This window comes from Cetorhinus maximus, chromosome 8, assembly GCF_964194155.1.
Source record: "Cetorhinus maximus chromosome 8, sCetMax3.hap1.1, whole genome shotgun sequence".
Classification (NCBI taxonomy): Eukaryota; Metazoa; Chordata; class Chondrichthyes; order Lamniformes; family Cetorhinidae; genus Cetorhinus; species Cetorhinus maximus.
The window spans coordinates 107,886,301-107,958,389 of record NC_135886.1 but is presented as its reverse complement, the minus strand read 5'-3'; the positions used below and the strand labels follow the sequence as shown (position 1 = coordinate 107,958,389).

At 43.1% G+C, this 72,089-nt stretch overlaps 1 protein-coding gene across 2 annotated transcripts; it reads left to right on the top strand.

The window, feature by feature from the left end:
* Nucleotides 1–18,084: 18,084 nt before the first annotated feature.
* On the top strand, nt 18,085–59,861 carry LOC144683867 (serine protease 23-like). Of its 2 annotated transcripts, none has more exons than XM_078547380.1 (2): nt 18,085–18,369; nt 58,384–59,861. In XM_078547380.1, exon 2 carries the CDS (start codon nt 58,400–58,402, stop codon nt 59,516–59,518), a length of 1,119 nt encoding a protein of 372 aa, XP_078403506.1. In that variant the 5' UTR covers nt 18,085–18,369; nt 58,384–58,399; the 3' UTR covers nt 59,519–59,861. The 2 variants fall into 2 exon arrangements, with proteins under 2 accessions (XP_078403506.1, XP_078403507.1); XM_078547381.1 differs by having other exon boundaries at nt 58,381–59,861.
* Nucleotides 59,862–72,089: the final 12,228 nt, after the last annotated feature.

Sequence of the window (72,089 nt, the reverse complement as noted above, 5' to 3'; positions counted from 1 at the left end):
CAGAGAGGTGCCAGACCAGGGGTGGAGTAGCCCATATTAGGGCCCTCACTCACTCTGAGGAGCGTACCAGCGGGCTGACTGGTAAGGATGTGGACTGTGCCTGTGGCAATGGTGAGGGCAGCGGTGAACACTCACATGAGGATCCTGCACCACATCATCCTCTCTCAACACAACTGTGAGTGCTTTCTCTCCAGATTTTGATTCTGCTGCCGTTCACTAATTATCTCTACTTTGATTCACAGGGAGCTCCGCCAAGTGACCAACACCCTCAGCCAGCCAGTCCCTCAGCTCCATCCAGATCCTCACCCCCAGGCAAGAGGACACCTCCTCCAATGAAGAGCTGGAAATAAACAGATACACACCTCGGTGGGCCCTAGATTTACAGCAGGCTCGGGTTCACAATCTGGTGGTCACCGCATGAACATGTGTCCACAGCAGAAGGAGGCAGGTTCAGCCGAGCTCCCCGGCACTCAGAACTGCTGAGAAAAAGGCACCTGTGAGGTCCGTGTTAGATGATGAGCCTCTGGATTTGGCCTTCCAACTCATCGTACAGAGTCAGCAGAAGGCAGGAGAAAATCAGGCAGAGCTGTTGGAAGCCCTCAACAGAATGGCATGCGAGTCGGAGGAGTACAGCCGCCTGCTGTCTGATGAAGTGGTGCCCACATGTGTGCGTTATGAGGGTCTCCATGGGGAGGATGCTGTGGAGACACTGGTCCAGCAGAACATGGAGGTGCGTGCAGACCTGCACTCCATCGCGGTAGCCATGGGTGAGTTCCTGCAGTGGTGACATGAGGGGGAAACGGGGCCCCTCAACTTTCCTCCAGGTAATCTTTCCTCTCAAGGAATCAGGCCGGGGCCCTTGGGCACCCAAAGGGAGGAAGAGCGGCAGCTGGGAACCCCTGGGTCATCCACTCAGGAATCTCAGAGGCTGTCCGCTCCCTCCCAGTCCCCTTTGCCTGTGACCCCTCAACCTCATCCTCTGTCACTGCAGAGAGGGCAACTGGCCCACAGGAGGACAGCCAAAGCAAGTCGGGACCCTTAAGGCCTTGGCTCTCCAGAGGACGCATGCCGAAGTCATTATAGGCAACACGGCCTGAAGGAGAGTCCCAACTTCTGCGCGTCTCACTTGTCCGGGTGTGTTCTGGGCCGACCTGTTTTTCTGCCTGTGTAATGGTAAATTGGCCATGGAAGTTGATTCCGGTCAGGCTGGTAACAGGATGTAAATCGGGTTCACGCCAGCCTCCAGCGTGATGCGCATTCCACCATGGCAGACACCATCGGATGAGCATGCTGTGATTTCGCACCAGTGTGAAACTGATGTCTGCCCTTCATGACGAATTGTACACCAGCACCCCCCACCTCGCATGCCATGACGCCTGTCACCAATAGGACTGGACAATTCGGCTCAAAGTTATACAGGCGTTAACTTTTTCTAAGCGTAAAAAACTCATCAATCATCATTCAGGCATTACACACTGTTTACTGGGAGGGTTGTGCGTCTGACTGTTTCCTATACTTTGTTACACCAATTAAGAACCTGCCAACTCCGGTGTGTTTTGGATTAATCAACCTACCCACAAATTTATAGCTTGCGCTATTGGATGACACATGGCTTTCAAACGCATTGCCTCTTCTACTCAAATCCTGGTTTCATTTATACTTCCTTCCTAAAAAGGGAGAAATTCCTTTACATTTCACCTGTGTCTGAAAGTGAACTTCTGATCATATTCAATGAATACTGAGTAAAAGGGAGCATTCATTTCAATATGCTGCAACACAGCTTGTCCATGGCTCATCTACATGTACAACCCACACCACATAAAATGCAGCAATTCACTTCTGTCTGATTCTGTGTAACTTGCATAAACTTCATTGCCATCACCTGTGCCAATTTAGACTGAGACATACCGTTCCAAATTCAGGCCACTGGGAGTACTTTCTTGGGTCCACCGGCTGGTCAAATTGACTTTTATGGAAGTTGACTTATATTGTACTCTTTCTACTTGTATGATAACTTAACCCATAGAGCAAATAATAAATGCATCCCTTTGTGATCTGAATTGGATTCTCATGTCTTTCATTCTTCAACCACTCCCAAAGACAGACTGAGTGAACTGATGCTTATTACAAACCATTAAGCTGTTTCTTTTCCATCAGGTGAAAAAAATAGTACAGTTCTAATGGGTTTCATTTATTTTTATCAATATCTTTTGCATAATATAAAAATAATGATCTTGCTAATGCTACCTTAGTTCAGCGGGTTGCCATCATTGAATTAAAACTATTTTTCTAACTCATTTGTCCCATATTCCATCCTTCACACCTCTTTATAACCTGACAGTATTTTCCACTCTCATTCTAAAAAAATTGGTTTCAGTGTCAGCTTTTAGTCAAATACCTTCCCTCAACAGTGTAATTCCCAGCCTAACTTGGCAAATGCCACTGCTGCATTCAAATGAAAAGAGTTGATGAAGCAACAATGACTGTGAATGATCACTGGAATGCTGAACTATCTTTCGTCTTCTCCAGCACACTGCTTCAGAAGCCCTGTCTGAAATTCAATTTATATCTGCAAGTCATGCCACTCTGAATTTCACTTGTGAGCTAAATGTAGGCTAATGGTAGCTTTTGAACAACATCTGTTTAGGTATAGTCTGAAATGCTGAAATATCACATACACACATAATCATACACAGAATAAGACTTGAATAAAAAGGAATAATTCAAATTCAGTCCGAGCGGATGGTGCATGTACACAGTTGGCATGAGACGCACATGCCATAAAATTCACTCTTCTCTGGCTCATGTAAATTTCACTCGCAAATCTAAGTAAATCTCATTTAGGTTGAGAATTTTGTCAGCAATTACAGAGTTCAGCCATTACAGCTGCATTATAACTTTGTTGGAAGAGCAGTGGACACCAAATATACAGAGGTTCCACTGCTTTTCCAGTGAAGTCACAGTGGAAGAGCAGCTCCAAGGAAGTTCCTGGCCTTAGTATGAAATACAGTAGAAATCTTAACCAATGTGAGACTCACTCTAGGTTTGCACAGGAGCTGACAATGAGGCATACAAAAGCTGTATGCCATCAGACTGAAATGAGCCATATCTTATTACCTTGTGTGCATTTTGCATGTAAAGGAACCATATATGATTTACAGTTTGCAGATGACTGCAGTGTCATTACCCACTTTGGTTTGCAGATCTGGTGCATTCTCTTCAATTCTGCATACAAGAAACTTGACCTGTCCTTGAATGAGGCTGAAACAAAACATATATACGAACCCACACCTGGTCAGCCAAATATTCCGCATTCCATATGTTGAAGGAGAGATTCTGGAATATGTTGAGCAGTTCCCATGTCTTGAAAGCCACCTCTTTCAAAAGGCCACCATTGATGAGGAGATCCAATGCAAGCTCAGCCTTCTACAAGCTATGTCAATGAGTGTTTGACAACAAAGACCTCCACAAGTCAACAAAAGTCATTGGGCAGGATATTTAGTTGGGCGGATGCCAGTGGTGGGCGGGCCCAGGAGCGGTCGGGAAATGGACCGCTGACTGCGATCGCCCCCTGACTACGATTTCACACTGGCTGGCCAATTAACGGTCAGCCAGTGTGAAACACACGCTGAAAGGCTCTGCACTGCCAGGAGGGGGACGAGTGCTGAAGTCAGCACGGGCACAGGGGAGCGCAGAATGAAAGCTCTCTGAAGGCAGAGAGCTGCCTCAGGAAGCTGAAGAATTTAAATGAAATAAATAAAGCTTTTAAAATCTGGAAAAAAATGCCCATGCATCAGAATCAGTGACCTGAACATTTAATGATGAAGATTCTGTCCATACATTTTTTTAAATTTAATAATGGAAACCTCATCCCACCTGTGGATGAGGATTCCTGAAAAATGCAAAGGTGGCCTGGCTGATTCGCCCGTCCACCAACATGAACATTGGACGGGAAACAAAAAATCTCCGTTAATTGTGCCATTATTGGGCTCAATTGCCCTCTTAATTGTCGGCGGGCACACTTCTAAGTTTAGCTTGCACCTGCCAGCCGAAATATCATGCGAGTGTGCGATGATGTCGGGATGCTCGCCTGACATCATCACGTGCTATTTCACGCTCAAGCGGGTCGGGCACACACCTGCACACCAAGCGAAAAATTCTGCCCCTTGTGTACAGAGCAGTTGTCATCACCATACTCCTGTACAGCAGTGAAACCTGAACTGTGTATCAGTGACACATTAGAGAAATTCCATCAGCAGTGCCTCTGCTACACCCTCCAGATACAATGGGAAGACCATCCAACAAACCAAAGTGGCCTCCTTGAAGTCAACTCGGCAAGCATTCAGGCAAATCTCCTGCAAAGTCAACTTCAATGGACTGGGCACTGTGTCCTTAAAAGCATCTCCCCGACAGGTCCTGGTTTCACAACTCTCAAATGGCCAACATTACAGGGAGAACAAAGAAAATGTTTCAAAGGCACACTGAAGCTTTCCTTGAAGTGGGGAGGCAGGGTGTAGTGGTATTGTCTTTGGACTAGTAATCCAGAGACCCAGGGTAATACTCTGGGGACCCGGGTTCGAATCCTGCCATGACAGATGGTGGAATTTGAATTCAATAAAAATCTAGAATTAAAAGCGTAATGATGACCATGAAACCATTGCTGATTGCTGTAAAAACCCACCTGGTTCACTAATGCCCTTTAGGAAAGGAAATCTGCAGTTCTTACCTGATCTGGCCTACATGTGAATCCACACCCACAGCAATGTAGTTGACTCTTAAATGCCCTCTGAAATGGTCTAGCAAGCTACTCAATTACATCAAACCACTACAAAGTCACTAAAAAGGAAATAAAGCCGAAGGATCACCCGGCATTGACCTAGGCACTGGAAAAGACAAAAGCAAACTCAGCCCTGTCGACCCTGCAAAGTCCTCCTTACTAACATCTGTGGGCTAGTGCCAAAATCGGAAGAACTGTCTCACAGACTAGTCAAGCAACAGCCTGATGTAGTCATATACACGGAATCATATCTTACAGATAATGTCCCAGAATCACCATCACCATTCCTGGGTATGTTCTGACCCAGCAGCAGGACGGACCCAGCAGAGGTGGTGACACAGTGGTATACAGGAGTTGCCCTGGGAGTCCTCAGCATTGACTCTGGATCCCATGAAGCCTCATGGCATCAGGTCAAACGTGGGCATGGAAACCTCCTGATTACCACATACTGTTCCCCCTTCAGCTGATGAATCAGTGCTCCTTCATGGAGGAAGCATTGAGGGTGGCAAGGGCGCAGAATGTACCCTGGGTGGGGAACTTCAATGTCCGCAACCAAGAATGGCTCGGTAGCACCACTACTGACCGAGCTGGCAGAGACTTAAATGACATAGCTGCTAGACTGTGTCTGTGGTGAGGGAACCAACAAGAGAGAAAAAAAATGCTTGACCTCATCCTGACCAACCTGCCTGCCGCAGATGTATCTGTCCATGACAGCATCGGTGGGAGTGACCACTGTACAGTTGTTGTGGAGAAAAAGTTCTGCCTTCACATTGAGGATACCCTCCATCATGTGTGGCACTACCACCATGCTAAATGGGGTAGATTTCGAATAGATCTAGCAACTCAAGATTGGGCATCCATGAGACGCTGTGAGCCATCAGCAGCAGAATTGTACTTGAACAAAATCTGTAACCTCATGGCTCAGCATATCCCCCACTCCACCATTATCATCAAGCCAAGGGATCAACCCTGGTTCAATGAAGAGTGCAGGGAGGGCTTGTCAGGAACAGCACTAGGCATACCTAAAAATAAGTTGTCAGCCTGGTGAAGCTATAACACAGGACTACTTGTGTGCCAAACATCATAAGCAGCAGGTGGCAGACAGTGCGAATCAATCACACAACCAACAGATCAGATCCAGGCTCTGTAGTCCTGCCACATCCAGTCTTGAATGGTGGTGGACAATGAAACAACTCACTGCAGGCAGGAGGCTCCACAAATATCCCCATCCTCAATGATGGGGGAGCCCAGCACATTAGTGCAAAAGTTAAGGCTGAAGCATTTGCTACAATGTTCAGCCAGAAGCGGTGAGTAGATGATCCATCTCAGCCTCCTCTGGAGGTCCCCAGCATCACAGATGCCATCCTTCAGCCAATTTGATTCACTCCACATCATACAGCTAAAGACATTGGATAGTGCAAAGGCTATGGGCCCTGACAATATTCCGGCAATAGTACTGAAGACTTGTGCTCGATAACTTACCGCGCCCTTAGCCAAGCTGTTCCAGTACAGCTACAACACTAGCATCTACCCGGCTATGTGTAAAATTGCCCAGGTATGTCCTGCACACAAAAAGCAGGACAAATCCAACCCGGACAATTACCGCCCCATCAGTCTACACCTAATCATCAGTAAAGTGATGGAAGGGGTTATCAACAGTGCTATCAAGCAGAATTTGCTTAGCAATAACCTGCTCACTGATGCCCAGTTTGGGTTCCGCCAGAGCCGCTCAGCTCCTGACCTCATTACAGCCATGGTTCAAACATGGAAAAAAGAGCTGAACTCCCAAGGTGAGGTGAGAGTGACTGCCCTTGACATCAAGGCTGCATTTGACCGAGTGTGGCATCAAGGAGCCCTGGCAAAATTGAAGTCGATGGGAATCGGGGGAAAACTCTCCACTGGTTGGATTCATACCTAGCACAAAGGAAGATGGTTGTGGATGTTGGAGGTCAATCAAATCAGCTCTAGGACATCACTGCAGGAGTTCCTCAGGGTAGTGTCCTTGGCCCAGCCACTTTCAGCTGCTTCATCAATGACTTTCCTTCCATCATAAGGTCAGAAGTGGGGATGTTCGCTGATGATTGCACAATGTTCAGCGCCATTCACGACTCCTCGGATACTGAAGCAGTCCATGTCCAAATGCAGCAAGACCTGGACAATATCCAGGCTTGGGCTGACAAGTGGCAAGTAATAATCCCACCACACAAGTGCCAGGCAATGACCATCTCCAACAAGACAGAATCTAATCATTGCCCTTGACATTCAATGGCATTACCATTGCTGAATCCCCCACTGTCAACATCCTGGAGGTTACCATTGACCAAGAACTGAACTGGACTAGTCATATAAATACTGTGGCTACAAGAGCAGGTTAGAGGCTAGGAATCCTGCAACGGGTATCTCACCTCCTGACTCCCCAAAGCCTGCCCACCATCCACAAGGCACAAGTCAGGAGTGTGATGGAATACTCCCTGCTTGCCTGGATGAGTGCAGCTCCCACAACACTCAAGAACCTTGACACTATCCAGAACAAAGCAGCCCGCTTGATTGGCACCACATCCACAAGCATTCACTCCCTCCACCACTGACGCATAGTAGCAGCAGTGTGTACCATCTACAAGATGCACTACAGGAATTCACCAAGGCTCCTTAGACAGCACCTTCCAAACCCATGACCATTACCATCTGGAAGGACAAGGGCAGCAGATAGATGGGAACACCACCGCCTGGAAGTTCCCCTCCAAGTCACTCACTATCCTGACTTGGAAATATACCACTGTTCCTTCACTGTCACTGGGTTAAAGCTCTGGAATTCTCTTCCTAACAGCACTGTGGGTGCACCTACAGCATATGGACTGCAGCGGATCAAGAAGGCAGCTCATCACCACCTTCTCAAGGGCAATTAGGGATGGGCAATAGATGCTAGCCCAGCCAGCGAAGCCCACATCCTGTGAATGAATTTTTTAAAAGTGCAGTGACATTGACCTTAATGACTGGAAGAAGCTTGTTACCAATCATTCAGAATCAGAATCACAGAATCACACAGTGCAGAAGAGGCCCTTTGGCCCATCGAGTCTGCACCGACATGCGAGAAACACCTGACAAACCTACCTAATCCCATTTACTAGCACTTGGCCCATAGCCTTGAACGTTATGACGTGCCAAGTGCTCATCCAGGTACTTTTTAAAGGATGTGAGGCAACCCTCCTCCACCACCCTCCCAGGCAGTGCATTCCAGACCGTCACCACCCTCTGGGTAAATCCCCCCTAAACCTCCTGCCCCTCACCTTGAACTTATGTTTCCTTGTGACTGACCCTTCAACTAAGGGGAACAGCTGCTCCCTATCCACCCTGTCCATGCCCTTCATAATCTTGTACACCTCGATCAGGTCGCCCCTCAGTCTTCTCTGCTCCAATGAAAACAACCCAAGTCTATCCACCCTCTCTTCATAACTTATGTGTTTCATCCCAGGCAACATCCTGGTGAATCTCCTCCGCACCCCCTCCAGTGCAATCACATCCTTCCTATAATGTGGCGACCATAACTGCACACAGTACTCCAGCTGTGGCCTCACCAAGGTCCTATACAACTCCAACATGACCTCCCCACTTTTGTAATCTATGCCTCGATTGATAAAGGCAAGTGTCCCATATGCCTTTTTCACCACCCCACTGACATTCCCCTCCACCTTCAGAGATCTATGGACATACACGCCAATGTCCCTTTGTTCCTCAGAACTTCCTATGTCATGCCGTTCATTGAATACTTCCTTGTCAAATTACTCCTTCCAAAGTGTATCACCTCACACTTTTCAGGGTTAAATTCCATCTGCCGCTTGTCTGCCCATTTGACCATCCCGTCTACATCTTCCTGTAGCCCAAGACATTCAACCTCACTGTTAACCACCCGGCCAACCTTTGTGTCATCCACAAACTTACTAATCCTATCCCTCACATAGTCATCTATGTCGTTTATATAAATGACAAATAATAGGGGACCGAGCACAGATCCCTGTGGTACGCCACGGAACACTGGCTTCCAGTCACTAAAGCATCCTTCTGTCATCACCCTCTGCCTCCTACAACTAAGCCAATTTTGAATCCACCTTATCAAATTACCCTGTATCCCATGTGCATTTGCCTTCTTTATAAGTCTCCCATGTGGGACCTTGTCAAAGGCTTTGCTGGAATCCATATAAGCTACATCAACTACACTACCCTCATCTACACACCTGGTCACCTCCTCAAAAAATTCAATCAAATTTGTTAGTCATGACCTCCCTCTGACAAAGCCATGCTGACTATCCCTGATCAAACCTTGCCTCTCCAAGTGGAGATAGATTCTGTCCTTCAGAATTTTCTCCAATAGTTTCCCTACCACTGACTTGAGACTCACTGGCCTGTAGTTGCCTGGCTTATCTCTACAAACCTTCTTAAATGGCAGAACCAGATTAGCTATTCTCCAGTCCTCTGGCACCTCCCCTGTGGCCAGAGAGGAATTAAAAATTTGGGTCAGAGCCCCTGCGATCTCCTCCATTGCCTCCCTTAGCAGTCTGGGACACAAATCATTCGGACCTGGAGATTTGTCCACTTTTAAACCTGCCAACACCTCCAATACCTTTCACTCCCTATATCAATTTGCTTAAGAACCTCGCAGTCTCTCTCCCAGAGTTCGATACCTTCATCCTCATTCTCTTGGGTGGAGATGGATGTGAAGTATTCATTCAACACTCTGGCGATGTCCTCTGGCTCCACCCATAGATTGCCAGCTTGGTCCCTTATGGGCCCTACTCTCTCCCTGGTTATCCTCTTCCCATTGATATGCTTATAAAATATCTTGGGATTTTCCCTACTTTTACCAGCCAGAGCTTTCTTATGTCCCCTCTTCGCTCTCCTAATTGCTTTCTTAAGCTCCACCCCGCACTTTCTGTACTCCACTAATGCCTCTGCTGATTTGCTTCCCTTGTACCTGCTAAAAGTCTCTCTTTTCCTTCTCATCGTAACCTGAATATCTCTGGTCATCCATGATTCTCTGGGCTTGTTACTCCTTCCTATCACCCTAGAGGGAACATGTTGAATATGTACCCTCCCCATTTCCTTTTTGAACACCCCCCACTGCTCCTCTGTAGATTTCCCCACAAGTAGCTGTTCCCAGTCTACCTTGGCCAGATCCTGCCTTATTTTACTGAAATCCACTCTCCCCCAGTCCAAAGCAATTTTTTGCAACTTGTCTATTTCTTTGTCCATAACAAACTTAAACTGTATCATGTTGTGGTCACTATCACTAAAATGCTCCCCCACCACCACCTCAGCCACCTATCTGGCTTCATTCCCCAGAATTAGGTCCAGCACTGCGCCATCCCTTGTTGGACCCTCTACATATTGACCTAAAAAGTTCTCCTGTACACATTTCAAAAAATCCACTCCATCCAAGCCCTTAACACTATGGCTACCCCAATTAATGTTGGGAAAGTCGAAATCACCTAATATAATTATCCTATTGTTATTGTTTTTACACACCCCCCTCAAATTGTGCACATATTTGCTCCTCAATTTCCTGCTGACTATCTGGCGGTCTATAATAAACACCTAACAATATGGCTGCCCCTTTTTTATTCCTAAGCTCTACCCACAAAGCTTCATTCAATGCCCCCTCCAAGATATCATCTCTCCTTACTGCAGTAACTGACTCCTTAACTAATAATGCAATGCCTCCTCCTCTTTTACCCCCTCCCCTGTCTCGCCTGAAGATTCTATATCCCGGAATGTTGAGCTGCCAATCCTGCCCCTCCCTCAACCACGTCTGTGATGGCTACTAGATCACAATTCCACGTGTCAATCCTCACCCTTAACTCATCCATTTTACCTGTAATACTCCTGGCATTAAAGTAGAGGCCATTCAGCCTTGCCTTACTCCCTTGAAACTTAATGCAGCTGTACTCCCTCTGACTTGATTGTTTTACTGTATTATGATGTGTCCCTATTCTGCTAACATTCTGTGTCCCCTCCCCCCCTGCAGTAACTGGCGACAACTTGTCCATCAAGCTGCAAAACACTTTGAGTTTTAATTTTTTAATGATGAGGCAGAGTGACGGCAAAGAAGGAAAGAAAATGAAGCAAATTCTGCACTCTGGATCCCACTACCTCATAGGATGTCCAAAGATCAATAACTTTTTTTCTTGAAAATAGAAGAAATCCGAAATCCCAGTGTTATGGATTTGATCTTCAGACAACTTTTCTTAGTGGAAACATTTAACTGTATTTACAAGACAGCAGCAGCAACTACACATGTGCATCACACTCCATACCTAAGGAAGAACTTTCCTGTAGAGGTTCCCCATGCTGCCAACAAATTGGTTTCCACAGGTCATGTGATCTTATAGCACAGGATTATTCTTAAAGCTACGGTCCAACATTTCCCAAAGCCATGGCCAGAAATTTTCGCTGAGTGCACAGGAAGGTGCCCAGCCTGCTCGAGCATAAATTAGCAAGTGATGACATTGGGCAAGCGTCCCAACATCATCATGCACTCGCGCGGTACTTAAGTCGGTGGGCGTACGCGCTAAACTCGGAAGCGCGCCCACTGACAATTAAGAGGGCTATTAACGGCGCAATTTACTAGGATTTTTCACTGCCGTTCAACGTTACAGTTGGCAGGTGGGCAAATCAGCCAGGCTGCCTTTGCATTTTTCAGGAAATCTCATCCAAGGGCGGGATGAGGTTTCTGTTATTAAATTTAAAAAAATAAAAACCTATGCACAAAATTTTTATAATGTCTATGCTCAGGTGACTGCTTGTGTTGCGTGGACATTTTTTTCTGTATTTAAAATTCTTTATTTGATACTTTTGAAGTCTTCAGCTCCCTAACGAGTTTTCTGTGAGCGCTCCCCTGCACCCACACTGACTTTGGTGCTCACTCTCCTCCCCCCCACCCCCCACCCAGGCAGTGCTGATTATATCAGTGCACGCTTCACACTGGCTAACTGTTAATTGGCCAGCCAGTGTGAAATCACGTTCAGGGGCCGATCGTGGGTGGTGGTCCGTTCCCCAACCGCTCCCGGGTCCGCTGATTGCGCTGATGCCTACCTAAAATCCTGCCGTATAACTACTACATTCCTCCCCCTTTAACTTTTCTGTACATTTTGTATTTACAAGGATATTTATCTCATGACATTACAATATTTACATAGGTCATGAAATTACAAGTTCAGTCTTTCAGGTGGTTTCCTGATCCGTGTGGAACATCGTAGCTCCATGACTTCAGATTCTTTTGTAGGAAACACATTCTCTGGAACCACATTAACATCAGGTACTCATTAGGCACATGTAGTTCAGTGTCTTCCATTCTGACAGAGGCATCAGGCATGTCTGTCCTTGGTTGAGCAACTTCAACAGGAACCACTGGTTCAGTAATGGTTGCAGGTGGATCAATATCTTGTTGGGGTATCTCTTTTTCTTAAATGACCCACATATTTACAGGTGATCCGGTCCTCCACTTCCATGTGGTATGACAATGGTCTGGCCACAGAGCTTACTTTACCAGGTAACCACTTTGATCCTCCACCAAAATTCTTTACATGTACTGCTTCTCCAACAGTAAATTGTCTCACGACTATGCAAATCATGAGTTGCTTTTTGGTTCCCTTGACTTTTCTCCATATTCCCCTCCAAATTGGGAAGTATTAGGCTCAGTCTCGTCTGAAGACGGCACCTCATCAGTAATTCTGCATCTTCTTTCGATGTGTTGTCTTCTTTTTACCACAGAATTTAGTCTCAGTCTTCTTTTTGACTTCAGTATCGGCCAGACTTCTCTCAGGTGCAATCTCAACTTGCCTTGGTTCAGTAGTTGAGCTACCCATGATTTCATTATCTACTCGCATCTTGGAAAGTTCTACGACTTTTGCTTCATTTAGCCAATACTTCAGCTCTTCTGTCTCCTTCTTGTATCTGTTGGCTTCCTCCTGGAAACTTGAACAGTGCTGTGTCTTCTCTGCCAACTGGTTCTTCAGCTTGTTCAGAGAGGTGTTAAATTCTTCCTATTTTTCTTCGTACTTTCTCTTTGCGCTTTTCCAAAGCCACAGGCTTTGGCCTGAGGGAATCTTGTAGTGTGTGAGGATCTTTCAATAGGTTTTCCTTTTCTTTGTGAAGCTCTCTCACTTCATCTTGAACTCTGTCATTCAGCAGAGTTTCCTTGAGTTTCTTCTGTTCTTCCATGTCGTTGTTTAAGGCAGTCTTAATTTCTTCAGGTTGTTGAATCCTTACACACACCTTTTTCATCCTGTTGCAGTCCTTGGACTCTCCAGGCTCTTTCTGAAGTACCTTGCTTTGTTCCTTTCTCAAGACAAGAATTCTTCCAGCTTCCTTTTGAAACCTCACTGGCCAATCAAGGTTAATTTCCCTCAACCAATTTCGACCTAGAAGGCTTGGTCCTCTGCCTTTCAATACCATCACTGGTAGATATGTTGATTGGTTTCTACAATGAACAGTTGCTCTGGTGATATCTTTTACTTGTATTTCTTCACCTGTGTACATTTTCAGCTTGGCAGATGTTTGTTCCAAATTTAATTGTTGATCACCTTTTATTTAAATATCTGAAAATGTGTTTTCCTATTACAGTGGTAGGAGCACCCATGTCTACTTCCATTTTTAATGGTTTACCATTCACTTGCACTGTAACAAATATTGACTCTGTCTTTCTAACTTTCATGTTGAATAATGAATAAATGTCACAATTGGCTTTTTCGTGCTCTTCAACACTATAGACTTCAGTGGACTTCGTTTGTTGCCTGGAAGCCTGTTTAAGTCTTGCTTTGCACTGTCTCATTATGAGTCCACTTCTGTGACAAAAATAACATTATACTTTTTTAAATTGCCAATCGCCGGAAGACATTGTTTCCACGTTGCTGAAAGTTATTTTTCGATTCAGTTGCTAAGCTGTTTCCTCTCATTTTTCAGTTAGCGGGGCCTGTTTCCCATTTTGTGGTGCAGTCCTAGCTTTTCGTGCCACTTTCGGCTGAGTGTTCCTGCCCGAATTGCTTGTGAATCCCATATAGCGCTTTCCATAGCCAGCGCTATTTCTAACGCTTTCTTAAAATCAAGAATCACTCCAGCCAGCAATCTTCGCTGAATACTGTCTTCCTGCATGCCACGTACTAAACTATCCCTGAGCATGTCATTCAGGATTTCACCGAAATCACAATATTCTATTAGCTGTTTTAATTTCACCAGATCGGTAGCAATTTTCTCACTCCGGCTCTGTTCTGTGAATTGAACCTGAACCTCCTCATTGTGACTGAGGGATTGGGTTGAAAATGCCCCTTAAAAGAGGTCTAGTAATTCACTGAACGTCTTCAAATCTGAGGCACTGGGGCCATCAAGCTTCAAATTAAACTGTAGGTCTTGTTCACACAAATACTCAGGAGGATTGCTCTCCTCTTTTCTTCCCCCGTGATTTTGTTTGCTTGAAAGAAAAATGCAAGACATTCTATATATTGAGACCAATCGTCTGAGGCTGGCTCAAAGGGATCGATTCTGCCAAACTGAGGCAATTCGGGTGACTATATCTTGTGTTATTTTTAACGAAGTTAGACATTCACAATCGCTGGGCAAGGTACAGCACCAAATCTGATTTACCCTCATTGCCAGTTTGTTTTAGAGTTGATCTTCAGACAACTTTTCTTAGTGGAAACATTTAACTTCATTTACAAGATAGCAGCAACAGCAACTACAGGTGTACATCAAACTCCATAACTAAAGAAGAACTCCCCAGTAGAGGATCCCCGTGTTGCTAACACATTGGTGGATCATGTGATTTTACAACAGAGGATTATTCTTAAAGCTACAGTTCAACATTTCCCAAAACTATAATTACTACACCAAGTTATTTACTGAAAGAATGAAACCACAAGATTCCAAGATTTAAAAAAACAATTTTTACTGTACAAAAATCAACCAAAGCATACGCTAAATACTATCTTAGGTAACTGCCTATACTCTAAAACCCAGAATCAACAAAAGTTAAACATGAATTAACAGGCAAATTGCAGTCGACTATAAACTATAAATTACACATCAAATGGCAGATACAACAAATACAGATCTTACAAATTGGCTCGGCAGTCCTCTCAGCATACATCTCATCAGTGTCAGTCACAAAGTCCTTCAGATCTCTGTCTTCCTTACGAAGTTTGTCCAAAGATCTGTGGGTTGAGAATCAGCCTGTTCAGTCAAACGAAGACTGTGATGGAATCCATGTTTTTATTTTTTGAGACAGGCCCCAATTGAAAAGGGAAACTGACAAAGGAAACTGACCCTTTTAAGACTGAAATTGAGATTGGAAACCAAAACTTCTGGGGAGACTGAAACTGTGTAAAAGGACACAGAGCCATCAGAGCTCAGGTGATGATCCCAGTGGTGAGGTACAGGCAGGCTGAAGAAGATGGAGGCTAGATCTCGAAGTTGAGAATAGGCAAATATACAGTTGCTGCGGCTGTTTCTGTTATGAAGATAACATAGGTGGATCTATGCCATCCAGACCATCGTAAGCAGAATTGAGGAGGTTCTGCTTGTGCCAATTTTAGTGAAAGCCATGCTTGTAGAACTTGGGTTGGTTGTGCACTACTGTTGCTGGGGATAAGGCTAAATCCTAGAAGGAAAGGAGCTGAAATTCTTTGTGAGGAAGACAGAAGTCTGAAGGACTTTGTGATTGAGGTTGATGAGATATATGCTGGGAGGATGGCCGAGCCAATTTATAAGATGGGTATTAGTTGCATCTGCCATTTGATGTGTAATTTATGGTTTATAATCGACCGCAATTTGCCTGTTAATTCATGTTTAACTTATGTTGATTCTGGGTTTTAGAGTATAGGCGGTTACCTAAGATAGTATTCAGTGTATGCTTTGGTTAACTTTTTTTTGCAGCAAAAATTGACTTTTTAAACCTTGGAATCTTGCAGCTTCGTTCTTTCAGTAATTAACTGGGATTTTAGATTTCTTCTATTTTCAAGAAAAAAGCTATTGATCTTGACCGAGCTTTTAAAACATGTGGCAGAAACTCGCGACTTTGACCAGATGTCATCCTTGAATTGAGGGATAGCTGGCAACAATGATGAGCATGTGAAGGAAATGAGATACAGTAAAACTGTACAGTAACAAAATAGGGTGTGATACATACGAGTTGTAAAGTACCAGATTGGAGTGAATTGATTGCTTTTTGCCCTTTAACGAAGGAGGAGACTGACTTCAGTCCAGGTGTACTAGCTAATAACAAAACCATTTCCAATATTTCAGTTTGGTCCTGGGGGCAGATCAGATCAAACAAAAAGGGATACACATAGGGTGCGGCACAGTCTCGCTGCACAAATAAATTCTTTCCTGCAACCTGATGGCACTTTAGAGAAAACCTTTTTATGCTGAACTACAGAAGATAAAAATCACTGTCAATCTGAAGTTAGAAAATTGTTCAACAGCTAGTGGTTAGTTGCCTAGTTGCACCTGATGGTAATCAGATCTGCATATATAGGAACACAGAAAACATCAGAATATGGTTTTGCCCAAAGGATAAAGAACTTTAATCCTGAAACTAAGAATGAAGGATGGGGTTTTGTATAGCCTCACAATAGCATTAGAAGGGCTAGTTCTTAAGGTACAAAAAGAACAAATGACAAGAGGAATGAAAAAAGACCAGTCACCCCTTTCAGGCCATTCTCTTCTTTGAATCCTGCCTCATAATGATCCAAACATTTTCATTCCTGCCCTACTCAAAAAGTCCTCCATCCATCAATGAATTAGGCCATTTTAAACTGAAATGCTGCTTTATTCTGTCATTCTTCACTGCATAAAAATACTTTTTAGACTGCTGAGTCAATAGGTGCATACAAGTGCTACTCTGTGAAAGAAATAGGCTGCACCCATCCCCTCACTCAATGCTTCAATCCACATCCCTCTGATTAAAGGGTTAAGTAGGACAGATATTAGAATTAGTTCAGCGCCCTCAAGAGGCTCATCTCCTTTCAATATCAATCCTCTCTCAGGAGGCTGCGCATGATAGGTGAAAATCTAACTCTTCAAAAGGAGTGAACAGTCTGCCCTCACCCCAGTTCAGTGCCTAAATTTAGACAGTAATATTAGTGCTTATGTTATGGATGAGTCCATCACCAGACCAGGACATTACATGACAGATGCATCAGCAGTTCTTATTTTAAAATCTCTTAATCCGGAAGTTATTCAGACATTTCCAAGGTACAAGGCAATTTGCCAGAACTGAGATATCCACCTTTGCAAAGGCCCTGCAGGGCACTCTTTTCCCTGTTATCTCTCTTCCCACCTTCAAAAAACATCTTTATTACCTCTCTTTCTGTCTTGAAAAACATCCTAAAATCTGTCTATGTCTCTATTTATTTTCCTGTATTTGTGTAAAACAAAGGCTGACAACATTTCAGCTGTAAGTGATAGCTTTCAAATTAACCAGTGTCTGTGTCATACTTGAGTCAATTCATATAGATACACAGTTCAATTGAAATGGTTATGCTGGAATAGTCATCAGAAATCCATGGCTTGCAAGACAAGAATTTATGTATCTGCATTGTAACAGGGCTAAAAGAGGACAGACTGTGGCAGAAATAGAAATCTATTGAAAAGCTAGAAAATTTCTTTCAACAACTGTCCTTGCTTAAGTTACTGTCCTATTTTGGCTGAACTGAAAAATAGAACTGCTCTTCAGCTTCTCAGTAACATCTCCAATCTTCACTGGGCCTTTAATTCTGTTCACCAATTTCTCAGTGTATCCATCTCCCCACCACTTCATTTAACCCGAATTTCAATCTAGAGACCAAAAGTTGTTTGTCACAATGCATTAACATGATTCCAGAATAGAAAGAGTATGGCAGAACCTCAGATATCTCTCAGGACTGGCAGAGTACTTGCTAACAGGGAAATGGCTGTAATTCTGAAGTGCCAGTACATAGAATACAGAAATGAAGAAAAGGAATTTTTAAAGGATTCTTTGACTTACACAACATAAAACAATAAAAACACACACCGATACATTGTATCAAAATAAATAAAAATGCTACATATACACAACTTGCACTCATGTAGTGCCTTTAAATGAAGTGAAATGTCCTAAAGGTAACTGTTAAAATGCACAGCCCACAGCAAAACATGGACTCGTGAAACAGCATGAAGTAACAGGTGTAATAAGTTTTGGAGTTGTTACTGCATTATACATCCTACCAGAATTCTCAGGCACTAGGACCGCAGGGGAAACTTTTCAAGGCCATGTTAGGAAACTGTGATTAAAAATGCAAGCTCTCACACAGCCAGTAAGAAAGAAATAGTCAAACGCAACTTAGTGTCTGTGAGCAGCAGAAAGAGAAATTTCAGCAGTCTGGACCTGGCACCGTATGCCAGATGTAACCCCAGAGGCAGAGTTCTGAGCTGGATGTCTGCTTTTAAACGATGTTAGCTTAAAGCAGCAACGACAGAGAGGAGACAATCGATTTGTGAAATGGAAATTGATTTGAACTTTAACTGTATTACACACAGACTGGAGTTAAACAAAGAACTGTGATTCTGTTTCCTTAAAGATACAGGTAAGGATTTTTAATTTATTACATTATTTAAAGAATATGCACGGGATTCAATAATGTATTGAAAATCAAATTATTGAACTCAGTTACTTGGATCGAACATCTGCTGCTAACTGGGTTCTGAGCATATACTCAATGACTATTTTACTAAGAATATTTTAATTCAGGTTAATATAAAAATGAATTACGGTAAAACTCAAATTTTTGTTCACAGTCCATGTTAATCATTCATAGAGACTCATGGTAAAGAAAAAAAAATTACACTTAATTAGGGAAAAAGGATTTTTTTTATATTGCAAAGCCCAGGTGACTGTCCTGCATTCTGGGCCCTGATCAATGTTGAAAAAGTACAAGACAAGATAAATTGAGAAGTATTGGTTTAATGATGCCAAGTTTGGGTTTTAAGAGTTTCTACTATGCAGAAAGGAGGGAAAATGAAAGAAAGCAAGGATTAAGAAAATATTTTAAAAACTATATAAAATTGCTTAATCTTCTAAATTGTGTTGCTAACTCTAGATGATATCAGTGGATCAAATGTGATCAACTGTGATTTTAAATCTGAGTAATTGAGTGATTTGTGTGTCAGGATAATATTTTGTATTTAAGTATAATGGTTTGATTAGTATTCCTACATTGTCAGTGAACAGTAAAAGAATTTGGTCTATTTGAATTCAAAACATGAATAAATGGGAAGAGGTTTAATTCATTACAATTTCACAGAATGAAAGTGAATGGGAAGTGAATTGCTCCTTTGGAATTTAACGACGGGGTCAGAGCTTGTATCAGATGCATCTTTGTTTGCAATTCAAAATAAGCATCATCTCCATTAAGAATGCATGTTTTGCAGTCCTAGTCCCCTTCCCCCACCTGTCGTTTTCACCTTATGAATCTGGTAATTGTTCCTCTGAATTTAGTTAGTCTTATCAGAGTTCAGGAATGGTTACTACCAGGTGCTTTAGTTAAAGTGTAAACGGTATCCAGTAAAAACTCTGCAAGGAACGCAAGGTAAAACAAGAATGAAGTACCCGGGAAATCTCACATGTTTCAGCATGAAAGTTCTGAAGTCACAAATTGTCCAAGCCCTGAAAATAATACAATAGCTTTCTTCATTTATTCTTCTTCAGTAAGCTGTTACTCGAACTTAAGGCAGAAAATTTGAAATACAAAATACCAGGGGAATACAGCAAATCTGTCAGCATCTGAAAGATTAACATTTTTGCCGGAGTCCTTTTGTCAAAACTTCACAGTAAATCCTGATGGGAATCCCAGCTAATAATTTCACTTTGGATCTGATCTATCCTGATTTGTATTCCCATAGTTTTCTCTTTTAATTTAAAATGTGTGTTGTTTGAACAAAGCTGAGAAGAGAACCGATTAATATATTTTGTTCACAAGGCAAGGAGGTCTGATTAGTTGCCATCTTCTAATATTCATTTCTGAATGTTTGGAAGAAATATTAACATTTTCATTAAAAAGTGTTTGGCAGACATTTTTTGTTGGTTACTTGGAAACTATGGGCTGGATCTTTGATTTAGGTTTGGGACCATTTCTGGGTCCTGAACCCACACCACATCAGATGTAGACCCCTGCCCCCCACGCCCCCCCCCCCATGTGATTTTTCAAACAAAAGGCCAATTAATGGCTAGAGGAAGGGCTCACCGTCCAAGTAAGGCCAATGGGAGAGCTCCTGAAGCTGGAGAGCCAATAGGGAGTCCCCAGCACCGAGAGAGCAGCAGCCTGCCATTGAAGAGGGAGAGCAAGGGCGCCTCAAGGTTGCAAACATTTTAAATATAAAATTGCGCACAGCGACCAGACAGAACCCCTCTGCAGGGCAGTATTCGGCCACAGCTGTGGGCATTAAAAATTCATGTCTATGGAGGCGGGAATGTTTAAAAAGGCCACTGGAGTGCTGGCTTCTGTGTCTGTCGCCAGGAGGCCACCTCCTCTCACTGGCTGTGTTTTGGTCATGAAAGTTCCAGTTGGCGCATGATGGGCTTTAATAAGCCGCTTAATTACTTTTGTTGGCGATACTGCCGCTTGCCGAATATGGTTAGCTGTTTTGACCTCAATGCAGCCTTTTGGAAAATGGTCCAGGGGCACACCCATGCTAGAAAACCAGCACGCTGGCCACTGGCTGGAAATTTTTGGCCCATCTGCCTCTGATCCCTCCCCTAAACAGGTTCAGATTTCCAACCCTAAGTTTTTCCTGTTTAATATTATTGTGCCAAAAATGATAGCTGTTAATTTGGATTCTTTCTCGTAACAATTAAAGAAAGTTTGCCATACTCTTTCGTTCAGACAGTGCCTCTTTAAAGAAGTGTTGTCAATTCACTGTGCAGTTTGACAGGAAAGAGTTGTTGGGATGTTGCCAATTTCTGGAACAGTCAATAACAGAATGTTCTGAAAAATTCAAGATTGAGTGCAGCCAGGTTGGCAACAATTGTAAGTTGACACCACATGTGTATGTACTATGACTGCATGCTCAATTTTCATTTCCTGCCTTTTTTCTTTGAAGGGGGTAAGGTTCCCAATTTTATACCCTTTTCTTTACCCTTCCCCTTGCATGAAATTAAACTTCCACAAATGCCAGTAGTCATTTATTACTTTGTCCAAATTTCCATTCTTCATGTATGAATCTAGATAGTAAGTGATGGCAGGCTATTTGGCCATGGAAGACAGCACATTCAAACCTATTCTTGTCCTCATCCAATGTCCACACATATGCACTTTCCAGCAGGAGTCACTTGATAGTGATTTGGAATGAGAACACAGGCTGACCATCTACTCCCTAGCCCAGGGTATTGATCTCAGCTTGGAGCTTCCCACTGCTAAAGATTACTCATCACAGACCTGGCATAAGACATAAAAAGAGAAAATTCTGGAAATGTTCAGCAGGTCAGGCAGCATCTGTGGAGAGAAACAGAGTTAACGGTCTGAATTATACAGGACACCAAATTTTTCACCGCCATCCTCTTTTCCACCCCCCCCAGGCAGCCATTTAACAGCTCTTAACAGGCTGAAAGCAAGACTTCAGCCCTTCTGGATCAGGAAATCCTACCTCAGAGCTGCTGGCCAATCAGAAGCTGGCAGCTGTCTAGCATCAACAGCACCACAGGCAGCAATGGCCTCTGCTGGTACTGCACTTAGGGCTTGCAGAGCTGGATTGAGCCCAGCAGGTGAGTCAGGAAGCTTCCTGAATGGCAATCTGGCAGGTCTGTGTGAAGGGGATGGAGAAATTTGAAAGGCCATGGGGGTAGGAGAACCGAGGGAGAGTAACAACTTGGTGGGGCATCGCCGATGGGCCTCGTAGGCCCATTAAGGAGGGAAGCCCCCTACCCGCCAGCAGGCCATGCAGTGAAGCTTGCTGGGCTGGGCGCTTGCTGCGGGCTTCTCCCACCGCCAGTTAAATCCTCGTGGCACTGGAATGAGGGCCTTAAGTAGGCATCAAATACCAATGGGCAGGCAGGCTGCCAGCCAGATTTTACATGCCCTAGCCTACAAACCCACTTGCGGAGGAACATATAATCCTGCCCAATGTTTCAAATCATGATGACCCTTCATCAGAATGCATCCCAACTGAGCAACTCTTTCCTGTTAAACTCCACAATGAAGTGACAACTTCAGATCATGAGTTCTGATGAAGCGTCATCATGATCTGAAATGTTGCTTCTATGCACAGATATTGTCTGAGCTGCTGAGTATTTCCAGCATTTACTGTTTTTATTTCAGGTTTCCAGCATTTGCAGTATTTTGCTTTTATGATGGGATAAGACGTTCCTTTTAAGTATGACTCAGTGTCATGCCAGGTGGTGCATTGACTCAATGAGTCATCAGCTGTCAGGCAGTGTCATTTCCCTTAATTTATCCCTAGTCCCTGAACTCCTTACACCACATGCTAACTGCAGCTGAGAATGCAGGTGGATGACCTGTTCTAGGGCTCTCTTGCCACTGCTCTGATCAGCTGCTTGGAGGTGAACAACTGTAGCCAAGAGAAAACTATCATCCCAATTCCTTTCCCCTCTCATTGTGAGAAGCTGCCTGGTCTCCTCGGAGCTCCCCCCTGCTTAAACAAGGAAGAGATAGGGTTCAAGTGAAATTAGGAACCAGACCCACATCCCTCTTATTGGCATCACGGTGATCAGATAATTTCAAGTTCAACACAAATATGAACTCTTTAAACATCAAATATGAACACTGATGCAACATCATTGAATTATGCTAATGAAAATGCTCTTGGATACCAACCTGGTAAATCAGACTGTAAGGCACTGCACCAGAGTTACATTAACATGTACGTTAAATGGAGAAATGCCAAAGAATTTAAAAGGGTCCCAATACCAAAATAAATGTATATAATTAGGGGAAAGTGGAAACAGTCAGTTAATCAGGATTGCTGCTACTAATTTATTTTATCTCGGTCAAAAGAAGAGTTTATTTTCAAAAACATCTCTGAAAACTTTGCAGTGTAAGCTGCCCAAGGATCTGTGCCTACCTGAACATTTGCCCCAATATAATGACGTTCACTGCCTCATTTACATCAGCACTCCAGCCACTGCTGCCTTCAACCACCAACCGCAGGACGGTCAAAACATCCTATTACAGGGAGGCGATCACATTGACACAGGCATAATGGATCAAATAGCTTCACTTTGTGTGGTTTTATTTCCTTTTCAATATGAAGATAGGGATCCTATAACATACATTGCATATTTCTGGACACAATGAGCACTTGTGGGGACAATACAGACCTTTACTGGATTAGTAATTTACAATCTTGCACTAATATCAACCCCTCATCACCTTTACTGCGACTGAGGTAATTGCCAGTCGGCTAATAACTTTACAACATAGGAATATGGAGGACTGGAAAACAGGTCCTTTTGGACCCTCTTCACAATGGGTTCAAATCTAGAATATATGTCATCCACTACCTATATCCCTTAATTGATCTTCTCATCAAATTTCTGTCTAAATCTTAAAATTCCTGATACATTTCAAATAATCAGAATCTCTATGTGATGGACAATGTAGTTTTCATTACTTTGCATGGTATATTCAGCTGTTTCAGCATTTTGTGTTATTGGGTATTCAACCAGAACAAAAAAGTCAGAGAATAAACAAGATAATTCAAAACATTTGTCAATTGAACATATGGGTAAATTCTGGTTTATATTAGTGTTTCATTTTGATGGAAATGAAAACATTGATATTCTTGGGATAGTCTGAGGTTTGATCCCCTGAATGAGGAGTTGGTTAACCTCAACCAGAATAATGGTGAAAATATTGCGATTGACCTCAATGCTACTGAAATATAAAGGGGGGAAAAGCAATCAGATATACTGCGATCCAGTAACCCTTGCTGCAAAGTACAATTGTGTGCTGTTAAGCTGAAGAAACAATCAGGCCTGACTTTGACGCCTCCCACAGCTAAATCATCAGTCTAGGTTTATGTATGATCAATGCCCCATGGACAAGGTGCCCTTGGAACTCTACCCTAGTAACTGTCAACTCAGAGTAGGAGAAAAGAGACAATTAAAAAAAGGGTGCAGTTCTTCTATGTTTGGAGAAAGGGAAGGGGGAAAATGGCATTGATTTAAGACCAATCTATTTGGTAACTACACTGTGGTTCTATAATACTGTCAACATAAGGCCAAGTAATTCTGTATGTTGCTATGCACACAGGTTCAGCCATATTACACACACTCTCCTACACACACCCATCAGCCCACATGTGCGCACATTAGTCATCAAGTACAATGTCTCTGGAAAATAATTAATTATTTTGGAAACGTGTGGCCTTCAAAACCTTTCAACATTCAGACCACGGATACGTCACAGAATGTGCCAGCCTGTTAATGCACTCCAAACACCTCAGGATAGGAGCAGAGCCTTGTTTTGGAGGATTTCTGATGTGCAAAGTATACACCAACAGTAAACATCTCTGCAGCTAAATATACAAAAATGTTCATTTTAAACAGATTGCATGCTTTTACAGCAGTACATTAGAAAAAGTTAAGGGATTGAGTGCAAATACTTAAAACCTTACCGCATTTGAAGGAATAAATAGTAAAGAGTTATTTCCACTGGTCAGTAAATTGGTAATGAGGGGCTATAAACTAAGGGTTTGTTTAGAAATGTAATGTGGAGCTTGGGAGGAATTTTTCACACAAAATGGTTGTTTGGGTAAGGAATACATTACTACAATTAATTCACATCAATTTGGAAGGAGTTGATGAGTTATATCAAAGGGTATAGGGAAAGAATGTGAACTTAGAATTAGAGTAGAAATCACTGGAGGAGAAGGACACACTTGACACAGGCACAAATGGATCAAATGGCTTCACTTTGAATGGTTTTATGAAAAGCTGGCCATTTTAAGATTAGTTCCAGTAGTTGCCAGTGGAGTATCACAGAGGGAATGGTGATACACAGTGCCCTGTTAGTAGTATAATCAACACAACTATGCTACTCATCAAAGCTATCCTGCTATAGGGGAATATCAACTACAGGCTGGGTTTGTCCCTCCAGCCTCGAAACAATGGGAGGGAAATATATCAGAGCAGTAATTGGAGTCCTCTTGGAGAAGTTCAGCTTTGTTACTATTTAACCAGAGGTAGATTTGAAACATGGGGAGAAATAGAGGAATCCAGAAATAATCAACAACAAACAATGTTTCCAGATTACTGAAATGGTCGTTTTAGGAGAGCTTACTTCAGCGGAATTTTTCTAGATCATAAAGGTTCATGAGAATAAAATCCAAAACAAAAACAGAATTACCTGGAAAAACTCAGCAGGTCTGGCAGCATCGGTGGAGATATATCTATATATATACAAATATCACCACCTTCAACATCTCTTTGATCCTTTTGTCTGTGACATCTTTTGATTATCTGCTCCTATCACTGCTTGCTTATCTCCACAATCACCACACCCTCAACTTCTCTCTCCCCCCGCCCCCCCCACCTTAAACCAGCTTATATTTCTCCTTTCTCCTAACTATGCTTCAGTTCTGCCGAAGGGCCGTGAAGGCTCGAAACGTTAACTGATTTCTTCTCCACCGATGCTGCCAGACCTGCTGAGTTTTTCCAGGTAATTCTGTTTTTGTTTTGGATTTCCAGCATCCGCAGTAGCTTTTAGCTTTTTGTTTTTATATTAGGATATTAATCCTGTCTGCCAACTGACTGAGGCCAATTTAAGAATTTAGAAACTTCATTAAGAGTTTGTTAGAGGCGGAGGTTTGAATTTTGGAGGGGCCTCGCAGGTTACACATGCTCTCTGTTGCTGATCAGCTGAAGGGAGGCGGCTAAAAAGTGGGGAGCCAGTCATGGTTACCAAGGGAATCAGCCTGGTCCCATAAGAGAGTCAGTGAAGTAAAGGCAAACTTGGCATTTAAGAAGGAAATGCCCTTGGTGCTGTGCAGGTGGCAGGGAGAGTGCACAGTCAGCACTCTGACATTGAACAGGGTGGTCATCCCCACCTCAGCATCGTGTGGGCAGAAGAGCAGGGAGGAAAGGGTGCCAAGCACAACAGGGTGGCCACCTGACCAAGAGGAAGACTGCAGCTGGCAGTGGGGGCACAACTGCCAGATTTAAGCCCAGTGGTGATGAAGGGCAACAATCGCTGCAGGAAGGGTGGAATGCCAAGTACCAGGAGGGCACAGGAGAGGAAAAAGTGGCAGAAAGGGCACAAAGGCTGTACCTTTAACATAGAATCTGCCAAAGATGGAGCTACTGGATAGGATCAATAACCAGTGCCACAAGAGACTGTGATTGTCCAGGCACATGGTAACAGACAGCTGTGCCTTTGCTGCTGAAAACCTCACACCTCGCAGCACTGGTCACCATGCCCTGCAAGTAGCTGTCAAAGTCACTTTGGCATTGAATTAGCTTCTGGCTTCTTCCAAGGACCTGCTGCAGATCTTAGTGGCATCAAATGGCAGTACGCCACTGCATCTTTCTGGTCACTGATGCCCTCTTTGCCAGAGCCGGACAACACATTCATTTCCCGACAGATGCGGCCTCCCAGGAACAAAGGGCATTGGGTTTCGCTACCATCACGAGTCCCCCAGGTGCAGGGCACCATCGATTGTACCCATTTGGCCACAGCTTACAGTCCCTCAATATTCAGCTACTGATTCGATCACAAGAGCTTCCTCCATGTGTGCACTTGCTTTCCTGGCAGCTGTCATTATTCCTTCAACCTTTGGTAGTCCGAGCTGCCTCTGATCTTCCCTCCAACCTCCAAAGTGTGTGGATGGATCCTGGGGGACAAGGGAGATACTTGAAGACATGGCTGCTCATGGCTCTATAGAAGGCCCAAACAGAGGCAAAACAGTTAATGTCATCTGCTCAGCAGAACAACCATTGAGCAGGCCATCAGACTTTGAAGATGCACTTCCAGTGTCAGAACCTCCAGTACCCTCCTGCAAGGGTCTCACTCATTGTCGTAGTCTGCTGCACTCTCCATAACATGGCCCTCCAGAGAGGTGTGGATCTTTAGAATAATGAGGCCCTGGAAGGAGACAGCTCATCAGGGGAAAAGAAGGAGATGAGAGAGGAGGAGGAAGAAGGGGTGGAGGGAGATGAAGTTGAACATTGCTGCACAATGAGGTGGCCAAGCCTGGCTTGGGGCATAAAAAGGCTCTTGAGGATGCCATGAATATCCTGATTCAGGAATGTTTCTCCTGAGACCCTCTGACCCAGACTGAGGGGCATGGAAGGATGCCTGGGCTAACACATGCATGGAAGACACAGCCTAGGACATCTAATCACTTACACTGCTAATGAAGGAGGTTTCACCCTCACCACAGAGAATCCTGTTATCTCTTTCACAACTTCAAACCTTCTTTACTGTCAGAGCAGCAATAAAAAGAGGCCCAGATATGTGCTTTAAAGCATCATCATTTGTACAATGCAAACAGAGGTAGACCAAGACAGTAAGAAGACACCTTAATGACCACTTGATACCCCACGCGACATGGTGCACTCTGCACTCAGCCACTCTACAGTGATCACCTCGTGGCCTCAAAAGAGGAGGCAGCCTGCTCCCTCGTCTTGGCCTGTGGCTGAGGTGGATGTGGCAGTTGTCTTCATTGTGAAGGAACCTGTGGGAGTATCTCCAGAGGTTGCTGCACCTGCATAATTGCTGGGTTAGCCTCCACTTTGCCCTGCTTCAGATACGTACCCTCAGTCAGAAGGGCCAAGAAGGCCAAGGACAGTGAGGGTGATCCATAAAGACTGACACCTCATCATCCCGAGTAACATCCTCGGCCCTTTGCAGGTGCTCTGGATACTGGGGGAGTGGGACCCTAGCTGGGGCACAAAGATCTCTGCACCACCAATGCCACTGACCAATCCATGCTACCCAGCACCTCATGCATCCTGTGGATGTCAGTTTGCCATTCCTGCATGCACTCTAAATGCTGCCACGTGTAGCTCTCCAAGAACTTGGCCACTCTCTCAATGTAGGAGCTCAAGCACTCATAGCCCGGAGCTGTTGTGGTGCACCAACTAGATGGAGGACTCCATCCTCTGCCTAAGGCCCTGAACTGCCTCAATGAACTCTGACATGTGGGAGCACATCTCCTGCTGTTGTAAGTAGAGCCTATATTCCACTGACTCCCGAGGCCCTGTGCCCAGCTGAGCAGTGCTGTGTCTGTCCTCCCTCCTCTGAGGGGAACTGACCAGAGTTCCCTCTTCTTCTGGCATCTACTCCTGCACACTAGTACCGTGAACATCACCCTGTGCCTCCTTAACTACACATGCACGAGGACCCATCGAGGTGAGAGCAAATGCGCTGGTGGATGGGCGCTTTTAAGGTGTGACGGTGCTCCTTCTTTTTCTTCATGTTGCTCTAGGCCCACAGAGGGAGAGGCTGAATATCTGCACTTGTGAGAGACACAAAAAAAAAGAGATGATGAGAGCTAGACTAGGAGAGTTGAAACAGCTGCAGTACTGAGGCTACCCAGTGTTATTTAGTGTGAGACGTGCTTTTAGATGGGGGGTGGAGTGCAGTGCACCTCTTTAATGGCTACATTGCCCTCTAACCACCAGTTCCATCATGAGCACCAGTTTCGCCAGACCCAATTGCCTCCTTTCCCACTACCTTGACTATCTCTGTCTGCGGCAATGGGGTAATTTGGTAGAAGAATGGCACCTGTCCTGTCTGAACCCACTCCCTCATATTATGTGCACGTTTCTCCTGCAAAGGCAAAAAAGAGGGAGGTAAGACACTGCTGTCCTCTCTGGCTAATGTCATTTTCCCCTATGCATTAGGAACTGCATGTCTCAGTGGTGAGTGGTGCTCAGCAGCACTATAGATACGAACCATTCTGGAGAGTCCATGTGCGGTCTGGATATACACCCCTCCCATGTTCAGGAGCAGCATACACCCTGAGGCTCCTCAGTTGGTGTGGCTGTTGGAGGATGCAAGCCCTGAGACTTTTCCAGAGTGCTGGGGGGGTTGCACTCACCTTGCCAGAATGCAAAGGGCCATTGAACTTTTTATGGCACTGGATTTTCTAGTCTTACTTTTTCCTTTGAAGGTGGCAGCAATTTCGATCCAGGCCTCTTTGGTTTTAGCTGATGTTCTCCTCATGCCAACTTCTGGGAAAATGACCTTCCTCCTCTCCCTCACGGCCTTCAATATTAGATCAAGATCGGCATTGAAGGAGTGAGGGGCAGCCCTGGCTCTGGGTGCTAGGTCTCTGGATCACCTGACTCATCTCATTTCCCTCTGGTGCTGTGGAAGCCTTTAGCATGAATTGCAGATCTCTCCCACAGCACAATCAGCAGCCTCAGTGATGGAGAGTCTAAATCAGCTCTACACTTCATCTGACCCACCTCTGTTCCCAGCCCCATTGGCTCTAATTGGACAGGAAACCCATCTTCATAGCAATTATAAGGGCTCACCCCCGTGCAAATCATGACTTTAATCAGTTTCCCACCACAGGCAGGTTCCTGCACAAAAACAATCCCAATTCTTGTTTCCTGTCAATGTGGTGAAAATTCAGCCTTACATCTAAAGCCTACAAACTACCAAAGAATAAGTTAAACATCAGATGACATAACCAAGTTGTCAAGAGGGGTCAGCAGTTGGCTTTTGCACATCCAGAGTTAAGGAGGTGATAAATCAGATTGTGTATCCATCCTGATTGCTAAAAGGAAAGCAGGTATAAATATCAAGTGACTGCTGGATTGTGATCGATGGTGATGGGCTCCAGTATTAGCTTGATTACAGTCACTATCAAGACTTACACATGACGACCAGTCACATGGGTGGGGGGCTGGAGGACTGCAAACACTTGTGAAACTGTGCCCAACAGATGGTTACCATCTTTAAGAGGGAAAACATAGGCCCAGAGCTCCTGTTCCTGGGGTGGGGTGAGGTGGGGAGGGCTGTACCCTGGGGCTACACCAGAAGATGCGCTGGGAGAACCCCCAGAAGTTCCCTCACAAGGACTGCATGGGAATTGCCTGGGAAGTTTTCAACATATGATGCGCAATTACTCTGCATTGGGAGCCATCTGACAGTCTGATTTAAATTGGAGACTTCAGAGATGGTTCCAACTCTTTTAGCAGAATAGTTACCCTGGAAAAGTTAAAAGGATTAAAGCCACTTGGAACTCCTGGGTAACTATGTACTGCCAACCTCCCCCCCCACTGGACACCCCCCACTCAGACCACCTCCCCTCTGACCACACCCCACAACTACACCCTCCCCAACACTACCCAACTACCCCAAACTCCCACGCCACCGACCATTCCCCACACCAACTGCCCGCACCCTCACCCCGATCCCTCCACACCTGATTACTACCCAAACTATCCCCTGTCCCTTCTGGCTATCCCCCAGCCCCGACTACTCTCCCGACACTCTGCCCCATAAACTTTACCCTCCCAACTACCTGGCCACACCCCCAACTAGCCCTCCCAGACCACCCTCACTACCCTCCAACTAACCCTTCCAACTACCCTGCAGACCACCCCGACCTACCAACGCCCCCTTTCTCCTAACCACCTGACCCTTCCCCCTCCCAACCCCTCACCTACTTACCTTCTCCCTGGCTTCTAAGTGCTGACACCTTAAACGTACCTAGTGTACAGCAGCTCATGCTGTAAAAAAGGGGGGCATGGCTTCCTTTCACCTGATGCTGCTGCCCTGCACTGGATGGATTCTAGAGCTGCTGCATTGCACGTTTCTCACCAGGCCTGGGTCTGAAGATCAAATGAGAAATGTGCAGCTCCCGACCTGGGTAAGTAAAAAGGAGTGGAGTGGCAATCTGACCGTGATTGCCCATCCATGGAAGTTCTGGCCCAAAGAGAGATTTATGGCATAGAGGAGCTTGTCAGCACATCTTGTCCATGCAGCCAAAAAAGAGCTAGCTAATAGATTCTCACTTTCCAATTCTTGGTCCATAGCCTTGAAGGATACTGGAACCTTGTGCATATCCAAGTTTTGTGATGCAGAAGGGAGAAAATGCTTAGATCTGTAACATTGACTGGGACTGCCACAGGAGATTTGGCAGCCCAGCCAAAGTCCATTAACTTTTAGTGGGACTGGATGATCCTGGTGGTGGATGGGTGGGGGAATGGGAGATCCCACCCTTTGTCACTTCTAAGAACAATATAATGTATATAGAACAGTAGTGAGGCATGTGGTGTATACCAGAAAATGTCATTGTGAATATTCCGAGATATATCACTGATATATCCCACATGCCTCATGGAAACATTCTGAGTGTGCTACAGTGAAATGCGTAGGGTATACCAGAACATCCTACAGTGAGGATTAGATTGAACAGCGAGAGATGTTTGGTCATTGCAATCTCCGATATACTAACGTAGGATTACAATGGTGGATGTAAGTGTATCAGATGTATTAAAGTGAGGGACATGAAGTAAATCAGAGAGAGTGCGTGTCTAGGGCAAATTGTTAGAAGTAGGGGCATGAAGTATATTGTTAAACTATAATAATTTTCATAATATTATGGGTTATTGTAAAGTAGCTTTATAAGTGCAATTATGCATGATTCTGTCTGTGTGAGATTTAATTCAGTTGGAGTCAATTAGACTGCAAGCTTGAAATTATCAAAAGGAGTTAGGTGTAGAAGGGTACTTGAAATGCTAATAAGTAAACATGGATGAGGTCTTAGCATATAAGGTGTGAAGGAAATTTGCATTTTAGATAAGTGAAGGAGTTGTTTGGATTTTAAAGGGATGGTAGGATGTTTACAACTGGTAAGATAAGCAAGGCCAAGCAGTGCATTTATTTTTCCCAAAAGGAAAACGGTCATATTGCTAACATGGAAGATTTTTTTATTGTGGGAAAAGTAAATTTGCAAAGACATATGGAACAATGGAATTTACAGATTAAAGAGAGAAACATATATAAAGAGGAATAAAAGGCTACGTTGGGGGGGCCATGTAAGATCTAACAGGAGTGCATGAAACAGCCTTGAAGAAGCCTCCAGCCATTTTTGAAAAAGTCTGCTGCGTCCAGTAACTAAAGTTAGAGAAAAGTCTTTGGAATTCCACTGCCAAGTGGGTACTGTGGTAACTTACTGGGTTGCTCTTTAAATTTAAAATCTATTTTGGACTGTAGCCTTAAAGGGGGTGTGTTGTTGGGAGTTAGATTAATTAAGAATTTTAGGGCTTGTTATAATATGTAACTGTAATCTTATGTGCTTAAAATCTTTTCTTTTAATAAGTATTTTAATTATTTTTTAAAATCTAAGGGTCTTAGTGGACTCATTGCTTCTGAATTCAATGCGCGCACCTTCTTGTAAAACATACAAATTGCAAAACCATTGTGATAGAATGACCAAGTTTCTCTTGTGGATTTGGTCCGCCTGACATACATCACCTGCTACATCATAACAATATCATGAAATGCATGTTAAAGAGGATCTAGTACCTAAAGATTAACAGGAAACTGAGTACAGTACTGCCCACACGGTGATGTAAGAAGGCACATGACCTAGAGCTAGAGCCAGGCTAGAGGCGAGTAGCAATGTACAAGGACCTAGTATAGAGTTCTCTCCATACCTACTGTAAATATGTACATAGTTCAGTATTGTAAATATGTACATAGTTCAGTATTGTTAATAGAGACTTCTGTGTAACTTATACAAGACTGCTTCATAGTATCTAAACAGTATCCTTCAAGCATAGCAACAATAGCATATATCATGGTACCAGTGGTAGGATCCACACTGAGGGGTGTGGATTATGTTACCATTTAAGGGTATGAGCTATGTCACAAAAGCGTACAGTGAGAGGTGATACACCAGGGAACATTACAGGGAGAGTTTACTGTGAACATAGCTTAAAAGATGCTTACAATGTGAAAAACTTGAGAGTTTGACCTCATGCATTCACTGCAAGCCAAAAGTAAAACTGCCAGGACTTTACTAAGACCAAGAAATCTGGAGCACTGTAATGGGCTTCGCCCACAGCAAAACAGCTTCAGATTGAAACTAAAGTCTCAGAATGAGATAGAACAAAGAGCTCACAAGTACAGTAAAAGCACCCACTCATATATAAAAATATATTTGAGATTCAGCATGCAGAATTGGTTGGAAATACATAGATGTGGGTCTGGATATGATTTACACTGAAATATTACTTCTAAATTAAATTGAGTTCACAAATATTTAAAACCCACTGTGCAGCTGCTGGGCGAGGGCAGGGAGATGTGTTCAAGTCAGTCTGTCTTCTGATCAGACAATAAAGAAAAAATAAAAAGACTTACATTTATAGTGACCAGTTTCTTGGTGAATCATAGGTACCTCACACATTGCTCCTGGCTGAGGTGGAGGTAGGGGAAGTGCTTCCTGAAAACACCTAGTCAGTAGGACCAACTTTCGAGAACCCTCCTCCATCTCCCTCTGCCAGAGCTTCTCATCTCTGCAGCCTCAGCTTCATCTCCCTGTCGTGTTATGCTTAAGAGGAACTGCTAGTATAGCCCCCATAATTCTAGCAGGCTTTTTTGTACAAAGGGCAGAAAAGGGCAAAAGCTCTGTCAAGATACAGTGAACACTCCCTCCAAAATCCAACAAAATAAATGATTTGCTGGGAATTAGTGATCATAATACAACTGAATTCCACATTTAGTTTGAATGCGACATACGCCAGTCCCAAACAAGAATCTTAAAGCCAATTACATAGGTTAAAAAAGGAGGACTTGCATTTATATAGTGCTTTCCATGGCCACTGGATGTCTCAAAGCATGTTACAGCCAACGAAGCACTTTTTGAAGTGTAGTCATTGTTGTAATATATGAAATGTGACAACCAATATGTGCACAGCAAACTCTCACAAATAACAATGTGAAATGACCTACAGATAATTTGCTTTTTTATGATGTTGATAACTTCCCTGCTCTTCTTTGAAATAGTGCCATGAGATGTTTTACATCCACCCAAGCAGGCAGGTGGGACTTTGGTTTAAGGCCTCATCTGAAAGACAGCACCTCAGTGCTGTCTCAGTACTGTACTGGAGCATCAGCCTCGATTTTTGTGTTTAAGCCCTGGAGTGGGACTTGAACCCAGAACCTTGTGATTTAGATGAGAGGGTGCTGAACCACAGCTGATACTAGAGGGCCACTGGGTGTTATTAAATCTTTCTGCAGCAAAACGGTTGAATATCCCAAGTGTGACAAGGAACAAGGCCTACTAGTGCTAGTTGAAAGCTAAATCTTGGCCCAAGACTCTGGGAGGATTTTCTCCTCTTCTTTAAATAATGTTAAGGGATTTTATGTTCATCTGCCCAAACCTTCCACAGCACCAGCAGGAAATGAGATGTTACAAGGGAACCAGAGGCCTGGCATCTGAGGCACGGCTGCCCATTTGTCTTGTTTTTTGTTTCAATGATGCACACAGGCTGTCGACATTGCAGCTGAGCTAACTTTATTGATAACACGTTTTCCTAACATGAACTTAATTCTATCAAAACAGGCTCCAACATGTGCTATCTGACCGTCAACTCCCAGGTCAGGTGACCCCTATCTAGTAGAGTACCGTATGGTATCTAATACTGGAGTCCACTATCACAATCAACTATTATCATGACATTTCCCTTTTTAAAAACAAAATCTTTTATACAACTCAAAGTCTCTTATCTATTCTTTCTCACTCTGCTTTGATAAGTCTAAGTCTGTTTTGTCTCCTATTCATCTCTGTATCTTGGTGTTTTTTTCACAATTCCTCCACTGAATGTTCTAAATGGTAACAAGAGGCAATTGTGAAGGACAAGGGGCCTTCCCCAGCTCTGTGTCACTGTCACCCCTTGGACAATTTTCAGGACTCTCAGGCTTTGTCTGGTTATCTGTTGCTTCACTGGTGCATTTTGGTTTTTTGATCTTCAACACTTTCTGGTTCAGAGCAGGGTTGCATTTCACTTGTTTTCCGTAAGAATAACCAGTTTCTCCTGTACAGTTGTCTGTTTGGAGTCTGCACTAAGAAAGACCTTGGTTCTCCTGTGACAACAGCAGGATTCCAGATCCCTTCATGATGAATCTTCATTGTCTCTCCCATGTTCAGGTCAGGCAAAGGTCAGGCGCCTCGATCAAAGTACCGTTTCTGCTTCTGCTGTCTCAGTTTGAGCGGGTCCTGAATACGGTAGCTCACTGGCTTTGGAAATAACAGTTGAGGGCTCAGTTGGAAGCTTAGTTCTTAGTCTTCTTCCCATCAGCAGCTGTGCTGGAGATGATCCAATGCCCTGTAATGGAGTATCCCCGAAATCCAGCAGAGCCAGGTAGGGGTCTCTTCCATCTGCCTTTGCCTTCAACGGGTGTTTTAAGGTCTGCACAGTACATTCTACCATTCTGTTGGATTTTGGAACTTGATGTAGTGTGGCAAAACTCCCAGTCCTGTGCAAATTTGTGAAACACAGTCCCTGAGAATTGTGGACCATTATCTGAGATGAGCACTTCAGGTATGCCTTGGCGAGCAAAAATTGATTTTAAATGGTTTATTACAGTGATGCCCTTACTTTCATTTCTCAACAGCACAGACTCAAAAACAGAGTAATAATCTACCGCTAGTAGTTACTCACTGTTGTCAAATGTGAACAAGTCCACTCCAATTTTCTGCCAGGGCCTCTGTGTGGTTGAAGTGATTCTTTTTGTTGTGATTTTGTCCTTTTGGCACACTGCACAGATTCAACATTTCCCTGATTTGTGCTCCCATTCCACATTACATCTCGAGCTCTTCTCCTGCATGCTTCTATGCCGAGGTGACTTTCATGTATGCATTGCAGCATTTCTTTCCTCAGTGTTGCAGGAATTATGATGATATTTTCTCTCTTGAAAAGCATTCTTTCTGCTACACAAAGTCCCTCACGAAAGTTCCAGTACTCTTGTACAGCAGAAGGGGCTGTGCTTCGATGTGCAAACTGGCTGGCCCACACAATCTGCTGTAGCTTTCTCAGGGTGGCGTCGTAATTGGTCTCGTCCCTGATCTCATCCAGTTTGGTTACAGCCAGCCACAGGCAAGTTCTTTGTCAGCATGTGAACCTGTGCTTCTGTTTCTTTATCCTCTTCCTCCATAATGAGTAGGTATGCACATGGCAGAGTGTCTGCGATGCACATTTCCTTGCCTGGTTTGTATTTAACTGACCCAGTACTTCTGCGGACGCATTAGTAATCTTTGGATTCTTGGTGGTGCACAGTTCAGGGGCTTTATAAGTATAGCTTCCAAAGGCTTATGATCAGACTCTACCTCCACATCTTTACCATAGACAAACTGGTGGAAGCGTTCTGGGCCAAACACAATTGGTAACATTTCTTTCTCTATTTGGACATACCGCTGCTGTGTTTCAGTCATTGCCTTTGAAGCGTACGCCACAGTTGCCTCATTTTGCAAGAGAACACCTCCCAGGCCAGTCTTTGAAGCATCCAGAGATCTTGACTGGCTGACTAACATCGTAATACTTTAACACTGGTGCCTGGGTCAGTGTTCTCTTCAGACTGGTCAAAGCTTCCTGGTGACTTTGTTCCCAGTGCCATTCCACATCATTTTGTAGAAGTTCTGAAAGGTGCCATCAGGTCCGACACGTTTGGAATGAATTTCCCAAGATAGGTCACCATTCCCAAAAACATCTTCAAGTCTTTCTTACATTCTGGGGGTGGCATGTTCACGGCTGCTTTGATTTTACTCAGGTCCGGCTTCAGTTGGCCTCATTTGGTAGGAGAATGGATTCTTGTTCTACCCTTGCCCCTCCCCGGTGATTATTGCCTTCAGCGTCTTTAAACTAACACACCGTCCCTCCACCTGTATCTTGGAGCCTGCCTCCACCCCAAAAATCCAGCCCCAAATATCTTACCTGAACAGAGTCTCACAAGTTAAGTTACATCTTCTTGCCATGCCGCTACAATGGTCATATCCCAGAGCAGCCCCATTGATGGCAATGGAGAATGCAACATCAAACCACATCACCAGCCGGTTCAGGACAGCTCAGCTCCAGGAAAATATGGCACTGTACTCTCAGGCAACATTATTGTAGTGAGAGAATCCAATTCTCAGTATAAAAAGGTAAGAAATAAGAACAGGAGTACGCCATATGACCCTTCAAGCCTGCCCACTATTCAGTAAGATAATGGCTGATCCTCTCCACTGCCCTCCATATCCCTCAATTCCATTAGATTTTTAGATACTATCAACCTCAGTCTTGGATATACTCAAAACTTTAGTATACATAACACTCTGGGGTAGAGATTTCCAAAAACAGACATTAAGCACTGCTAAATCAAGTACAGCATTAATTAAACAGTGTGCAAATCTCCTGCTATGTTGCCACATCATAGAGTTTGTCAAATGTGTTCAGGAAAGTTTTCTAAATCAATATATAGAGGTACCAATGAGAGAGGATGCAATACTTGATCTCCTATTAGGGAACCAGACAGGTCAGGTGACAGAAGTATGTGTAGGCGAACATTTTGGGTCCAGTGACCACAATGTCATTAGTTTTAAGCTAATTATGGATAAGGATAGGTCTGGTCCTCGAGTTGAGATTCTAAATTGGAGAAAGGCCAATTTTGTGGAAATGAGAAAGGATCTAGGAAGAGTGGATTGGCATAAGTTGTTTTCTGGCAAGGATGTGTTCAGTAAGTGGAAGGCATTCAAAGGTGAAATTTTGAGAGTGCAGAGTTTGCATGTTCCTGTCAGGATTAAAGGCAAAGTTAACAGGCATAGGGAACCTTGGTTTTCAAGGGATATTGGCGATCTGGTTAAGAAGAAGAGAGAGGTGTATAGCAGGTATAGGCAACAAGAAGCAAATGAGGTACTTGTAGAGTATAGAAAATGTAAGAAAATACTAAAAAAGGAAATCAGGAAGGCAAAAAGAAGACATGAGGTTGCTTTGGCAGATAATGTGAAGGTAAACCCGAAGGGTTTCTACAAGTATATTAAGAGTAAAAGGATAGTAAGGGACACAATTGGTCCCCTTGAAGATCGGAGTGGCCGTCTATATGTGGAGCTTCACGAGATGGGGGAGATCTTAAACAGTATTTACTCAGGAAACTGGCATAGTGTATAAGGAAGGAAGGGAAACAAGCAGTATTTTCATGGAACATATAGAGATTAAGGAGGAGGAGGTGCTTGCTGCCTTACAGCGAATAAAGGTAGATAAATCCCCCGGGCCTGACATGATATTCCCTCGGACCTTGAGGGAGACTAGTGTAGAAATTGCAGGGGCCCTGGCAGAAATATTTAAAGTGTCCTTAGCCACGGGTGAGGTGCCGTAGGATTGGAGGGTAGCTCATGTTGTTCCGTTGTTTAAAAAAGGCTCCAAAAGTAAACCAGGTAATTACAGGCCAGTGAGCCTGACGTCAGTAGTAGCTGAATTATTGGAAGGTGTTCTGAGAGATCGGATATATAATTATTTGGACAGCCAAGGGCTGATTAAGGATAGTCAGCATGGCTTTGTGCGTGCTAGGTCACGTTTAACGAACCTTGTAGAGTTTTTCGAGGAGGTTACCAAGAAAGTAGATGAAGGAAAGACTGTGGATGTTGTCTACATGGACTTTAGTAAGACCTTTGACAAGGTCCCACATGGGAGGTTAGTTCAGAAGGTTCAGACACTTGGTATCCACGGAGAGGTTGTAAACTGGATTCGAAATTGGCTGTGTGGGAGAAGACAGAGAGTGGTAGTGGATGATTGCTTCTCAGACTGGAGGTCTGTGACTAGTGGTGTGCCTCAGGGATCTGTAACTCTTATAGAGTTAAAACAATTGACTAAATTAACAAAATAAGGGATAAATCAAGCACAGCCACTAAGTCAGGTGGGATCATTGTTGTTTGTTGTCTATATCAATGATTTGGATGATAATGTGGTGAATTGGATCAGCAAGTTTGCTGATGACACTAAGATTGGAAGCATTGTGGACAGCGAGGAAGGCTTTCAAAGCTTGCAGAGATCGGGACCAACTAGAAAAATGGGCCAGAAAATGGCAGATGGAATTTAATGCGGAAAAGTGTGAGGTGTTACATTTTGGAAGGTCAAACCAAGGTAGGACATACACAGTAAATGGTAGGGCACTGGGGAGTGCGGAGGAACAAAGGGATCTGAGAGTTCAGATACATAACTCCCTGAAAGTGGCGTCACAGGTAGACAAGGTTGTAAAGAAAGCTTTTGGCATACTGGCCTTCATAAATCAAAGTATTGAGTATAGGAGTTGGGATGTTATGGTGAGGTTGTATAAGACATTGGTGAGGCCAACTTTGGAGTATTGTGTGCAGTTCTGGTCACCTAACTACAGGAAGGATATCAGTAAGATTGAAAGAGTGTAGAGAAGATTTACTAGGATGTTGCCGGGTCTTAAGGAGTTGAGTTACAGGGAAAGATTAAACAGGTTAGGACTTTATTCCTTGAAGCGTAGAAGAATGAGGGGAGATTTGATAGAAGTTTACAAAATTGTGAGGGGTATGGACAAAGTAAATGCGAGTAGGCTCTTTCCACTTAGATTAGGAGAAATAAACACGAGAGGACATGGCTTTAGGGTGAAAGGAGAAAGGTTTAGGGGGAACATTAGGGGGAACTTCTTCACTCAGAGAGTGGTGAGAGTGTGGAACGAGCTAACACCTGACATGGTAAAACTTAAGAGTGAGCCCGCATTTAAGAATAAATTAGATAGATACATGGATGGGAGAGGTCTAGAGGGTTATGGACTAGGTGCAGGTCAATGGGACTAGCGGAATAATATTTTGGCAGACTAGAAGGGCCGAATGGCCTGTTTTCCGTGCTGTAGTGTTCTATGGTTCTATCAAGCAAGTCCAGATTGAGTCTAGCATGAAATAATGTAGAGCAAATCTCCCTCAACACTGCCTCTAGCAATATCGCTCAATGCCAACTTCAAAAGTTCAGTATGACTTTTTAAATTTGCACCATCAGAAACCAAGAGGATGGTTGGCGTGGGAAATGAATTGTTTAATTGTGTTCAGTTTTATTCTGAGAGCCTGTGAATTAAGGCTGGCCATTTAGGAATTGTTTTGATATGACAAAGAATTGGTATGCTTCCCACTGGTTGGGATTTGATTCAAACTCAAATTCTAAGAATGGGCACAGTAAGTTTGATAGCAAAATTGAAAACTCATTAACTTAGACAAAATTAGGTAACTTTGCCACAACCATATATTCGTACAGTTCTGAAGACAACTTGGCAATCTTAGAATGGATGATGGAAGGAAATCACACATTTACTTTCCGTCTTCCATTAAGAATGTAATAACACAGTGGGCAGGATCTTCCCCCTGTCAGGGGGGGTGGTTGTGTGGGTGTGGGTGGGTTCCCGATCGGTGCCCCCAGTCGTGGGCATGCTACCATTTTGCATGGGCAGGCCAATTAAGGCTTGCCCAGCGTGACGTGCACCAGGAAACGCTATGCGCTCCCTCTGCGGGCGAGAGGGGATTCCCTGAGCCACGAGTGTGCATGGAAAAGTGTACAGATCTCTCTGAGGCAAAGTGCTGCCTCAGGAAGATCGGCTCAGGTTTCAAACAGTGAATAAAGTTGAGGAAAAAAAAATGAGCTGGGACATGTCGATTTCTTTTATTTAGACGTTTCATACAAATTTAAATACTCTCATGAAACCTCATCCCGCCTGTGGATGAGTTTTCACGTTTTTTCTGAAGGCCGCCTGGCCTCTTCGCCTGCCCGCCAGCCTTAAGGTTGAATGGGCAGATCCATTAATCTGTTTAATTATGTTTTTAATAGTCTTAGACCTTTGACAATTCGCCGAACTGAAAATCTAAATGACGTGGGGTGATGAGGGGACACACGCCTGACATCACCCCGCATCATTTTACACGTCGGCAAACGGGCCCCGCCCTCCACTCATCGACTGCAAATGCAGCCTAGTGAAAAGTTTTAGAGTTTCTATCAAGGCCCATCATGTTTTTACAAGAATAAAAAGTCTTTACAAGAATAAAATCAAATCCGCTCTATTTGATGAACTAAGACACAGTTGTCTAATAATTTGCCCATGGTTTCTGTCCCTTGGACATTTACAAAGTTAAAGATTCAAATCAAGTCCTCTGTGATGAATGAATTTGCTTTTAAACACTTTGGTGTCTGATTGAAAGATATACAATGGCTTAGTATGTTGGCTTTTATTCCAGTTACTGAAAATTCAAGATTGCATATTAAAACTTCTTAAAGAAACCCTGTTGTAACATGGAAGATACATAAGAAAACTTATTGAAAACATATTGAAATCAGAGAATCTCCCACTACCAGTGTTTGTGGATGGGTAGGAATATCCTACACAATGAGCAAAATTTTTAGCTCAGCAGGCAGGCACGCACCCAACCCGCTTGAGTATAAAATGACGCGCGATATTTCGGTTGGCGGGCGCCGCTGGAGTCAGCAGCGCACCCGCCGACAATTAAAAGGCCTATTAAGGCCATTAACTTCAATTTTTTGCTGCCTGTCCAACCTTATGGTTGGTGGGCAGGCAAAAAGGCCAAGCGGCCTTTGCACTTCTTAGGAAATTTCATCCACAGGCGGGACGAGGTTTCCTAAAGCAAATAAAATTTTAAAAAGTTAAAATGTAATTAAAAGCATATTCCTGCTCGTGTGACAGAATCACATGAGGGGACATGTTTTATTACATTATTCATTTCTTTATTTTTTTTTGAAAATGCTTCATCTCCGAGGCAGCTCTGTGCTGGGAGATTATGAAGTGCACACTCGTGTGCATGCACGACACTTGCCGGCGCTTGCCTTCCTCCCCCCGCCTGCACAGGCAGCGCTGAGCACTGCTGCTCACGTTTCACCTTAATTGGCCCTCAATCGCGGATGGCGGCTGGCTTCTTGACCGCCCCCACCCACCCACCCAACAAGGGCAAGATTCTGCCCTATATCCTATACTTCAGTGAAGCTGGTAGGATGTAATGGGTGGTTGTGATAGTGATTTGGATACCAGTGGTGCTATTCAAAGACTGAGATGGACAGGTGAAGATACAAAACAGGAGGAAAAGAACTGATGGGAGGATGGACAAATGACAGAGAAGGAAAATAAAAATGGAGCATTGAATTGCAAAAACAGGGAGAAAAGAACATGAAGGAAAAAAGAACCAGGAAGCAAAGGCAAATAAGAAAAGGATTATGGATAAATGGAAGAGCAAAAAGAGAAATTGTATTTAATGAGTAGTAACATGATAAGCAGAGAAGACCATGAAGGCAAATGAAAATTGTCTGGGCTGGGAACAATGGCTCTGATAATCTTACATAGTTAAAATGATCTGATGCTGAGGTGAAGTAGATTCAGAATTGATATTTGTCTTGTCCAATGAAAACCAACAGAATATTTCTCAGATGGAAGGTTCATCCACAAAGTTAAAAATAATGAATGCATAAAGCAGAACAATCTGGTGCACATATTAATGCTGTCCTGCGATGGTTTACAAGAAATACTATTGATATAAAAAAATTGAGTAAACTTTAAATAAAGGCCTATTATTTTCGATAATAATCAAGCTACTCTAGCCAAAGAACCCATAGAGGAGTAACATTAACAGATTAGCAGATACAGTTAGGACTTTGAAAATATACATAACAGCAACCTAAAAAAAATAGCTGAGTACTCTAGAAATGCATTGTTTGTCCCAATTTAAGAATTAACTTTCCAGCCTTTGGCAGCCCTATGCTTAATTCTTAGTTTTCATGCAGCACATATATGCTTAACTCTGGGTAATGCTCTGAGTGAGTGATTCAGAGCTTGTTTTTGAAGAGCTACACAGATATCAAGTCAACACATGCCAAAACCATGGTAATATATTATCTCACTACTGTCTTTTTGGGGAATTTTCAGACGAAGTAAGACAATGGCCGGAATTTTCCAGGCCCTCACGCCGGCCGGGATCTTCCAGTCGCACCGACGTGAACGGAGATTTCAATGGCTCGGCGGCCCCGCCGTGGGAAATCCGCCGCGGCAGGGCTGGGAAGTTCCGGCCAATGTGGATATTTTTTTTAAAATAGGAAATGACTTGCCTGGGCTCAAATCCAGCTCAAGGAGGGGGAATTAAAGTCGTCCACAAATCGTGTTTAGAAAAGTATTGTTTCATCTCAAGTACATGGGTTTGAACTGTACCTCATATACCAACAAGGACCCAGCCATCACAACTTTAATGATCTATTTTCACACAGTTTTCTGGGTTTATGTTGCCCACCTCCTTTAAGCTTCCTTGCCTCAGATTTTTCAGAGTCCATCTCCACATCACATCTCCATTTTAGCCTTAAGGTTACTAAAGCAAAGTACTGCGGATACTGAAAGTCCGAAATGAAAACGGAAGATGCTGGAAATATTCAGTAGGTCAAGGCAGCATCTGTGGATAGGGAACCGAGTTAACATTTCAGGTGAATGACCTGAATCCCTGTTCTGGAGTTCTGCTGCGACCTGACTGGCCGAGCATGGTTTTGTTTCAGCTTTAAGGTTCATCTCTTCCACTTTTTAAAATCAGTTCCCATCCTATTTTCAAGTTTCACAGGGACATTAAACAGTGAAATGAGAAAAGATCATCTTTTCTCACCAGCATGCTTCTAAAACTGTTCCTTAGACTGGCACTTCAGAGAGATCACTTATAATCGTGCCCCGCACCAAAGCTCGCTCTTTGCATTCTACCACTAACTGGGAACATGTATTTTCCCTTTCATGCTTTGTTATTTCGCTTTTTGTTAATTCAGAATGAAAGGTTGAGCTTTGAGTTATATCTAGTCTTTGGTTTCCTCAATTTTTAGTTAAAGCAGTAATTTTTAATTTGACACTTGAAATGGCCATTACGTTATCCTGTAAATCTATTTTTGAACATCCATTTATCAATTTAATATATGTATTTATATATATTTATCGATTAACATTGTGCAGATGCCCTGTCTACTCTCACATTTGTCATATTTACTGGTAAATTTTTAATTATAAATTCCTGTGATGGAAACTGCTTATGTAAATTTGTGTACTGCTGCTGCACTTTCCTACTACTGTAACGAGTTGTCACCTGTGGCTCAGTTCATAGCACCCTCGCCTTTGAATCAGAGGGTTGTGGGTTCATGTCCCACTCCTGGAAACCAAGAACTGTGATTGTACTCGAAAAGAGTTGCAATCTGTGACTGTTGGTAACTCAAAAGAGTTTCCTACTACTGTAATATTGTGCTACCTCCGTTTTGCATTGGCCAGGTCTGTAGCCTGAATTAGAGAAACTCAAATAGGCTAACCAGTGAGTCAGTCAAGTCACAACACACTTGAAAATTCATCCATCATATTTTCTCTTCAGATGGAAGATTAAGATGTCAAAATTGAGAGTGTATTATAAAAATTACATATTTCTCAATAACATGATAATTACAAAATTAACTTTTTATCTCCCGAATACTTTCATTAATGCTCTTACTGTAAAATATCAGTTTCTCCTAAAATATAGCCATTGTCTGTTCTTTAGATCTTTAACTGGCAGCTGAAAACTGTCTGAGCATGTGCAATTTTCAGTTTCCCAGGATGCCCCAGTGGGATTCTGTCAGCCCAACATGAAGGATGCTTTTCTTTGATAGCTGGCAGTACCCCAAAAACCCGTGATCTCACTCCATTATCATAACTATGGCAAAGCAGAACTTTCATCGTGGTCCTATGACTCATGGGTCAAATGCATTTTTTAAAAATGGGTGAGAGTGCTAGTGTCAGTAACAGTGCAGCTGGAGTGCACGTTGGATTATTATTGTTTCATGGGGCGTGGGCATCGCTGGCTAGGCCAGCATTTGTTGCCCATCCCTAACTGTCCTTGACAAGATAGTGGTGAGCCACCTTCTTGAAACACTGCAGTATATGTGGGTACACCCACAGTGCTGATAGGGAGGGAGTTCCAGGATTTTGACCCGATGACAGTGAAATAACGGCGATATATTTCCAAGTCGGGATGGTGTGTGTCTTGGAGGGGAGCTTGCAGGTGGTGTATTCCTATGCATCTGTTGTCCTTGGCCTTCTAGAGGTCTCAGGTTTGGAAGGTGTTGTCAAAGGAGCCTTGGTGAGTTGCTCCAGTGCATCTTGTAGATGGTACACACTGTTGCCATTGTGCATCACTAGTGGAGGTGGATGTTTAAGGTGACGGATGGGGTGCCAATCAAGCAGGGTACTTTGTCCTGGATGGTATGAAGCTTCTTGAGTGTTGTTGCAGCTGCGCTCAGTCAGTCATTCAGCCAAGCGGAGAGTATTCCATCACACTCCTGGCTTGTGCCTTGTAGATGGTGGACAGGCTTTACGGAGTCAGGAGATGTAATGGGGCTAACACCTCACTATATTTTTATGAAATATATATGTATATTTCATCAGGGCTTATTCCTAAATTTTAAAATTGGACAATGATCTTTTAAAATTACTGAAGCTATGTCTGGCTGTGACCCCCTAAACAAAGAGCTATCAGGGCAGTATCAGAGATTTTTTATCTCATTGCTGTACTGCAGATCAGTCTGCCATCTTCCATCTACCAAGCAGCAACGTAGAACAAGGACTCTGATCAGGTTTGAAAGCCTAGCCCCCATCTACGCTGTTTCTACTGGAGCTTCTGAACTTCTGTATCATTGCCTACAAGGCTAATTCATCTCTGCGTGCCTATCTCATCATGGAAGTTGTCTCTACTGGAAAAGTGAATTATTCAGCATCAGTTTTCAACCTGCTGATCTCTATAAAGGAATACACCATTGGACTTTGATTCTGGACTCTAGACTCATATGAAACAATAATTCTTTATTCTGTGACCTTTGTCCTTTAACCCTTTCTTTCTCTATTCCTTGTTTATTGTATGAATGCACAAGGAACTAGGTAGCAACACCCCATAGAAAAGATACTGAGCAGAAAGATGCCATTCAACCCATTGTGTCTGTGCCAGACAAAAAATAAAAAACTAGCTGCCCATTCTAATCCAACCTTCCAGCACCTAGTCCATAGCCTTGCAGATTGCAGCACTTTAGGCGCAGATCCAGGTACCTTTTAAATGAGCTGAGGGCATCTGCCTCCACCACCAAACCAGGTAGTGAATTCCAAACACCCACCAACCTCTGGGTGAAGAAATTTTTCCTCACGTTCCCTCTAATCCTTTTACCAATCACCTTAAATCTATGCCCCCTATTGACCTCTCTGCTAGGGGAATCAGGGCATCCCCGTCTACTCTATCCAGGCCCCTCATTCTTGTACACCTCCATCAGGTCACCCCTCAGCCTCCTCAGTTCCAAGGAAAACAACCTCAGCCTATCCAATCTTTCCTCATAGGTGCAATTTTCAAGCCCTGGCAACATTCTTGTAAATCTCCTCTGCACTCTCTCCAGAGCGATTATGTCCTTCCTGTAATGTGGTGACCAGAACTGTACACAAAATTCCAGCTGTGGCCTAACTAGCATTTTTATACAGGTCCATCATTACATCCCTGCTTTTGTATTCTATACCTTGTCCAATAATGGAAAGCATTCCATGTGTTTTCTTTACTACCTTAATTTCTCCTGACATCTTCAGCCAACTGTGGACATGCACTCCAAGAACTCTTACTTTTTCTACCCCTCCCAATATACTCCCATTTACTGCGTATTCCCTAGCTTTGTTTACCCTCCCCAAAAGCATTACCACACATTTCTCTGGATTGAATTCCATCTGCCACTTTTCAGCCCACTCAACAAAACCATTGATATCATTTGAGACAACAGCTATCCTTTTCACTATCAACTACATGACCAATTTTTGTGTCATCTGCAAATTTCCCAATCATGTCACCCACATTTAAGTCCAAATCATTAATATATATATACAACAAACAGCAAGGGACCCAACACTGAGCCCTGTGATATGCCACTGGAAACCGTTTTCCATTTGCAAAAACATCCATCAACCATTATCCTTCGTTTCCTGTTGCTGAGCCAATTTTGGATCTGCCTTGCCACATTCCCCAGTATCCCGTGGACATTTACTTTTTTGACTAGTGTGTCATGTGGGACCTTGTCAAATGCCTTACTGAAATCCATGTAGACAACATCCACTACACTACCCTCATCAATCCTCTTTGTCACTTTCTCAAAAAATTTGATTAAATTAGTAAGGCACGAACTTCCCCTAACAAAACCATGCTGACTATCCCAGATTAATCCGTTCCTTTCTAAGTGACATTTTATCCGGTCTCAGAATTGAATCTAATAATTTGTCCAGCACTGAAGTCAGACTGACCAGCCTGTAATTATTTGGTCTATCCCTCGCACCCTTTTTAAATAATGGTACAATGTTCGCAGACCACCAATCCTCTGCTACCTCACCTGTATCTAGTGAGGATTGGAAAATGATCCTCAGAACATCCGCCATTTCCTCCCAGGCTTCCTTTAACTGCCTGGAATACAATCCATCCAAGCCTGGCCATTTATCCACCTTCAAGGATGTCAGTCCCTCCAGTACTTCCTCTCTCACTATGCTTATTGTGTCTAATATTTTACACTCCTCTTCAATTAGAATATCTGCTTAGTGAAGACAGAGGCGAAGTACTCATTGAGAACCCTGCCCACATTCAGCATCAGCACATAAGTTACAATGTACATCTCTGATAGGCCCTTTCCTTGCTATTCTCTTGCTCTTAATGTACTGGTAAAATATCTCTGGGTTTTCTTTGATTCTAACTGCCATTATTTTTTTCATATCCTCTTTGCTTTCCTAATTACCCTTATTACTTCACCCCTGTACTTTCTACACTCCCCTAGGCTTTCTACAGCATTAGGTATTTTTGTGACTATCAGTGCTCTTTCTGCTTTATCTTGGCCTGTATGCTTCTAGATGACCAGGGGGCTCCAAATTTGGCAGTACCACCCTTTTTTCTTTGTGGAGTCACGTCTACACTGTGCCTGAAGAATCTTGTAGAAGCTTTTGAATGCCTCCCATTGGTCTGTCACTTCTTTCCCTTTAAGTAGCTATAACCAGTCCATTTTCACAAGATCACCTCTCAGCTTTGTAAAATTTGTCTTTCCCAATTTAGAACTTTTACTCCTGTTCTTTCTTTATCCTTTCCCATAATTATGCTAAATCTAACTATATTATGGTCACTGTCTCCAAAATGGTCACCCAATGCTACTTTATGCACTTGCCCAGCTTAATTTCCCAAAACTAAATCTAGAATTGCACCCCCTCTCATTAGACTTGTGTGCAGGCTAAAAAAGTTCTCTTGTGCCCTCTGTGCCTGTTACAATGTATGTATCCTAGTTGATATTAGGGTAGTTGAAATCCCCAATGATTACTGCCCTATTGTTTTTGCACTCAAAAATTTGCCTATATATTTGCTCGTCGATCACCGTCTCACTATTTGGGGGTCTATAGTACACTCCTAATAATGTGGCTTCCCCCTTTTTATTTCTGAGGTTAACCCATAAGGCCTCATTTGATGATTCATTTAGTATATCATCCCTCCTCACAGCTGTAATCAGTTCTTTAACCAATAATGCTACACCCCCACCTTTTTTTTTTAAGCTCCCCTCCCTATCCTGCCGGAAAACACTAAATCCAGGGGTGCTGCCCCTCTTTAAGCCAAGTTTCCATTATACCAATATCATACTGCCATGTATGTGTCCTCAGCTCATCGGCTTTGCTGTATTCGTTGCATTTAAATAAACACCTTTTAAAATTGCCAAATTCCTGTGCTGTAATTCCTTTACTTCTTCTGTCTTTGAGTCACCCACTAAATTTCTGCCTCTCGCTCCCTGCTCTGAATTTGTCCTATCTGAATCTGCCCTCAGGTTCCCATTCCCTTGCTAATCTAGTTTAAACCTTCCCCAATAACACTAGCAAATCCCCCTGTAAGGACATTCGTCCCAGCCCTATTAAGGTGTAGACCGTCCGGCTTGTACTGATCCCACTTTCCCCAGAACTAATCCCAATGCCCCTAAAATCTGAAACCCTCCCTCCTGCACCCTCTCTCCAGCCACGCATTCATCTAGTGTATTCGCCTATTTCCGTACTCACTAGCACATGGCCTTGAAAGTAATCTAGAGATTACTACTTTTGAGGTCCTGCTTGCTAATCTCTTTAACTCCCTGAATTTAGCCTGCAGGACCCTTTTTCTACTTATATCGTTGGTACCAATGTGAACCATGATCTCTGGCTGTACACCCTCAAGAATTCTCTGAAGCCACTTGGTGATATTTATGACCCTTGAACCAGGGAGGCAACATACCATCCTGGAATCACGTCTGTGACCACAGAAGCGCCCATCTGTTCCCCTAACTATAGAATTGCCTACCACTATTGCTCTCCTCTTTTCTCCTCCCTCCCTGCACAGCTGAGCCACCCATGGTACTCCGGTCATGACTCTTGCCACTCTCTCCAGAAGAACCCTCTTCCCTCATTGGTACTCAGTTCTGAGTACCTGTTAGAAAGTAGGGTGTCCTCAGGGGGTCTTCTGCTTTACCTGCCTGGTCTGCCTGACAGCCACCCAGTCCTTTGCTGCCTGCTCTTTCATAAGCTGCGGGATGACTACCTGTTGAAACGTGCTATCCATGTAGCTCTCATCCTTGCGAATGCTCCTCAGTGACACCGGCTGCTCGAGTTCCAAGATACGGCGCTTGAGTTTTTCCATTTGGTGGCACTTTCTGCACATGTAGTTGTCCAGGACATGGGTAGCATCCTGGGGTCCCCACATGGTGCAGGACGAGCACCCAATGGGTATGAGCAGCCCTGCCATGCCTCAAATTATTTATTTACTGCACTGAAATTGGAACTTAAGTAAACACAATCAACTCTCACCCTGTACTCGCACCTGTTATTTTTTAAACCCCCGACTCTCTCTGGAACTCTTGCATTTTGAGTGTGTGCAAATAAACTACCCCTCTGAGTTCACCCTATCTTGAGTTTGCTGTGGGGTTATTAATAGAAATTGGATCACTTCAAAACTGAGGGGTTGGGAAATGTGCCACCGCTTATAAAGGGGGAAATCAAAATCAAAACACTTTACTGTTTATAGGCAGGTGGAGAGAGGAGAAATCAGGGCTATTTAAACCCCCCCCCCCCAACTGTCCATAACTGGGGGTGAGTTTTTCACTGTAGAATTCCCAGCCTCTAACTTGCTCTTGTGGTCCAGTTCAGTTTCTGGTCAATTGTAACCCCCAGGATGATGATGGATGAGCAGGAAATTATTGGTGAAGGCAAGTCACTGGGTAGAAGTGATTGCAGGTACAAATAAAGAGGGATTGGTTTCAATAAAATTTGACATTTCCAGAGAGGCTTGTAGCCATTTGGCAACTGATCCACAGCCAGTTTCCACAACCTGACAGTACTAGGTGGCCAACTTTGTGCAGGCATACAGTGTCCTGGGTGGGTAGAGGGGGACCTGCTAGGAATTCTAATGAATTGTGTAATTGCCCAACCCATTCTTCTCCAGCGATGGCAAGTTTAAAGATGGTGAATGTAACATGTATGAAACTGCAGGTCTAAAAAGAGGCAAGTGGTGAAGAATAATGGGTCTTATGTCAAATCTTCCCCCACTAGCCCCTGCACACCTTCAGCTGCTTCAGAGTAGTTTGGGAAAGGGCTAGCAAAGGCAAAAACTGGGATAGGACCTACTAACATTCCAATTCATTGAAAATATAGAGCTTAGAACTTATGCATCCATTTGCTTTTTTTCAAAATTATTTGAATTAATGCTTCAGCATGAATTTCAAAGCTAGTATCAATTATTTTTTGCTATAGAGAGGCTAATGAGGGGAGAAACAGAACCAGGTGGGCAGACATCTTTTGAAATATGTCCAATCAAACTGATTGCATTAAGCTTGGAAAAGCATAGCTCATATCTGCCAATCTTGGGTGCCCCTAACCTCTTGGGATTGGGCTCCTGTAAATATTTGAGCAGGCACTGGTGCAATTTCCAGTACATCTGAAGCACCCATTGGGGAAAATCTCTTTGCTACAGCATTAGCGGTTCTACAGGGTGAAGAATCATATTCAAATTAAAATAAGTGAGTAACTGTTCTGGAGCCAGGATTAAAACGATTCAGATCATGATCAGTTATGAAAGATTAACTAATTAGAAACGAGAGGGGGATTCGTTGCACCAAATTTCCATCCATTCAGTGCCAATCCAATTTCCTGATCAGGTTTTGTAAAGCCATTAGAAATGCTCGTGGCTTTTGGTTAATTATAATGAAATGATATTGCACAGACATCTGTACAATTTTCCTGGTGTTTGCATCAGTTTGGCAATCTCATTTGCCCAGCCTAGAAAACAGGTGTCCAGGGCTGCTAGAGTGTGCAGTTTCTAGAAATGCATATAAATGGCTCTGGACTAGGATTGATAATATCATTTTGAAGCCATCACCAAACTTCTTGTTTTTGGGCAAAAGCAGAATCATGTGGATGCTGAAAATCTGAAATAAAAACAGAAAATGCTGAAAATACTCAGCAGCATCTGTGGAGAGAGAGAGAGAAAGGGAGTTAACGTTTCAGGTCTGTGACCTTTTGTCAGAACTGGGAAATAAATTAGAAGTGTAATATGTCTTTGAGCAAGGGGTGGGTGTGACAAGGTCGGTCTGTGATGGGGTGAAAGAGATTGAAAGACAGAAGAGTTAGTCTCACATGGCCAAAGGGAATGGTGATAGGGCCGGAAAAGAAGCAAAAAAAAAAAGAGCAGGTGTGCTGCTGACACTCAAATATGCTCATCATGCAGCACCTGACCAATGCCAGATCAGAGGCCCAATTAGAAAGTCTCTATCTCTAAGTAAAGGTAAGGTTCCATGCCAAGTATAGTGCAACTTTCCAACAAGGACAAGGATCCCATCTTCTAAATGCAGGTAACTCCAGGACCAGAAATTTGGAGAGGATCAGGAGACATCTCTACCAAGTGCATCCCACCCTCTGGAGATATATGTCTCCCAATTGGAAAATCCAAGTCAGTGAGTGTCTGTAGCAGAGTTTGCCTTATCAGCGAGTGGTTTTTCAGGGATGAGTTGAAATTATTAGGCTACAATGTTTTTTAAAAATTGGATCCATAAACCATACTTTTAAACTGCAAAAATGATGAGTCACACCAACCTTAGCAAAATACTTAAATAAAAAGGCAAACATGATTGAAATGTCAGTATATTAGGACATATGCAATATTACGGCTGCCAGTGTTAAGTTGGCAAGGATCTCACTGCCCTTTCATAAATTATTTTAAAAACTGTTGGGTAAAACCTTGTCCCTATATAGTCTTTGCATTTGCTACTGTTTTTGTTATGAGTATCCCCTTAAAACATTAGGTGGTGATGGACAAAATAAATTCCTGCGTAGCCACCATAGGATCCCATCACAATGAAGTACCACTGTCCGTTTGGGATGACTACTAAAAAAAAGTTTAGTTTGGCACTTAAGCAGCAGCCAAATGCCTGTAAGCAAAATGGATTAGTTTGATTGACAGAAAAATGTTCTATTTTTGTTTCATGGGAAAGAGCTGCATTTGCACTGTATAGTATCAGGCTCTCTCCCAGAGCTTTACTTCCATCTGCAGGAAACCAAACACATTACAACAACAGGATATTAAAGGAGAAGAATGAACATTCACTTCAGATTGCAGGAATAGCATTGAAGGCTGACAGTATTCCTATGTTTGTTATTTAAAGGGTATTAGCCCTTTTAGAATAAACTGGTTCATACAATCATTAAATGTTAATTCACTAACATTAGCAACAGTAATTTCGAGACGTATTCTCACATTTCCCTGTAAATCAGTTTTCAGTTTGTATCATAAAAGTATTGCATCAGCCACTGAGGACCTACAACAGTTTCATTGCCAATTTAAAAAAACCTAGGTCAAGGGGCTTCAATTTTATCAGTAATGAAAGAAAATCAGTGACAACATTAAAGTTTAAAGAAGATAAACACAGAAACCAGTTAACAATGTTTTTCTGTACTTTGAACATTACTAAACCTCAAGAAAATCAGTACCTCATAGAAATGCAATCAAGTTATTTATATAATTCACACTATTTGTATTGATCTTCATGGCAGTTTGTAATATAGTACAAGTTCCAGCGATCATCAAATAGTGTCAAATTATTTTAGCAGTAAAATGCATTTATAGTAGTAAAATTGCTCATAAGTAGCATATCTATCATTGAATGGAACTAATATTTTTAAAGAAAATCTGAATGTGAAATATTTCATGCTAAAGTTTAACTGTGCGCTTTGTGCTTTAAAAAAAAATCATTCATGGGGTGTGGGTGTCACTGGCTAGGCCAACATTTAATACCTGTCCCTAATTGCCCTCGAGAAGGTGAGCTGCCTTCTTGAACTGCTGCAGTCCATGTGGTGTAGGTACACCCAAAGTTCTGATAGGGGGGAAGTTCCAGGATTTTGACCCAGCAACAGGGAAGGAATGGTGATATATTTCCAAGTCAGGATGGTAACATCCAGGTGGTGGTGTTCCCATGTGTCTGCAGCCCTTCCAGATAGACAGCACCTTCCAAACACACAACCACTACTAAGGAGGCTTGGTGAGTTCCTGCAGAGAATCTTGTAGATGGTACACACTGCTGCGATTGTGTGTCGGTGATGGAGGGAGTGTGAAAGGGGTGCCAATCAAGTGAGCTACTGTGTCTTCAATGGTATCAAGCTTCGAGTGTTGTTAGAGCTGCACTCATCCAGGCAAGTGGAGTATTCAAACATACCTCTGACATGTGTTTTGTAGATGGTGCACAGGCTTTGGGGAGTCAGGAGGTGAGTTACTCACCATAGGATTCCTAGCCTCTGACCTGCTCTTGTAGCCACAGTATTTATAAGATTAGTCCAGTTCTGTTTCCAGTCAATGGTAACCGCCAGGATGTTGATAGTGGGGGATTCAGTGATAGTAATGCCATTGAATATCAAGGGCCGATGGTTGGATTCTCTCTTGTTGGAGATGGCCATTATCTTGCACTTGTGTGGCGCGAATGTTACTTGCCACTTGTCAGCCCAAGTCTAGATATTGTCCAGGTCTTGCTACATTTGGACATGGACTGCTTCAGTATCTGAGGAGTCACGAATGGTGCAGAATATTGAGCAATCTGTGAACATCCCCACTTCTGACCTTATGATGGAAGGAAGGTGGCATGTTGCTGAAGCTGCTGAAGATGGTTGGACCGAGGACACTACCCTGAGGAACTCTTGCAGTGATGTCCTGGAACGGAGGTGATTGACCTCCAACAACCACAACCATCTTCCTTTGTGCCAGGTATGACTCCAACCAGCAGAGACTTTTCATCCCGATTCCCATTTTTGCTAGGGCTCCTTGATGCCACACTCAGTCAAATGCTGCCTTGATGTCAAGGATAGTCACACCCAGCTCACCTCAGGAATTCAGCTCGTGTCATTTTTTGTTTGAACTAAGGCTGTAATGAAGTCAGGAGCTGAGTGACCCTGGCAGTACCCAAACTGGGCGTCAGTGAGCAGGTTATTGCTAAGCAAGTGGTGCTTGATAGCGCAGTTGATGACCCCTTCCATTGCTTTACTGATGATCAAGAGTATGCTGATGGAGCAGTAATTGGCTGGGTTGGATTTGTTTGGCTTTTTGCGGACAGGACATACCTGGGCAATTTTCCACATTGCCAGATTGATGCCAGTGTTGTAGCTGGACTGGGACAGCTTTGCTAAGGGGGTGTCATGTTTTGGAGCACAAGTCCTCAGTACTATTGCTGGAATATTGTCAGGGGCCATAGCCTTTGCAGTATCCAGTGCCTTCAGCCATTTCTTGATATCACGTGGAGTGAATCAAATTGGCTGAAGACTGGCATCTGTGATGCTGCTGACCTCCAGAGGAGGCCGAGATGGATCATCCACTCGGCACTTCTGGCTGAAGATTGTTGAAAATGCTTCAGCCTTATCTTTTGCATTGATGTGCTGGGTTCCCCCATTATTGAGGATGAGGATATTTGTGAAGCCTCGTCCTCCAATGAGTTGTTTAAATTGTCCACCACCATTCACGACTGGATGTGGCAGAACTGCAGAGCTTAGATCTGATCCATTGTTGTGGGATAACTTAGCTCTGTCTATCACTTGCTGCTTATGCTGTTTGGCAAGCAAGTAGTCCTGCATTGTAGCTTCACTGGGTTGAGACCTCATTTTTAGATATGCCTGGTGCTGTTCCTGGCATGTCCTCCTACACTCTTCATTAAACCAGGGTTGATTTTCTGGCTTGGTGGTAATAGTCAAGTGGGGGATATGCCAGGCCATGAGGTTACATGTTGTGGTGGAGTACAATTCTGCTGCTGCTGATGGCCCACACCACCTCATGGATGCCCAACCTGGAGTTGCTATATCTGTTCGATATCTATCCCATTTACCACTGTGGTAGTGCTACACAACGGGGAGGGCATCCGCAGTGTGAAGACAGGACTTCGTCTCCACAACGACTGTGCAGTGGTCACTGCTATCGATACCGTCATGGACATATGCATGTGCGGCAGTCAGGTTGGTGAGGATGAGGTCAAGAATGTTTTTCCTTCAATGTTTGAGGCAAGTAGTGAAGGAACCAGTCTAGGTTTTTAAGGACTCGGCCAGCTCGGTCTGTGGTGGTGCTACTGAGCCACTTTTGGTGATGGACATTGAAGTCCCCCACCCAAAGTACATTCTTTGCCCCAGCCACCCTCAGTGCTTCCTCCAAGTGGTGTTCAACATGGAGAAGGGGGAGCAGTTTGTGGTAATCAGCGAGTTTCCTTGCCCATGTTTGACCTGATGAGACTTCATGGGGTCTGGAGTTGATGTTGAGGACTCAGAGGGCAATCCCCCCTTGCAATTGTATACCACTGTGCCGCTACCTCTGCTGGGTCTGCCCTGGCAGTGGGACAGGACATACCCAGGGATGGTGATGGTGGAGTCTGGGACATGATCTGCAAGGTATGACTCACGTGAGGATGACTGTCAGGCTGTTGCTTGACTACTCTCAGAGACAGCTCTCCCAATTTTGGCACTTGCTCCCAGTGTTAGTAGGAGGACTTTGCAGGGTCGACAGGGTTTGAGTTTGCCATTCTCGTTTCCAGTGCCTAGCTCAATGCCAGGTGGTCCATCTGGTTTCAATCCTTATTGCCTTTTTAGCAGTTTTGATACAATTGAATGACTTACTAGGCCATTTCAGAGGGCATTTAAGAGTCAGCCATGTTGCTGGATTGGTGTGGCTAATGGAAAACTGTCTTTTTTCACCTAAAGGAATGGAAAACAAGTGGGTAGAAGTCATGCCTCAGCTTTACAAAGGCTGGTTAGACCATACTTGGAGTACTGTGACCCGTTCTGGGCACCACACCCTAGGAAGGATATATTTGCCTTGGAGGGAATGCAGTGTAGATCTACCAGAATGATACCAGAACTCCAAGGGTCAAGCTACAAGGAAAGGTTAAAGAAACTAGGGTTATATTCCCTGGAATTTAGATGTTTAATGGATGATTTGGTCAAAACTTATGATATTTAAAAGGGACCAGATAGGATAGATTAGGAGAAACTATTACTGCTAGTTTGGATATTAGAAGACTAAGTTCCTTTGGAAGGGACCTCTGTCATGGTGTTTGTTGCCAGACAAATCCAAGAAAGACGTCAAGAACACCACCAGGAACTCTTCATTCCATTCATCAACCTGACCAAAGTACTTGGCTCAGTAAAGTCTTGATGCTCTGTGGATTATACTCAGAAGGTTTGGGTTTCCAAGAAACTTCATCACAATCTTATAATTGCTTCATGGTGAAATGACAGCAACTGTGTTGAGTGGGAGGTCCGAGGCAGACGCCTTCAAAATCTGGACAGGTGGTGTCGAGCAAGGCTGTGCGATAGCCCCCATACTATTTACAATCAACTTGACAGTGACTATTCACCTCAATAGATCAATTGTCCTCTGTTGTCAGTATTAAATACCACCTAGATCGAAAACTCAACCTTAGTCGCCTCCAAGTGAAAACTAAACTGACCACCAAAGACAAACATGATCAGCTTGCAGATGCCTGCAGTGTCATTACTCACTCTATACTGGATTTGCAAGCCACCCTTGATCTCTTCAATTCTGCATACAAGAAACTCAGCCTGTCCTTGAATGTTGCCAAAATAAAACTCATATCAACCCACACCTGGTCAGCAAAATATTCCACTTCCCTTATTTTGAAAAGACTGAAATATGTTGAGCACTCCCCATATCTTGGCAGCTAGCTCCCTTAAAAGGCCACCATTGACAAGGAGCCCCAACACTGGATCAGCTGCACCAGCTGAGTCTTTTACAAGCTAGGGCAGTGAGTGTTTGACAAAGACCTCTGCACTAAACAAAAGTCTTAGAGTACAGAGCAATCATCACCAGACTCCTGTACTGCACAGAGACCTGGACTGTGCATCAGTAACACATAAGAATGCTAGAAAAATTCCCATTATCAATGGCTCAGCTGCAACTTCAGTGGGGGGGACTGTCAAACAAACCTTAGTATCCTTCTTGAAGCCAGCTCCACAAGTATTCAGGCAAAACTCCTGCAAAATCAACTATGATGGACTGGACACTGTGTCCAGATGGCTGAAATGTCTCCCCACCAGTTCCTGTTTTTTCAACTCTCAAAATGGCCAACATTCCAGGGGAGGTCAAAGAAAACACTTCAAAAGACACTAACGCCCTCCTGGAGGGTGGCAGCATTGACATTGAATGATCGGTAGCAAGATCCTCCCAATCATTAAAAAAAGGCGACAATTTGTCCATCAAACTGCATCATACTGAGTCACACACAGTCTCAACATCTTAATGATAAGACAGAGTGGTGGCAGAGAAGGAAGCAAACCCTGCATTCTGGATCCCACTACCTTGTGGGATATCCAGCCCCCTGTGCCTAAAGATCCATGGGTCAAGAATTGGCCTGTTCAATCACGTGAAGACCCAGGGCAGATACTCACGACCCTGAGTAGATGCATCCTCAAATCGAGGGTCAGCCGCTGCTGCTAATGGTGGGACTATGGGGGCAGAGTCAAAAAAAATTAGAGCCAGACCTCTGAAGTGAAATTAGGAAACACTTCATGTAAAGGATGGTAGAAAGTTTGGAACTCCCTTCTTCAAATAGCATTTGATCAATTGTTAACTTTAAACTGAAAGTGATAACATCTTTGGATAACAAAAATCTACGGATGTGGGGCAAAGGCAGCAATATAGAGTTAGGCCAGAGATCAGCCATGATCTCTCTGAATGGCAGAACAGGCTCAAGGGGCTAAACGGTTTGTTCCTACGTAAATGTATGCAATACATCAATTTTGTTAAAATAACTATAGTCATTAAAACTCTCCAACCTGCGTGCATAGCTGCATCATATCGGGCCCAAAAGTTGCACATTTCTGTTAGGGGATCATCTTTGCTGATTCAACAATCAAAAAAAGAAATTTGCTAATTTATCAGCGTAAGCAAGTAAAAATTAATTTTTAGCATCACTATATGCTGGTATTTTATTTCCTGTAAAATATAGGAATTCAATGTTTTAAGAAACTCTTAAACCCAAGGATGTAAATTTTCATGTTCAGTATCAACAAGAAACACTGACTATTCTTATTTTATTTAAGCAGGACTTCAATCTTCACAATGAACCATTTACAGATCCTAGCCATTATTCTTCTGTATTTTGTCAACCAATCCCTGTTATCTGCCACAGACCCCAGTATGACCTGGCACAGACACAAGATCCCAGTTTTCCTTCCTCAAGAAACACTGAAGTTGGACAAACCCCAATTCTCTGCAAAAGCCAAGCTAGAACTGACGACCCACTGCAATGCAGAGTGCCTGTGGAGAGAAGCTCACCCTTCCTTAGAAGATTTAAAGGAAAATCTCTCCTATGAAACGGTTTACACCAATGGCACTCGAACCCTCACTGTGGTAGACATCCCCAACTTTGACCCGAGTACCCTTGTCTTGAAACAGTACACCCCCATGAGATCACGGCGTAAGCGGCAGATTTTTGGGGTGGATGGCAGGTTTGATATTAGTGGAAAAAAATTCTTGCTCAACTTCCCATTTTCTGCAACAGTGAAAATCTCCACTGGGTGCACAGGTGTCTTAGTGTCAGACAGACATGTGTTAACAGCAGCACATTGCATTCATGATGGAAAAGATTATGTCAAGGGGGCAAAAAAGTTGAAGGTTGGGTTCTTGAAAGAGAATCCCAAAACTCAGTCGACAATAAGTTCCAAAATTCCACCAGAATTATTGACAAGGTGGACCCGTGTCAAACGCACGCAGGTGCCAAAGGGTTGGATACGATCTCAGAATGACCTTGGTATGGACTATGACTATGCTCTGCTGGAATTGAAGAGGCCTCATGACAGGCCACACATGGAGATCACGGTCACGCCAACTACAGACCAAGTAGCTGGCAACAGAATCCATTTTTCGGGATTTGACAGTGACAGGCCTGGACAGCTGGTGTATAGATTTTGTCCAATAATCAATGAGACACCTCATCTCATCTACCAACACTGTGATGCGCAGCCGGGCTCCAGTGGCTCCGGCGTCTATGCCAAATTGTGGTCGCCAGAGAAACAGGATTGGGAAAGGAGGATTGTCGGTATATTTTCCGGACACCAGTGGGTGGACCTGAACGGGGTGCAGCAGGATTACAATGTGGCAGTTCGCATCACCCCACTGAAATACGCACAGATCTGTTACTGGATCAAAGGCACTTATAACGATTGCCGCTCTGATTAAAGCGATTAGACAGTATCGTAAGGAAAACCAGAATTATCCTGTCCGTTTTAAACATTCAATACCAAATGCTTTCATTCCCTGTACCTTGGTTCAAAAACAGAAGCCCTGCATAAGAGTAGAGACAGTTGGAGGCGTCCTGAAAACATCGTTCTTCACTGAGGTCGTGGTCACAGAGGAAAGTTGGGGAACTGGAGTACATAGAGTCTTGGTATGTCCAGGATAAGGTTGCCACCTTTGCCCAGTTTCCAACTAAACAGAATTGAGGCAGGAGGGGAGTTCATGACTGGAATTCTCATTTTCCTAGCTGTTAATAAAACATTAAAAATTGACATTAGGAATTAAATGGATTTCATTTTTTTAAAAAAAAAAACAGATTTGCTGGTGTTCAATTATTTTTTTTTTAAAAAAAAATCAAAAAGGATTGTCAGGCCAAAAAAAGTTTGGTGGCAACCTTATTTCAGGAAAACCTTCATGAAGTTGCCATTTCTTGCTCCCCAGTGAACCAGAAGCTGATGGAATTTGTCACAAAGAACCGTTAACTCTAGTTTGCACAGATTTTGTAAAAATCAATTTCAAGAAGATGGGAAAAATTGGAAAAATATATATTAAAACATCTAAAATGCACACAATTCACGGTGTTATAAGTGCTTTTCAATGCCATTTTCTAACCTTGTTACTAAGCCATGTTTTTTCTGCCCCTCCATTTTGCTTGAATAAACCTTTCACCTGCTAGCCACTGCCCTGTGACAGAGTAACAAAAACCGCCTACAGGAAGGCAAATTAATTTTACTCAGAGATAAAAACAAAAAACTGCCTTTCACAGTAGAAACTGCAGCAATTTGGACATTGCCACCATTCAGCAATCATGGATGTTTCTGGAATTTTCACAATCATTTAAAAGATGCTTTTCTTGATAACAGTCAGATCTTTAACAGGCTAGCGCAGGTGGTGCTGGTAGGTGTCAGCTGTGGCTCAGTTCATAGCACCCTCGCCTTTGAAATCAGAAGGTTGTGGGTTCATGTCCCACTCCCGGAAACCAAGAACTGTGAATGTACTCGAAAGAGTTGCAATCTGTGACTGTTGATAACTCGAAAGAGTTAAACCAAATCCTTTGGAGGTGTCAGCTGTGGCTCAGTCCATAGCACCCTCGCCTTTGAATCAGAAGGTTGTGGGTTCATGTCCCACTCCTGGAAACCAAGAACTGTGATTGTACTCGAAAGGGTTGCAATCTGTGACTGTTGATAACTCGAAAGAGTTTAATCAAAAATGCCAGTTAGAGAGTTCAATTTACCAATAAAATACAGGACAATGCTTGTAGCATTAACTAATATGCCATAAGTAAAGAACAGTGTTGCTTTACTTCTAATCTTCAACAGTACATTTTAATATAAAATAATAATATACAGGTGCGGGTTCCAGTTGACAATTCTTTGGGGGGGGGGGGGGGGGGGAAATCAGAAATTCCGGTTTGTAGAGAGTTCTGATTGGTAAGGTGTTAGATAACAGAGTTTACTGAAATATTTCAAGAAAGGTGAGACCCCACCCCCGCCCCCCCAAAAACACAATATTTTGGAATGAGCCATCAGCAGATAGAGACAGAACTTTGACCAGCCCATCATTCTGTGCCATGGCATAATTGATGCTGCATTACCAATTGTTCATTTTGGGCAGCCTCAAATAATGGAAAAGAAAGTGGTCGAAGGAAGGAAGGGTACATTACTTGGTCCTGGAGATAAAAAGAAACACTACACTTAAAAATAAAAACAAGTTAGTGCCAACCAATGCTCCCTTTTGATTAGTCAATCCAAAACTCATTCATTCTTGTTCTAATTTATTTCACATCTCCATGGACATCACATTTGTTGGTGTTGCTTTGTTTTCAATATGAGGGCAGGACTGACCCACAGTGTGTGTCACATGCAGCTTGCAATGCAACCCAACACACCAACACTGCCAAAGGGTTATTTTAAATGGTCATTTATGGTTTGGCATTTAAGATGATAAGAAACATTCTTTAAAAATATACTGAAGTTAATCGTCAACAAATTATTTTTGTTTTTGGTATGGTGCTAAAAACTTTGAAACAAATTCTATAGGCAAGACAGTGCCCATTCTGCTTCTGATAACTGGCCGGGGGGGGAGAGGAGGGGGACAGAAATTATATCTCCAATGATAGTTCAGATCACATCCATGAACATATCCACTCCACCACCCCCCCCCCCCCCCCCCCCCCATCTGCCAAGAAAAGTCTGGGCTTTTGCTGCCGAGGATACTTTCCACCAATGAGACCAGGCCAACCACAATCTCCCCCACTGCTGACACTCCACCACACCCCTTAAAAAAAAAAGGGTGGATTTTTCCCCAACTATTTTTCATCTGTCTCATTACTTGATTTGCTTTGAATTTGTGAAATGGTTTTGGTTTTGAGGAGGAATGAAGCAGTTTGGAAGAACTGCATCAAATAACAAGCAAAAGGCGCAATATTTTTTTTTTAAATAAACAGAAGCCCAAAATTATGCAAAAATGTACTATGGTGCATAGCAGTGCCTACTGAGTTGACTGTTTTTTGTGTAATTATTGTTTGTATGGCTTCAGATTTGTGACTAAGTGTCTCCTAGTTTGTTACTGCTGTCTTGGAACTAAAAGGCAAAGACAATAATGCCTCGAAAGGTATTGCAAATTGCATGATAAAAGTTCAAGTTAAAATGGCTCAGATCCATCACTTGGCTTTCCTTCAACTTCTTGCTATAAAATGTTGTTATTTTATTAGAATTCTATGAAAATGCATATTTTCTGAAGCTCAATTTCAAAGTTCCTTTGCCAGAGAAAAGTGTAATATTGGAATACAAACGGTAACTTATGAAACTATAAAGATGTGCATTTCAAAAAGATGGTAACTGAAGGCTGCTTTAGCCATTTGAGAGCACATTTAGGAAACACAAGAAAGTCAACAAGAGATTCCATTGAAGATTGTGCTTCCTTACCCTGAAACATCTAGCCAAGCATCATATTACTTCCAAATGTCTTTCACTCTAATTTGGAATAACCTGTCAAATAAAGATTCATTCTTTAAGTAAAGAAGTTTTTTTTTTTTTTACTACCACCGGTTTGACGTCCACAGAAGCTTTGATTTTCACTCCTGTGAGCATCGCTATTGTTGGTAGTAAAACAAAAATCGTTTTCAAGTAGTAATTTTGATCTTTGGTAAATAAAATTCTTAGATTCTCTGGTTGAAGGTTTGCTGCAGGATGCAGTTCAGAACAGAAATTTGTCTGAATCAGTCTTGAATAACTTTGGAGCATCTTTCAACATTGGGATTCAAACCTCATTTGGGGAAATTTTTGTAATGCAATGTTGATTCCCCCCCCCCCCCCAAAACCACCCCTTCTCCAGTCAATTGAGCAGCACAGGCTAGGGCAAAGGAGAATAGAGTAGGGTGAGAACCACCAAGGTTCAGGCACCATTGTAAATAGATGTTCAATTCTGCCTGTATAAAGAAGGGTAATGAAGAACCATGAAGGTTACTGATGAGAAGGAGAGAATTTTTAGGAATAGGAAAAGGTGATTAAGCCTATGAAGATCCTTTGGTTTTGATTGATCTCAAAAATCACATGCAGCATTTCCATTTTGTTTCCAGAAATGCATATATTTGCCCTTAAAACTTATTCCATTTAAAGCCTTTTCCCATTAGCTAATTCCACAATTCTTAAGATAAAAGCAAAATGCTGCAGATGCTGGAAATCTGAAACAAAAACAAAAATTGCTGGAAAACTCAGCAGGTCTGACAGCATCTGTGGTGAGAAAGACAGAGTTAACGTTTCCAGTCCATATGACTCTTCTTCTGAACTAAAGAGAAGTAAAATGTGGTGAAATATATATTGTTTAAAGGGAGGTGGGACAGGTGAAGCTGGATAGAAGGCCAGTGATTAGGTGAAAAGGCAAAGGAGAGATTGCAAAAGATGTCAAACAAAAAGGCCGAAGGGGTGTTAATGGTGGTGATACTGGCTAAAGGTGGTGCTAATGGTGACATTATAAGTACAAAGCAGAAGGAGCGACAGATGGCCCTAGTGGGGGTGGGAGAAAAGTATGCATGTTTGCGTGCATATATACTCTATACACAGGCACACTTCTTACAATTAACATATGCATACTATAGCACAACAGTAAAAAAAATAAAAACACATTTCATATATCACAGCAGCCCCTGAACAGTGATGACACAGTCACAGCTTTTAAATAATGCTGTATTCGATATAAAAATGCTACCATGATTTGATTGTGTGTGGTGATATCTTGTCACTTATGAGAAGACTGTTCGAGGATGAGAAGTAACAATGTAACTGAACACCACAGGAACCAGGTCAACATCAAGTTTATGGAGCAGATTTTCTGCTGTCAGTGGACAGGGCAGAATCAAACTGATTGCATACTTCGATCCATATCCAGAGTCTGAATTTTCGGGATGGGTATGAGTCAGCAGGGAACACATCCCCACCGCCTCCAGCAGGCTCAACGCCATTTCACACTCTAATGAGCATTAACTGACATAAAGTGGGACTTCTGCCCATCACCTGGAGGAAGCCCCATCTTGGAGAGCTGCTGGCTAAATCAGTCCCCCCAGGAACAGCACTGCAGTGGCTGGAAAAGGCACTGCAGGGACCTGCCTGGAACTAAGTGCCGGGAACCAGAGAAGAGGTAAGTGGCGGGGGGTGTTCCTCATCAAGGGGGCAAATAGGGCAGTGGGGAGATAGGTTACTGAACGTTAAGGGGAGGGCGCCCCCAGTCAGAAGGGGGCTCCTGATGGAGGTGTCCCACCCAAGATCAAACTCTGTTTGCTTGTAGGTTTGTCCCCCCAATCTGTCATCTGCTGCCCAGCCTAAAAATCAGAGGCTGGGCAGGAAATGGCCCGTAAGTGACCATTAAAGTGGTTAATGGAGGCAGGTGCACATTTAAAAGTGCAGCTGCCTTCAAGCAGAGGCAATTTTGGTCTCACAAGTTTCTGAAACACAACTTCTTGGCTTTAGACTTTTGATGGAAAGTCTAAACCTGCTGGAGTTATTTGGGGAGGTAAGGTAGCCCTTTTGGAGAGGGAAGAGTAGACATGAAGTGTGTGTAAAAAGTGGATAAGGTCTTTGAAAAAATAAATCAAGCCGTCAAGTCATTCAGATGCCATCCTTTAAATTCTGTAAAAAAGCTCAAGCCAGCCTGCAGTTGAAAAAAAAAAATCAATGCTTGCAATTTTAATGGATGCTTATGAGGGCTATAATTTTTGGATTAATGCCACTTGACTACTTCCACAACCTATTATCACAGTGTGGAGGGCCTGTAAGTTAATCAGCCAAACTGAACTAGCTTGTGGGGTTACGAATATAAATGTTTGTTTTTATAGGATTAATTACTTGAAGGGATTTCAATGTATTGAATGGGCTTTTATCAAAAAATTTTTTTAAAAAAAGTATAATGGATACTTAGAACTTATTTCTCAGTATGTTCCCTGACACCTGCCTATGGTGGACACTGGGCAAGTTGGCATGGAGTGTAAGGGCAAGAAGTGGGGGCATAGGCTGATACAAGTTGGCATAGGGATTATAAAGGGTTATGGGGATGAGGGTGGTCATGGGTTGGCATGAGTTGCAACTAAGTTGCCATGAAGGTTGGAAGGGGCCATGTGTGGGTGAATAGAGGGGCATGAGTTGGCATGGAGGGTATGGGGGCCACAAGTTGGCATGGATTGTGGGGGTGGAGCGAGGGCTGTTTTTGTTCTATTACTATTTGTTTTAAACAATTGGGACAAAGTCCCAGAGCACCAAGGTGGGCCTTTTGAACAACGTGCCTTGGCACCCAGCAGCCTGTGGCTGTCTCTAAACTCTTTCTGGAGGGGCAGGAGGCACGGGTGTAGCAGGCCTGACTCACCACCATCATCCTCCCTTCCCTTCCTTCCTCCACCCCCCCTCCCCCCCACCAAAAAAATGAAAATTAGACCACTTGGGGAGCCGAGGAGCTGGAATTTTCCCAACACTGCGTTCTTGACTTGGGAGTGGAAATCAGTTCCTAGTCTCAAGATCGCTTAGATAATTTGGCCAGATTCACTGGGCATTTGCACTGGCATTAGCAGAACAAACAACTACCATTTATATAGCACGTTTAACATAGTACAACGTCCCAATGCACTTCACAATTTTTTTTAAAAATTCAAATATCCCTAATTGCCTCATGTAATTCACTACATGAGATAAAACAGTTCATCTTTTAAAATTCATCCCTTGTCGCCCACAGAAACCCTGGATGCCAGAAACACATCATACACCTCACACCCAGCATCTGTTCATGTGCAAATTCTGGGAAATACTTCAATAGTTGCATTCCTGCTGTTTGTGACCAATTACACAGTACAATTACCAATATTTGAGCAATCCTATTGCACTAGCGTGGTTTCCAACAAAATGTTCCAGAAATGATGCCAAGGGACAGGGAGAAGCATAATAGCTGACCCTCTGACTACCCCAATCTAGATCAGGCCAAAAGAGAAATTTTGCAGCAGGATCATGCAGGGCATTGGTCCAAAGGAGTTATTATATCTGATTAGTAGGAAACTAGATTAATGTCAGGAGATTGAAAATAATTCAACACATTTAAAATTATCTTGGAAAGTATGTTAACACAACCTGATACAAGGGGCTATTTGGCAGATGGCCAGCAATTCCTAAGCCACCACAATGTTGCATGCTTGATTAAATGGCACTGATGCTGAAGCCCTTTTTAAAATCTAATTCCATTTTTTTTTGCTTTGTTCAATTTTACAAAAAACTTATTTGCTCTAATATGTTATGCTGACAAAACTGATTTTCACTGACAAATGATTTCACCATGCAGGGAACATCTGATTTTTCTCTTCGGGCTTCCTGTGAATTGAATTGCCCGAATGGAAGGTTTCAACAATATCTTATGACTTTTAAATAGACTTTGTTCCACTTGATTAAATTCAGTGTGAAAGAAGACATTTATTGCCATTGATAGTGCTGAGCATTTTACAACATCCTATTGAAAACCAACCAGCTAAGACTAGGCCTAGGTGGATTGCTTAATAACAATAATAGACAAGAAATCAAGTTTGATTTTAAATGCGAGGTCCAAAGAGTTGGATGTATCGTTGGCTAGGCCACCTAAAAAAATCCCCTTGAAGACTGGCAGATTTTGAAAAAAAAAATCCACATCAGTCCCACAGCATGCCACCTAGTTGACTTGGGAAACCCTGCCACAAAGTAGGCAGACACTGGAGGTTCCAGTAGCATGGAGCAGGGGAGTGCTGCAAATCCACAAATGGTGGTGTGTGCATCTGCTGACCCTGTGCAAATAAAATGCCCTCTTACTGACCCTGCAAACTGCAGCATGGTCAGCAATGGAAGATAGTCTGAACAGGATTGCTGGGACCATGGCTCACTGATATTCATGATCAAAAAAACCTTTGGATAGCTCAATGGCCCTGATAATATTGACAAAATTGAGACATTTGCTGGGCAAGGAACCATATAGTAACTCATGTCCTATTGTTGTGCCACCAAATAGTGGATGACCACTGTGAAACACTAAAAGTAGCATCTTAAATTCAATGCCAGAATCTGTTTAAGTATTTTCCAAGGGTGTCAACAAATTAAACAACACTGGAGCAATGAATCTGCCACACTTTTGAAGCACACTTAGTGAGCCCTAAACTCTACTTTATATATAATTCATTGATGGAATGAATTGTAACCTCTGGATCGACCCCAGAAAGCTTGCTTTTGACAGAAATTCCTGCTCTATCTTTATCAAGGCAGCTCACTTTTGATTCCTGGTTACTATCATGCTTTAACTATGCCTGTTTATTTTGGGAGGGGGTTACTTTTCCAACTGATTTCATGTATATTCCATGCACCATGCTAAACATGTTTTGGAACAAAGCTCCAATTCTTGATGTACTCTACATTGACCTCCTGTCTATGATTTACACAGTTTGGAAGCCCTTTGCCCAAAATATCTTCTGTTCATCTCCTTAGTTAAAAATGAGGAAACCACAATTAAAATATTTAAAACATCAGCAATTTGATATCCATACCTTTGCCAATCCCTCTTTTTTTTTTAAAAAGAAAGACAAGCTTCTGAGGAACCTTCAGTGGTACCTTTAAGGACTGGTTAGGCTGCTCGATACAAGTTACCAATGAGCAGAGCGGACTCTATCCATTACTATCTAAAATTGCATCCAGGTCCAGTGTGCACCATAGGACCACAATTAACATAATAGTTTGAGGTGAGGTTCCTGCCTGAAACAGACTAGCAGCTAGGCTGCCCAAGCAAAGGTCCACATATAGCTGAAGGAGGGAATAGGCAGTAAGTATAGCACCACAATTTTACAGTGCTACCATGGAGGAGCAATTTGGCCTCCCAATTTCCCCTCATCCCTTTCAAATCAGTTGTCTATAAATTCTGTTATAATGCCTCAAGAACAGTTGCTGTAATTTCCCACTACTAGCCCGTATTATTCAAATGCCATTTTTAAAGGAGGTCATGGCTCATAAAAGGTATTTAGGTAGAGTGCATTTTTTGGCAATATGTTGCTTCCTGTGCATGTGCACACATGCAAAGACCAGTGTCTGTGGGTTGAACCATGGGAGTTCAGCACAAGGTATTTCAGAGGCAGATTATGTTACAATGTTTGTTCCCTCAGTCTGTTGGAGCATTTCTATCACATCTTCAAATCACATTTATGCACAACATACAGTGCAACAGTGATTTGAAGTTACGATTTGAGGACAGTTCAAAACTTAGCAAGTGTTCAGAGATCATCAAGCTGTTTTGTTAAACTTGCTCATGGGATGTGAGCAGTGGCAAGGCCAGCATTAATTGTCCATCCCTGATGGCCCTCGAGAAGGTAGTGATCAAGAGTTCTTAGGGTTTTGGCCCAATGATACTGAAGGAACATCAATATTCCAGGTCTGGATAGTGTGTGGTTTGGAGGGGAACTTGCAGGTTGATGCATTTCCATGAGTCTGCTGCCCTCATTTTTCTAGGTAAAGGTCATGGTTTGGAAAATGTTGTCAAAGGGGCCTTGGCTACTTGAACTACAGACCCATCAGTGTAACTCCAAGCAGTGAGGGACTACATTTTAATGTTTCGTTAATTTTAAATGTATTAACTATTTAAATGTTTGACATTCCAACAGAAGGGAGCAGCGGTCTAATGGAACATTCAACCACATTTGCAAACATTCCGGGCCGAATTTCTTCGATCCTGAAGAAGTTCCACTGCTGGGGGCAAAAGTGGGAACTGACCCAGTGCATGGTGGTGGTGGGGGATTCTGGGACAGCATTTTGCTGGTGGTAGACAATTAAACAGGCTGCCGCTAGATCTGCCATCCAATTGAAGACGGTGGCTCACCTCCGAGCTTGCAGTTCAATCAAGGATATCTTAAGAAAAATCCTTTAGTTGATTCTGCAATGATTTGCTATTGACATTTCCCTCTCAAATCCCACCTCCATGGCACCATCAATTACATAGGTCCTTGTATCCAAGTAGAAATGATAATTAGCAATCTTTAGATCCCCAGCTCCATTCTATCTTGATATTAAATAAAAAGTTTAAAATATAGCTATTTACAAAACCTGACATTCCAAATGCCTCCCTGAGACTTGGAGACGAACAGTTTACCCAGAGTCATCACAGGTGCCCTTGTCCACAGGCGTGAACATCTGACTTTCACTCCTGAAAGCCAATCTGGACTTCTGTCCCCATAGCAACCAGCCACCCAGGCTTGTCGTCAAGGAGGATTCAGCACAGGTCACATGACCCCTTTCAACCTTAGTTTAAAACAAGCTTATAACCTGTTTTTAAGAATGGGGAGACTGTCTCAATGCCAAGGTACTGTCAAAGGCAGGTCAAAGAGCTGGGGCCAGGTAATCAGTCCTTGTAAGCACTGTGGAGGGGGAGGCTGCCCCTTCAGTGCTGTTACTGTGGGGGCAGCTATCACCACCGGGGTCCCTCCTTGGGTGTGCACACAAAGGAGTTCACCCCCGCCACCCCACATCATGGAACCTGCCAGGAGGCCAATAGGGCTCAGGGCTGAGAAAGTTCAACCCTCCCTTTTTCCCATATACAGATCAGTAAAGGCTGATAATTTAATACTACATATGAACAGAAAATGGATAGGAAGAGAAGAGCATTTCATTCAGCACATGGGTTCCATGAGCTTCCCTGACATACAATCTCCCAAGAAAGGCATAAAAACCCATATGCTAGCTTGCACATTCCCAAAGCAGGTATCAGTTCAATCTGGTATTGGCTGCATTAAAAAAGACTTTGTATTCTTGCTGAATTTTGATTTCTAGCACTTCTACCCAAATTCAGTGGCTAATATCAGAACCTGCTCCTCCTTTTTGCAACATCCAGCGCGACTGGCTCTGATTGCAGGCGCCATACACTGTCGGGAGTTGGGTAGAATGCAGTCTGGCACTCAGCCCCTTCAACAATATCCAAATCCATTACTGCAAAAACATTGCTTGTGCATTTGTTTTTTTTCTTCCCATCTAATGCAGCTGATGGAATATTGGCTACATCTTAAGTTATGACAAGCTTACTCCTACATTTATTTATCTAACATTTATTTTCATATGTCATGCATGGGACAGTGGTTAACCCAAACTGTAATTGTGCAAGGTGATCCCAAAAGACTAATAAAAATCCTGAAAACAGAAGTACCAACAAGAAATATAATTTAGTTACCATGACTCAGTAGTCTTGGCCTACATTGTCATTCAGGGTTCTTTCAGTTGTACCTTTGAATGGTCAGGTTTTTTTTAAAAAAAAAAGCTGTTCTAGTATTGGCATGTGTGAAGTGGAACATCACAATAGGCTCCTCCAAATCTAAGCAGCACCAGTGGCAGAGAAAAGCACAGCAGAAATGGCCTGTAAACTCCCAAAATTACTAGTCTTTTAATTTCTGTAAAGAAAACACAACCACTCCATGATTTCTTTAATCACTTGTTTCCTCATTGGCTCTCAATCAAGCAAGGTCTTGTTCTTAAAATTCTCATCCTTGTCTTCATAGCCCTCTGGCCTTTCCCCTCCCTATCTAATTTCCTTCAGCCCCACAACGTTCGAGATATTTGCACTCAAATTCTGGACTCTCGAGCACCTAGTTTTTGTCACTGCAACCTTAGTGGCCATGCCTTCAGTTGCCTTTGTGTTCCTCTTTTAAGAGGCTCCTTAAAATATACATATTTGATCTAATATCTCATGGTTTGGTATGTTAAAAAGGTGCTATATTAATTGTTGCTGAAGTAAACACTTAAATAAGGTTTTGTGCACGAACAGAAAAACAGGAAAATGAATACAATTCAGTATTAAAAAAGGTAGGAGTTGCCTTGGAATATCTAATTAGAACATGCAAGTTTTTTTAAAAAAGAATGAGATCAGCTGACACTCACCCAGTGACTGTTTGTACAGTTGGGCAAATCAACCTTGCTAATTACAGACAAGGTGGCAGTAACAGTACAAAAAGCAGCATTCATAGCTTGGACTAACTGAAGGGCAAGGACCGTAACCAGGATGCCCATTCCTGACAATCCAATAATGTGTAGTTAGAACCATGGATATTTACACAAACTTTATTCTTGTATAAAAATGGATCAGGATAACTCCAAATGCTATTTTCTTCCAGTAGAGGGAGCAGACACATGGATAACTCCTGGGTACAAGATGATCAGTCATGGTTCAGATACAGACCCAAGACATCAGATAGAAATGTGAGGGCAACAAGCCAGGCATGGGCAAGGTCAAAGCCTGTAGTAACACTTTGGTCAAATGTCCTGGAGTGTAGCCAACCCAGAGTTGCAAATGTCACTACATTTACTTGAATGATTTAGTTTCATACAGTAGAGTCTCTACTTAGAAGCAGTAATTGTAGAATACAAATATTTGAAAGACACCCATTTTGATGCCCCTTGCCTTTCACCTCTCCATGCTCACTCATTCCCTAATGTTTTCAGTTTAAAAAAAAAAAATTCCTTATGGGATGCAAGTGTCACAGGCAAGGCCAACATTTGCTGTCCATCCCTAGTTGCCCTTGACAAGGTGGAGAGCCACCTTCTGCTCTGGTGTAGGTACACCCAGTGCTATAACAAGGGAGTTCCAGGATTTGATCCAGTGACAGTAAAGGTGTGATATAGTTCAGAGTCAGGATGGCACGTGGGGCAACCTCCACACTGCCCTGAAGAACTCCTGCAGCAATGTCCTAGAACAGAGATAATTGACCTCCAACAACTGTTTTTCATTGTGCTAGATATACTCCAACCAGTGACAAGCTTTCACCCATCCTCCACCACTACCACCCACCCCCCATCCCTTCCATTAATAGCAAGTTTTACTAGGGTTCCTTTATGCAACAGTCATGTATTGCCTTTATGTCCAGGTCTCACCTCTGGTCCATGTTTGGTCCAAGGCTCTGAAGAAGTCGAGTCAAGCGGTCCTGAGGAAACTCAAAACTAGGCATCACTGAGTAAGTGGCCCATAACAGCACAGTTGATACCCCATCTATCAC

What these genes read in the sequence shown, in the direction of transcription:
- LOC144683867 (XM_078547380.1), top strand. Translation starts at nt 58,400, where the DNA reads ATGAACCATTTACAGATCCTAGCCATTATTCTTCTGTATTTTGTCAAC.